Below are 56,037 nucleotides of genomic sequence, written 5' to 3'. Positions count from 1 at the left end.
TTAAAATCGAGACAACCGTGAATTCCATAAATGCGTGGATACAATTTTGGAATAAAATTACCTTACCAAAGCCAAAGTAATTAAAACTTTCGCAAATCAATCATCAACCGAAAATCAATTCTCATATATGCACATAATTAAAATACCATAAACAATCAGGCAATACACCATAAGAAAGAATTGAGTTAATACAGTCTCGATATGCGTGATCACATGAAATAAACTTTGAATTGATATTCAGTATGCGTGAAATTCGTAAATACTGCAGCAGTATGTAAACATACTAAAATATCCAAATAAAATCCATAAAATATAAACCCTAATTTTTATGGATTTACAAAACTAGTAAAAATTAAAACCCTAATTCTCCTTTTCCCAATTCTTAGAGAACATCAATAGAGTGGCTTGTTGGAATAATTGAGTGAACAATTACATAAAGCTCTCTATGATGATTAACCAAGAACAACGAAGAATGAGCATAAACTGTAGAGCGGAAGCGTACCTTGATCCACCTAGAGTTGAACTGAAATTGCTTTGCAGCGACTATAGATCTTCCAAACGACCAGAGACATTCTTTGCAATAGTCTGCCGAGAGAATACAGAGATATCGAATGTTCTTCTGACGTCTGGGGACCATAACCCTAACTTATATTTATACATAATATAAGTCCATTTATTTTCTATTCGATCCCTCGTCAAATAGAAATCCCATATGGTATCTACACTTATTTCCATAACAAATAAATACACTTTTAACCCAAACTTAATCTTTATTGGATCACTTAATTGGACAACTGAAAGATATCAATACATATTAAATTAATCACGTGAAAGCCCAAATTTCTAATATTTAAGTCCAAACTCACTTTTCCATCACTAAATAAGTCAAATGAGATATAAATCATTTATTTTGCGATGCTTGATATTTTAGAAAATAGAATATTACAAGTTAATTAGAGACATTAAAAAAACTAATAATTCTTATGTGGGTAGATGCTCTTGGATGGGGAAAAAAGAAATAGATAAAATAAACGACTCTAGATTCGAATTTATCGTTTCACCTAATTTACATTTGAAGTGGATTTGATTGGTTCCATACATTGTCCACTATATTGGACTTGTTCAAATGGCCCTAAGTACAAGTTGCACTAATCAAATAGTAGCACATGTGATCATCCACTACAAATTCAATAAATATTCTAAGAAAAAGAGATTATTACTCCAACAATTTTAAGTTTCCAAGACAGTTTAACATGAATGATTGGTAAATAGAAAAATCAAGTGGCTAAGTTGAGATATTAGAATTACGTTGCTAACTTTTCTTAAATTGCTAACTTGCTAACTTATCAACGTAATGTATTAAAAATATTAATATGATGATACTGGAATATTAACATAAACTTAAGTTGATATTTTAATACATTATGTTGACATTGATATTTAAATGTTGACACAATTTATTAAAATGTCAACACAAAGATAGGTTAATATGATCGTGTTGACATTTTTAATACACTACGTTGATGACTTAACAAGTTAACAATCTAAAAAAAATTAGCATTTTAACTCACCCATTAGAAGTACTATATACGGATCGGAGTAGTATTTCTATTTAGTGAGAAGGCTTGGATTCAATCTTGTAATAAATTTACATGTAATTATCAAACAAGCATGATTGGAATTGTAAAATGTGAAAAACTTTTACTATAGTATTTATCTAGCTTTTTTCATTTTCTCTATTTTATACTCCTTCCGTCTCTGAAAATTTGTCATATATTTTCATTTTCACATGTCCTACAAAATTTGTCACATTTCACTTTTCACTATTTTTGATGATGGACCCCAAATTCCACTAACTCATTATCGCTCACATTTTATATAAAACTAATACTACTACTAAAAATAAGATTCATATTCCACTAACTTTTTCAACTTACTTTCTATTACATTTCTTAAAACTCGTGTCCGGTTAAAATGTGACAAAATTTAAGGGACGGGTGGGAGTGTTATCTTCAAGGTAGTACAATCAATCAATAATTGCTTCGGGGAAGAATTACTCTGATGCGTTACAAATAAAGTTAATGTGTCACTATAAGAAATAAATTACAAGGTTTAGGTTATATAGATTAATACTTTAAGGTATACTAATATATTTTGGGTTTAGAATAGACATTGACTTTGAGGCACGTTCCAATGCATCGATTCTAATTAAGTTTTGATTGTAATCTATCTATACATATATAAAAGTTGAGTTTTGGGACATTTTGAATAGCTATTTTATGCAAGGGATGTAAATGCAATTGGGAAAATTATTAAATTTAATATTTTCAGTTATAAGTAACTATTTTTGGATTAAATATTTGAGCCCATTAACACGCTTTTAATACATTTAAATGGTGTTGGCCGAGGGAAATAATTTTGGTTGGGCTATAGACTTTATAAAATTTGCCGTTACATAATTTCTAAATTGGCGTTGTAATTAAAAGTTTTTAGTTATTACATTAACTAAGTAACGGAATCAATAAAATCTGTGTCTAATTACATATATAAAAGAGGAATTTGGGGAGAACTAATGCTCATTAAAACTATTTCAATGCATAAAATGAATAGGGTTTTCATCAAAATTAAGAATTGAATCATGTATTTGTGAGTGATGAAAAATCATTAAATTGCATAATTACGATATATAAACCGTTGCTAATAATAGTAGTAAAATTTTGATATCACACAGTAACGCCTATTACTCCACTCTCCTTATAACCTTTGCTATGTGCTATATAAATAAATCTATTTCCACTGTGTCCAATAACCGTATCTTTTCTTTTATTTTCCTTTCAAAAAATACAAAGGCTTTCGTAAAGAAGCTTCTTGCAGTATCGTGGTCGCAGCACGACTCAAAGTGGTCGAAGAGGGGCCTAGCACTAGCAGTTGCTGGTATATGAGTTATCGGAACTTCAATCTTGCAGGGGAAGAAGTGGTTATGTTCTTCCTCCGTCCTCGCAAGACCATGCATGGAGCCAACTAATTCAGCGCTGTAATTACATATATAAAAGAGGAATTTGGGGAGAACTAATGCTCATTAAAACTATTTCAATGCATAAAATGAATAGGGTTTTCATCAAAATTAAGAATTGAATCATGTATTTGTGAGTGATGAAAAATCATTAAATTGCATAATTACGATATATAAACCGTTACTAATAATAGTAGTAAAATTTTGATATCACACAGTAACGCCTATTACTCCACTCTCCTTATAACCTTTGCTATGTGCTATATAAATAAATCTATTTCCACTGTGTCCAATAACCGTATCTTTTCTTTTATTTTCCTTTCAAAAAATACAAAGGCTTTCGTAAAGAAGCTTCTTGCAGTATCGTGGTCGCAGCACGACTCAAAGTGGTCGAAGAGGGGCCTAGCACTAGCAGTTGCTGGTATATGAGTTATCGGAACTTCAATCTTGCAGGGGAAGAAGTGGTTATGTTCTTCCTCCGTCCTCGCAAGACCATGCATGGAGCCAACTAATTCAGCGCTGTAAGAGGATCAAGCATCAGTTGACGGTGACATTCGACATCACTACCCAAGAAGGTGACCTTCTCCGCGGCTACTGTTGACAGTGGCGCCGCTATTAAATCTTTATTTTTTTGATAAATGTTGGATCCAAGTCCCAAATGTTATGTTGATTACATACATAAAGAATGGAAGGGAAATATTGTAAAGAAGAAGAAAAAGAGGCGTGGCGGTTCTAATCCGATTATATGGATTAATTTTGATTTCAATAGAGGAAGTGAAATTGAAATGGAAGATGCTTGTAGAAGAAGCCTCAGGGTGTCCTCCCATTTACATTTAGCAAAGATCTTTTCCTTTTTGTCTTTCCTTTTCTGTTAGAATAACATTGATAGTTAGGGTCAATGTATTCCCAAATACACTAATAATCAGCAACACTTTTCTAGGTAAATTGACTTTTCAAAAATAAATAAAATGAAAATATACAACGAGCATATAAACTCATTATAGTTTTAGTGATGATAGTTTAATCATGAAACCAATTGTATAAATAAGTTATCAAAAACGACTTATGAGCAATTACTCTTTTATTCAATTGGTTATTGTGATGGGTTTTATATCATGTAATTTAATATTGAAACATTATATTTTGGAGTTGTTTCATGTTTATTATGTTTTAATATTAATTAGTTTTACCATAACTAAAACACTCAAACATTAGGGGAAAAAATAGAAAATGCCAATTTTACATTTAATGTTTAATCATGAATTTTAAAATTTTATGCACAATCATAAAATTCTATCAAACGTTGTTATGCATAGATAGATGTAACCGTTATTTACTCATAAATATATAACTTAACTTATGTCGTATAATTAATTGGACCCAATATTAATAACATTTTTGTAGGTTTTGATATTTACAAATTCCGATATTAGGGAAGTTAAAAAGTTTTTATTTTATTCGTATTCTAAATGGGAAAAGTGAAAAGTTTAGGAAGACTTTCGTAATTTTTTTTTACTATAAATACATGACATTTGTTATGTTATAATCCACTCGTTCCTACATTTTTTTAATTACATTCTTCGTTGAAATTTTTGATGAAATTTACTCACTTGGTATTCTTCCCCTTATTCATCTATATTATTATAACATGAAGTCAGTTTTCTATTTTATGATTCCTTTTTGTGGTTTATGTGTTAATAATGTTTGTTTTGTATCCTCAATTCACTTTCAGTTGTTTTGTGATTAGTTGTTTTGTGATTGTGAATTGTTTTTATTTTGGATATTAAACTTTTGCCTTTGTTTTTCTAATTTATCAGATGGTGAAGATGGACTTTAGGTAGGACAATCGGCATTGTCCGTGTGTTTATTGGGAGTTATAGCTTCGGCTACTTCGTTGTTGTGTCGCGGGTCGGAATGGGTTGGTAATAATGAGGATGATGAATATTGAGGATGAAAAAATAAATATTGAGGATGATGAATATCGACTGTAAAGTGATTCTTGGTGCAAATTTATTATTTTATATATTGATTTATTATTATTTTTGTTTATTTATGTTCCTATTATTGCACACAATTACAAATGTTATAGATCTAAAACCTTCAAAATAGAATAAGTGATTAACAAAGTAAAATTGAACTGGGACAGAGGGAGAATTTTATTGATATTTGACTCATTTGTTGGTCATGATGAGTATATTTTAAAGTTAAGGGTTTATGATTTAGGTTTCAAGGTTTGAGTTTTTATTGTATAGGGTCACTATATTGCAATGAAATGAAGCTCGACTAGGAAGTGCCTCACCAGTACAATCTTAAATTATAGCTTTTGATAAACAATACCTTAAATCTCATTAGGAGAAGTGGTAATTATACAATTCTTTACTAATAGATCATAACGTGAAAGGTCAAATAATTTGTAACTCATTTATTATTAATTTAATTTATAACAAATAATTTTAAAATTATTTGCATTCTAAATTTAATAATTTAGTTATTTAATTACACTCTAAAATTAATATTTTAAAATTATTTTAGTCTGTGCATAGCACGGGTGTAATACTAGTTAATTAATAAACTCTAACTAGATATTAGTGGATTCTAATTGCTTGAGAATTAATAAACCCTGATTAGAAATTAGTATTTTTTGTAACTTCTATATGGCTAAATATAACTTTCTATTAGATCCATTTATTCTGGCTCACAATATGAAAGTACTAGAAGACTTCTCATAAATAATGCTAGTAGTAATAATTTCCTAGAAAATGACTCGGCATTATTCTTAACATAGATACTCTATATGAGAGCATCTCTAATGGCGGAGGTTTGGTCGGACATCCGCGACGGGCGACCGGGACGTTCGTCATTGTAACGAAGGCACTCGGATACGGATGTCCCGTATGGACGTTGCATGTCCTCGGACGTCCGGGCGACGGGCGGGCGGACGTCCGCCATTGTGGCATGGGTCGGACTTCCGGGTCGGACGTCCGGTATTTATTGTGATTAAATAATTGTGATTTTTTTAATTGCGGGAAGTCCTAGTGGGAAGGGCGATGGGAAGGGCAGATTGTGCAGGGGAAGTCCTAGTGACGTGGCAGTGAGATGGGAAGTCATAGTGACGTGGCAGGAGGTGTTTTTGAGAAGTTCTAGTGGATGTCCGAGTGAGACATCCGTGCATTGGAGGTGCTCTGAGGCCAAAACACATTAAAAGTAGTCACATCCATGTTTACTTTGGTCTTTAGGAAGAGATTAGCTCATTAGCAAGTTGAAATATCTGAAGCACCATACTAAGGGCTCGTTTGATAAGCTAGTAAAGCCAAGATATAGATATATGTCCATTCATTTCTAAATGTTTGATATCCTATTTACACTATCATGAAGCCCGGGTAATTCACTATGGCCCATCTTGAGCCCGCAGATAATGCCTCAAAAAATGCAGATACGTATCTTACCAATTTGGTGGGATACTATTCCTACTTCAATTCATGGATCCAGATAAAATAAAAAATCTCATTCATAACCTTTTCACACCCTTTAGCCGTCTATCTCCCATTCACAACAATCCTCCATCGTTGACATAGAGAGGCGGATTTACCGTCGTATTCACTGCAATTTGAGGGTGATCTGCCTCTTCTCTATCTAGATTCATTCTCTTTGTAGAATTTCTCCCTCTCTTTTCTTGCTTTTTTTCGACAAGTTGCCAGAACGAAGGTTATCAAACATGTGTTATTAAAATTATATCTTTTCCTAACTTGGCTTTAAATCTAGATCACTAACTAACCTTGGTATATCCCACGTCACTTATCAAACGAGCCCTAATTAGATAATAAAGTACTACAAAATTGTTATATAGTCTATTAGATAGTATAATCTAGGAATCGATAAAAGCTCCTCATGTTTTGGTGATTTTGTTAGTCCAAGGTATTTCTCTTTGTTTCATTTTTAAATGAAAGAAGGTTAAGTCCGAGGTCTTAAGACAACTATATTATACTACTAGCTATATTTTTTAATTTAATGTTTTTGGTAAGTTAAAAACTCTCGTAAACGCAAGTACTAAATACTCCTACAAAAGTATTTTTTGGGAGTATAATATAAAGAGCTAGTAATTGAAAGTAAACTACAAAAATGTGGATTGCCTAATTAAAATATTGCGATTAATGTTGGTGAAAATAATTTTACTTTTTTTTCTTTTTAGTATAGCAAAATAATTTTACTTGTACATGAAAAGGTTGGATTCACTCGCATTCAATTTTATTTGTTTGTTTAATAATACTACTAATAATTTTAAATAAATAAATACTCCAGTAGGTATTGGCGTGGAATGGTGGGGAAATAAGGACATGGGGAATCGAAATCCCAAACACTACCAAGAAAACTCCTACTTTTACTAAAAAAATATTCTCAACTTTGAATTATTGGTGACTTTTTAATGCGAATTTGCAATAGTTTACAAATAATTTTAACTTGTCTCTAGTGTCTATTTTATACAGTATAATCTGTGAGAGAAAAATGGAAAACTCCAAATGAAAGAATCTTAAACCAGGAGTGGAGAAAAAATGGATTTAAAATGACAATAATAAAAATTGGGTTCTGATTCAATTTTCTTTTTCTTGATTTTCGAAATGAAACAGCCCCTTATCTCTACATTTTTTTTAATTGAGTTGAAATGGCCCTTGTGTTTACTGATTCAGTTTCTGAATTTGACCGAATCAAATCAAATCAAATCCACACTCAATGCAGCTGTACTAATTGAACCAGGGTCAAGTTTCAAAGTCTTGTACTGTACATGGTAATAATTGACAATTTTCTTGGTCAAATTATTTCCAATCTTAGGTTGGTTGCCACATCAAAATTGATTTATTATATACTTTAGAAGTTATAACACTAAAACAAAAGGATTAAACCTAAACTAAACGGACTTCACACGCTGAAGACTCCAAGAATTAGACGGATATCATTAAAACCTCAGTGAAAAACCATATGATGAAAAATTGAAAATCTCTATGGAAGTTTCTAAATGATGAAGTGCAACTTAATTACTAAAATGTTTATGCTCTATCCAATAAATCAGAGTTTTAAATCATTATATGATAAATACGAAATCAATATTGATATCTTAAAAAACAAAAAACTGAAAAGGGAAAAAAGTCAAAAACTATACTATAAATGAGTTACAGATTTGTTCTCATCGTACATCTGATCCGACCGCACAAAAATTCACCTCTTTTTAAGTTTTTAGCCACAAAAGTCAACCTCTTTTATTTTTGGTCAACGCTCATTGAACATGTCAAACTTTTTGTTCAAAAAAAGGATAGAAACAAAAGAAACACATAGATCGAAACAGTAATGGCAGGTTTTAGGGCTAATTGCTGGAAGATCAACTCTTAACCACCAACTCTTAACATAATAAAAATTATTCCATATTTTGCCCAAATTGAATCCAACGTGGCATGTTGAAATGCCTAAAACGGTATGATGTGGCATGTCAGAATATTTAACATGATCAAACTACATTGTTGCGTCACATAATAATAAAAAAAATACTATAAATTAAATATAACAAATTCACCTAATTAATCATAAAAGGTACATCGTTTTGATGTGTTGTTAATACTACTAATTTTGTCGTATTATATCCATGTCGTTTAAAATTGTTATTGAAAACACCATAGGGTTAAATTGATTGCACATTAAAAGTTCATTTTTTTTGTTTCATCACATTCAAAATTAATAAATAAATTCTTGAATTGGTTTATAGTTGATGTATTTTTTCAGCTACTAACTTTTAAAAAAAAATAAGTGGTATATAAGGACCACTAAAATCGGATGATGGGTAGTGGAAGTTAAAAAGGTAACTTAATAATGTGGCTTTGATCGATTTTTCCTCCAAATCAGATGATGTTTCTAACACTAAATCATGTTATATGGAGAAGCGTGTAAGCACAAAATAAAATGAACATTGACTTTTGCCCCTAATTTATGGGTGGGTACGATAAATTGAAGAGTGGTGGTTTGACAATGGAACTATTATACAGTTTTAATGCGTGTGAACTCATTTGCATCTACACAAATCAGAATTGACTCTGTCTTTTGCTCTTGTACACACCTAGGATTACTATCCAAATAAGTAAAACTCATAATAGTTATTTTTTTTTCTACTTAAGAGTAAAAATGCATATTATTGAACCCTAAGTATTTTTTGAATTAAATTACTATCCCAAATAAGTAAAAGTAAAAAATGTACTACTAGTAGTATAATATTGAACCTTAACTGTTGTAAAAGTTAAATGGGCCCAATCGAAGGCAGATAAAAACCATTGCCCATCATAAGCCCGGATGTAGCAGGCCACTTGGATCTGGCCCACACGCTTTAACCTTATCTATATTGTAGTATTAGGATTTTGGAGAACAATTTTCACTAATATAAAAATTCAGAAATACCTGTAACTATCAACATGGTAGTCGGTAGAGCCAACATTATTTTTCTTATTGGTTTCTAATGTAAAAAAAGTCTAGCTCCGCCAATGGATGTTATGCTTAATGAAAAAGTACAATATAAATTTATTTTGCATTTGGAATAGACATAAAAATTGAGGCATGTTCCAATGCAACATTTATAATAAAGTTTTGACTATGGTTATTTAGTTAATAAACCCTGACTACAGATTAATAAATTCTAGTAGTTGATTGAGAATTAAATTAACAAAGAAATTAGAGTTTATTAAACATAAATTTTTTTGTACTAATTTGAAATATAGGTGAAACATTTTATATATAGTGTAGTTTTGCTAAATTGCAGAAACATAATTGAAAAGCAAAACTAAAATCAACTTTATTTCAAATCTATTATGAAACATAAAAATTGATGCCATTATTCCCAGATTTATAATTGATACTCCTATAATTTACTAAATTTAGAAATAGTTCAAATTTCAAACAACCAAGAAAATAAACTAAGAGGACATCAATTTAGAAAAACTCTCACCTTTTTCACTCCCTTAGCTATGGAACAAGAGAACATTTCTTTTTTGCGTAAGTTCCATAATGATATTAATTCTTATTTTTGATAAATTATTAAAAATTTGTATTCATTATTTGAAAAACTCATGACCCGTGCATATTGAATATTGGTCTCTAAAATCATGAACTTTGACCAAAATTTGGTATTTCCCACAAACTATAAAATTGGTCTAGAATATTACAAAGTTTGCACTTTGTTTGGTATTTTCCCACGGCATGTCTATATCACCATATTTGACCCACTTACTAGGTTTTTTTTTCTGGAGAGGACATATATCTGGGCATTTGTAATCAGGTAAACCACATGTAACTGCACATCAAGTCGCCAACCACCGCTGCATAATTTGCAGCAAATATAAGGACAACACAATTGAAAAGCAAAACTAAAATCAACTTTATTTCCAAATCTCTCATAAAACATAAAATAGGTAAAATTAACGTTTCCCTATACTATTTATTGTAACAATATTTAAATATTTTATTAATTTAAACTCATTTGAATATTATCTACGTTTGGAATGAAGGTTAAATAACTTTTGAATCAATATTTCTTATTGATTGCTTTTCCCTATTAACAGTCAACATAACATATTCAGAGTTGGTTCAGCTTTTGATAATTAAAGGCCCAACCTATATGGGCTTAAAGTTGGCCCAATATATATTAGCTTGACATGGGTCCAATAGACATACACTTAACACATGCCCAATGGAGACGAAGAATGAATAAGAGAAATAAGGAAACATTATCACTAATATAATTAATTAACTTCGACAAAATTTTGAGTATTTTTTTATAAACTTGAAATCTGATATAAAATTTGGATGTTGGAAATTTTAAAGTACGTTATTGGGCCACATAAAACGTTAGTAAAACACCCAATGTGACATTTTAGAGTAGATCACGCACATAAATCATTTGTTGTGAGCCTTTGACCGATGTGATTTGTGAGATAATTTTGGGCATTTGTCATCAGGTATACTTAAGTCCGCACATGTAACTATACATCTCAAGTCGAAATTGAAGTCGGCAGCCACTGCATAATTAGCAACAAATATAAGGACTATGACAATTGTAACCACGTCTCCCAAGTTTGATGATAACTAACTGTTACTACTACTTTTTCTATGGAAAAAGGGAAATTTTGACGGTAAATTTTATCCATACATTTTGCATCTATATATATACTTTTCATCCACCTCTTTTTTTTTTTTTGTTAACGTAACTAAGACCATCCGCAATGGGCGGACGATGGCACGTCCGATGGCGCGCATCGTCCGCGCCATTCATCGTCCGCCCCCACTATGGGTGTGTGGCATAGGCCGCGGACGATAGTCGCGGCCTATGCTTCGGGCGCGACTTAAACCGCAGACGATGGCCATCGTCCGCGCCATCGTCCGCCTCATTGCGGACGCAGCGGACGATGGTCGCGGACGATGGCCATCGTCCGCCCCATTGTGAAGGCCGCGGACGATGGCACGCGGTTTCATTTTTTTATATAAATCTCGTTTCTCATTCAGCTGTGCATATGAACATATCAACTATCTCTCAACATATTCTCTCTCAACATCCAACGAAAATGAATCCCGGCGAAGACACCAATAGTTCTAGTTCGTCTGATTGAAGAAGTGTGGGCTCGTAACCGCCGTCGCTGAGTTTGCGTTTTTTATTATTTCGCATTGTAATGTATTAATTTTTATTAAATGAATGAAGTTTTTAAAATTCGTATTTTAAATGTATTTTAGTTTTTTTTTAATTCGTATGTATTTTGTAAATATTACAAAATTGATGATGTAGCGCGCCATAGGGCGCACCTTAGGGCGCCCACTGCAGGTGGAGAAGGAGGAGGATAAAAATGCTGACGTGGCGCGCCATAGGGCGCGCCTTAGGGCGCCCCACTGCGGATGGTCTAATTAATATTTAGGGGGAGGGGGTCGTCAAACTTAATGACTGAATTTAAACGAACGTTACAACCTTATTCAAGGTTATGTTTTTTTCTTTTAATACTTTAATGGATTTATATCTAAGAAACCAAACACTTTTATTGATTAGGACTGACAATTTTTAATACGACATTATACATGTCTTGGGTGTTTGATTTGTGTTAGACAATCTTTCAAACATAGTATGTCCTTGTTTGGTTATAAAACTATTTTGTTGAAAAAGATTGCGTGTTGAAAATTTTGCCCCTTAATTCGAAGTATGTCACATAAAATACGTTATTCCAAAGAATAAATCATCAAATGCGTTAATAATTATGTAGCATTAGTGTTAAATATCGGTGGGAGAAATCGTTCCTTTTATTTCAATGAATAATATGATACATAGATTACATATTTATAGGCTAGGTATATTCCTACCTAAGGTAAAAGTTTACAATTAATGGTACTCTATCTTTGGCATGATATACTCCCAAATCAATCACACAATATTCCCTGATTTTGTGCGATCTTCATTCTAACACTCCCTCTCAAGCTAAGTCCCGATGCTTAGCTTGGAAAGTACTTCTTGGAACGACTTTGAGTTCACTGCTTTTGTCAAGATGTCCGCCAGTTGATATTCAGACTTGACATACGACATTTCTACCACCTTTGCCTCGAGGTTATCCTTTATGAAGTGTCGATCCACTTCCACATGTTTTGTTCTATCGTGTTGCACCGGATTTTCAGAAATACTGATAGCTGCCTTGTTATCACAGAACAATCTACATGGAAGGGTCGATCGTAGATCCAATTCGGTCATAAGTCTTCGCAACCATAAAATCTCTGTCAGTCCACTTTTTATCCCTCTGAATTCTGCTTCTGCACTGGAGAGCGCTACTACCTTCTGATTCTTGCTTCTCCATGTCACAAAATTACCTCCTACAAAGGTAAAGTACCCGGCAGTAGCCTTCATGTCATTTGGGTTTCCTGAGCAATCTGCATCAGTAAAGCCATGTATCTCCATGTGTCCATGTTTTTCGAACATGAGTCCATGCTATGTTGTACCCTTCAAATATCGGACGATTCTCAAAACGGCTTCCCAATGCTCCTCTTGAGGTGCATGCATAAACTGACTCACCACTCTAACTGCATATGCAATGTCCAGTTTTGTGTGAGATAAATAGATCAACTTTCCCACTAATCTCTGATACCCTTATCTGCTAGTCTTGCCTTTTCCTTCATCTGTTCCATGATTTTGCACCATCGGAGTGTCTGTCGGTTTGCAATCGAGCATCCCTATCTCTATCAGTAAATCGAGTATATACTTTCTCTGGTTTATGAAGATTTCCCTTTTTGATCATAGTACCTCTATCCCCAAGAAGTACTTAAGAAGGCCTAGGTCTTTCATCTCGAACTCACGAAATACTGGTTTTTTCTTAGTTCGACAATTTCTTCCTCATCATCTCCAGTAATGATCATGACGCCCACATATATAATCAGACACGTAATTTCCCCCCTTTTTTCTTGAGAAACAAAGTATGATTAGAATTACTCTGTTTGTACTCGTACTTCTTCATTACCTCTGTGAATCTCCCAACCATGCTCGTGGGGACTGTTTCAAGCCGTACATTGTCTTCTTGAGTTGGCAGACTTCTCCATCAAGGAACTCCCCCGTGAACCCAGGTGGCGGTTCCATGAATACTGGTTTTGGTAATTCCCTGTGTAGAAATCCATTAGTCACGTCGAACTGGTGATGTGGCCAATCCTTGATAGCAGCAATTGAGAACAGTACTCTCACGGTATTAATCTTAGCAACAGGTGAGAATGTTTCAGCATAATCCACGCCATACGTCTGGGTATACTCTTTCGCCACAATTCGTGCCTTATATCTCTCTATTGTTCCATCTGGTCTTCTTTTTATCGTGAACACCCATCTACACCCGACTGTCTTAACTCCCTCTGGCAACTTGCCTTTAACCCACATGTTGTTTTTCATAAGTGCTCGCATCTCAGTGACCATGGCTTCCCTCCACTTCTTATGCTTCATTGCCTCATCGGCTGATTGTGGGATTTCTTCTTCTTCGTACAATGCAGCCTCAAAAGCTCGCGCCATTTTGGTCAGATTCCCTTGCACAAAGTTTGCCACTCCATAACGGCTTTTCTTTCCTATCTTCTCAGGGGAGTACCGTTTTGGTGGAATTCCCCTTGTACTTCTGGTAGGAAGCACGTATTTCCCGGTATCTCCATCCACGGTGTTATTTTCCTCTTGAGGTTCTGTATCAATTGGGTCAGAGATAACCGAACTTTCAACAGTATTCGGTTCAGGAATTACCTCGGATATCGTCGGAGAAGGATCACTTGGGGGCGGATGAGACGGTTCTTGCCGCGGCCAGACCTGCTCGGCAGCAGTGACTATCACTGGATCTGTTGGATCCTCAATCAAGAAGCTTGGCAATGGCACAACCCAACTTAGATAGTCCTCAGAATTATCTGGACCTCTCTCTCCCTGACTACTAAGGTGGGTGTGGTAGAAAAATTCAGTTTCCAGGAAATTGCAGTTCATAGTGGTGGTGATTTTCGGGTGGAGGGATCAAAGCATCTATAACCCTTCTGGTTTACCTCATACCCCACAAAGACACATTTGGTTGCACAAGGGGACAATTTGGTTTGTTCATGTTTTGGAATATGGGTGTAGACGGTACAACCAAAGACTTTGGGCTGCAGGTTTAGGTGGTCGGGTATTTCGGCTTGTTTGGATAGGACATCAAGGGGGGGGGTTTCATGTTTAGGATTTTGGTTGGGAGGCGGTTAATGAGGTAGATGGATGTAGCAATTGCTTCTGGCCAAAAATATTTGGGGACCTTGATTCGATCATTATAGCTCTAGTCATTTCTAGAATTGTTCGATTTTTCCGTTCAACTACCCCATTCTGTTCAGGAGTATAGGCACAAGAGGTTTGGTGGATTACGCTTTTTTCTTTGCAAAATTGGGTCATAGCACTGTTAACAAATTCCCTCCCATTATCTGACCTAAGGGTTTTGATAGTGGTATGAAATTGTGTTTGGATTCATTTGAAAAAGGATGTAAATCTATCAAACACATCAGATTTATTTTTCAGAAAGTAGATCCATGTCTTTCTAGTGCATTCATCAACAAAAATCACAAAATAACGGAAACCATTCCCACCAACAACGGGTGCAGGACCCCAAACATCATAGTGTACCAATGAAAACATGGATTTCATACGAGTATTTGTAGGTTTAAAGACTGTCTATGGCTCTTGGCCAAAACACAAGTTTCACAAGAAAAATCAGAAGGAATTGAAAGGTTCGGATAAAACAATTTAAAATAACCAGGAAAAGGGTGTCCTAGTCTTCGGTGCCAGAGCCAAGTTTTGTGTTTCGTGGATCTGTAAGCCAGCATTGCACTGCCATGTTGAGCTATCACGTCCACGTAATAGAGCTCTTGCTTCTCAGTGCCACGTCCAAGAGTCCTCCTAGTCTGAATATCCTGTAAAATGCAAAAATCGGGATGCATCAGGAGTGTACAATTTAGCTCCTTAGTCGCGTGACTAATAGACATCAATCTTTGAGACAAAGTAGGGACATATAAACAATTCGTGAGTCGGAGTGTGGGTGAAATTTCAATAGTGTCAGATCCCTCAACAGTAATCAATTCCCCATTTGCAGTTTTAATATACAACTTCGTGACATCATCAAAAGTAATAAAATCATTTCTGTCTGGAGTCATGGTATCGGTTGCCTCACAGTCAAATATCCACCCTCTCGAATATTTATCAGTACTACTATGAACATGAAATGCAGCGGAATTTTCTAGTAGGGGTACAAATTGATTTCTAGTAATATAATTGGGGCAATCTCGAAATTTCTGCACAGTCTGGGGTCAATTTGTAATTTTGAACAGTCAGGAGTCCAAGATTTAATAGCATGAGGTCTCATTTGATATTTACTATTTCCAGGGGTAAAAGGTAAACCTAATTTACAATTAATGGTACTCTACCATTAATGGTACTATATTTTTGAACAGTCAGGGATCCTGGCTGTTTGCTCCCTTTCTTTTCAATCCTTGCGGATTCGAATGGCAGAAGATAGTGGAGGAGTTTGAGGACTGGTCTAAGTGGATGGGCAGCCGTGGTGGAATTGGTGTTCCAGCGACCAAGAGTTGGGAGTCGTGGTGGGATGAAGAAGAGCAAGAGCATCTCCAACACCCGGGTTTTTTCTTTTTTTTTTGTTCTAGAATAGAACTTAGATTCCGTATTTGTACTGAACTTTTTTTTGTTTCTGAATAGAATTTAGATTCCGTGTTTGTACTGAACTTTTTTTGTTTGTTCCGGGTTTGGGAGAGACGCATGACCTCATGCGTCTCCTTTTAATGAAACGCATGACGGAGATGTCTCTTTTATAGAGACGCATGAGGGACATGCGTCGTTAAATTTTTTCTTTATTTTTTTTGAAAGACGCATAAGCGTCATGCGTCACAGGCAAAGACGCATAAGCGTCATGCATCTTTCATTTTTTATTTTTATTTTTATTTTATTTTACTATTAAAAATAAATAAAATAAATAAATAAAAAAGTGAAAGACGCATGACGCTTATGCGTCTTTGCCTGTGACGCATGACGCTTATGCGTCTTTCAAAAAAAATAAAGAAAAAAAAATAAAAATTTAACGACGCATGTCCCTCATGCGTCTTTATAAAAGACGCATCTCCATCATGCGTTTCATTAAAAGGACTCTCCCAAAAGCGGAATAAAAAAAAAGTCCAGTACACTCGAGGAATGCTATCTGTGGTCTAGAAAAAAAAAAGGATAAACCCCGACACAGGAATTTTAGGGCGGTTGATGGAAATCCTCCTTGTATGGAGTTGTGTATCACTTGCACGTGGCCCAACATAACACTAGTATTTTGGGTTTATGCTTTCTCTTGGATCCTAATCGTTGGTGCCATGATAATATTCAAGGTTCTATCAATGGGGAGGCAGAAGCTGAGCGCCAATTTTCAGATGGCTTTCCGGCTACTTAAACTAGCGGTGTTTATCGCGTTGGTAGTGGCACTTATCCTGGCCATAAAGTTCCTCGGGCTAACGGTGGGAGATATATTTGCCAGTTTATTAGCCTTCTTGCCAACTGGATGGGCCCTTCTGCTGGTAATGATATACTTATTATCATCCTAAATTAACCTCTGCTGATATTGTATTTACTGATGGTAATAATTTTTGAACCATGGTTTAGATAGCGCAAGCCAACGGTGAAGAAGCTTAAGTTGTATTCGCTCCCGTCGCCATCTTGGCGTGGTTCCCCTTCGTGATCGAATTCCAAATACGCCTGCTCTTCAACCAGGCCTTCAGCAGAGGTCTCCAGATCCAAATGCTATTATCCAAGTGAGCGGCAGGGGGAGGAACAGCCTTGCATGGAATTCTTTTAGATATACATTCATACTTTTTCTTTCCAATCTCAATAAATACTCATATTTTTTCTTCTTTGTACCCTACCCATTTTGTATTACCGAAATCAGGGAACAAGGGAATAAAAGCCATGGAGGAATCAACTCCACTTTAGTACCTCTCTTTCTCTCTCATCTACATCTATATCAGTAGTATTTATTATCAAAGACACACACACACATATATATACATACATACATACATACATGTAGATGGTGTGCGTGTTCAATCCTAGGACCCCTTTTTCACCATTATTCCTATATATGCACATAAAAGCTTATGGCTCAAATCATCAAACTATATTCCATATCTCAAAAATTAAAGACCTCGAAAATGACTGCATGAAAATACAGGAAAAGCCGGTAATAGGATGCCTGAGAAAATCTAGAAATGAATACAGAAGCCTAAATAAAGAAAGCATTTAATATTCCATCACCACAAAGTGCCAACACATTTTACATTGTAAAAATCCAATATTATTGGACTTCATATCATTGACATATTTCCTACAATCTCAACCTCAAAATAATAGGTGAAATTCGCCCTATATGAGAATTCGGTAGCAGCATCATTTCACCTAGATTCAGCAGCAGCATGGTACAGTTGCTTCTCAACTAGAAATTAACACGAACAAATTTCACTTTGGCCTCCCAAAACTGAGCCATTGCTTGGTCTACAGCTTCAGAGGTAGACCTGGACATCATATCATAACCAGTATCCAAGAATAAGCCCATGGTGGAGGCTTTGAAAAAGTGCATCTCCATTTGCCAATGGAATTCCTCCCCTGGACAGCTTTTGTGAATTTAATGCATCCTTAGAATAACTATTTCAAAAGATGCAGAAAAAATCATCACATATATTCATTGTCATATTCATAGTCTCGCAGCTTCAAAGTTCAAACCCTCTAGTGGAATCAAATGGGCAAGGACTGCTTTCAGGGTGCATGGTGCTTCACGAAGCTCTCCCAGAACAAACTGAACCATTCAAACATGCTTGTATTGGTTGCCATGTTATAACTGCAAAAAAAGGGCAAGTGGCACAAACTGAGTTTTGAAGGTCTGTGCTTGTGCACTGTCTTGAAATGCATTGAGGTTGCTGGTGAAAATAAGTGTGTGAAAAATAATGAAGAGCTGTGGCATTACATGATGGCCAAGAGAGCTGGTCAGCCTGTTGTGGTTAAAGAGTATTCCCATCTTCGTAGGAAGAACTGGCTGGTAAGGCAGGCTCTCAATACGGTGTCAAGTGATGATAAAAAAGAAAACTACTATATCACTTGCAGAGTATCATTGCAAAAGCAGAATCATCATGGAACTGAGCCGACACCGATTTGTATAATCTCAATAAGTTCTCTCTCAATCAATTTATCCGTCGAAGAACACTAAATATATATCTAGAGAGTCACCAGTAATCATTGCAGGAGCATATACCATCATGAAAGTGATGAAACCGCTTTATGTCCCTAACAACAATTTCTCTCTTCACCAACTTAGATGCCAACTTAAGCGCAACATGGCAGTCAGCACATATGCGAAGATTCTTAATGATGCGTATAGGGCTTCCGGGAGGCGTTACAAGAAGAGAAAATGCCAGAGCTATTCTTTCACTGTGCGACCACAACAGACGAGATTTTTCGTCCTCTTCCACATCAAGCAAAATCACGTCGTGATTAGGTGCAAACCCAGCTCTTTTGCTTCTCAAATTGAGCCATTCAAGCATTGCACGAATAAGTTTAATATCTTCATGTGAATTGTCTCCTACAACAAAAGAATGAACCATTCCCTGAATCTCAACCCAACTAAGGCCTGGCTCCTTCTTCACCTTTTTTCTCTTCATCCTTTTCCTAACAATAGCCACATTATCCCATCTTTTTGCACCTGCATATATGTTAGACAAAAGCACATAAGTTGATTCATCTTGGGGTTCCAGCTCAAGCACTTTCTCAGCGGAAAACCTCCCAAACTCAACATTGTTGTGTGCAACGCAAGCCCCAAGCAATGCACGCCATACCATAACACTGGGCTCATGTGGAATCTCTCCTATCATCTTTACTGCCTTATCAATATAACCCAATCTTCCTAGAAGTGATACCATACAAGTATAATGTTCCATGCGTGGTTCAATACCATAATCCTCTTGCATGGAAGTAAAATAAGACTCACCTTGATCCATTGATCCAGTGTTGCTACATGCTGAAAGGACAGCAACAAAGGTCAAAGGATCAGGTGTGATGTTGGCTTTTCGCATAGCCTCAAAGATCTTTAACGCCTCATCACCAAGACCATGCATCGAGTATGCTGAAATGATTGAGTTCCATGAAATGACATCTTGTGTGCGCATAGAGTCAAAAACTGAACGAGCATCCCTAATTCTTCCACACTTTCCATACATATCAATAAGAGCATTACTGACAGTATCATCTCCATCATACATGGTTTTGACCGTCACTGAATGTATCTGAATCCCAACCTCCAAAGCTGCTAAACATGCAGCAGCCCTGAGCAAGCTGGAGTACGTTACCTCAGTTGCTTGGATGTTTTGTTCTAACATATTTAGGTACAATAGAAAGGCTTTCTCTGCATCTCCTAGTTGGACATATCCAACTATCATTGTGTTCCAGGAAACCTCATTTTTATTCGTGGACTTTACAAACAATTCCATAGAAGACCATATGTTTCCACATTTAGCATACACGTCCATGAGGGCATTGAGAGCAAACACATTCAAATCAAGCCCAACCTTGATCATGTGGCAGTGGACTTGACACCCCAGCTCGAGGTCCTCCTTTGTCGCGCAAGCTTGGAGGATGCTAGCCAAAGTGAATTCATTAGGACTTACAAAAGCTTTCCGCATTTGGATAAACATATCCAACGCCTGCTGACAACGATCACTTTGAGAGTACCGAGAAATCATGAAACTCCATGGAACTACATCGTCTTTAGGGATCTCCTCAAATACATGTCTAGCATCTTCAATGTCCCCAGACCTGGTATACAAGTCAAGCAAGGAAACACCGACATAAGAATCCATCTCATAACATGTCTTTATAACGCAGCCATGTATACTCTTCCCCAATTCAGCATTTTCAAGTCCAAGGCACGCCTTAATCACACTTGCAAAAGTATAATTATTTGGCATCAACCCTGCCGACCTCATTTGATTAAAGAGATCCAACGAATCTTCAAAACAATCATTCTCAGCATAACAAGACACCATCCCAGTCCAACACACCATGTCCCTATCGACAATTCCCTTGAACACCTCTTTAGCAAAATTCACAGCCCCAAAAACCGAATAAGCATCAATAAGAGATGTCCCAACAAAGGCATCAGAGCCATAACCAAGCTTATAAATGCAAGCATGAACACACAACGCTAACTCCAACCAATCCATGCTCACAAGCAACTTCAAAATCGTGGTGAAGACAAAAGGGTTAAGTTCATGGCCCTCCTTATGCACCTTAAAGAATAAATCTACAGCTCTATCGTACTCTTTAAATTGAGAATATCCCTGAATCATTGTAACGAAAGAAACAACATTTCTCTCCAGCATTTCGTCGAACACTTTAAGACCATCGGATAAAAGCCCCGTTTTCAAGTAGAGATTCAACAAAATATTGCGAGCATATAGGTCCAAACAGTTACCCCTCTTCAGAACATCACAGTGGATGGTTTTGGCTCTGTTGGGGTCGTTGTTTTTCGTGCAAAGCTGAAGCAATCGGGCATATGCATGGGAATCGAAGTTCGGAATCAGTGCCGCTGGAGCTTTCATGACTGAAGATGAGCGACGATGCTGTAGAAAGCAAGGTATACGGAGCAGCCGATTGTCGCCATTGAATCTCCATTGTTGCGAAAGTCTGTAACAGTAGAATTTGGTCATGCCAAAGTCTGTAGCGATTTTAAATTTTATAAACTGTAGCAAAATTATGAAGGAAGATTTCAAGATTATTTTTTTCGGATATACACAACTTATATTACTACAAATTTTTAGAATTCTAGCTGAATCATAGTATATGCAATCTTTCTATTTTTTGAGCTTTGTTTTGAGTCATAAATTAGATTGTATCAAGTGAAATATTACTACTCAGTATAAGAAAATTTCAAACTCAATAGTTGACGTCCAATGTGTCCATTGGTATAAAACAAAATTCCAAAAATTTTAGATAAAATAACTAAATTGAGAGAGTGAATTAGTATGAATCTATGATCATGGTGAGTTGCAAAGTGCAAAACTCCGAAGTAGCATCGAGTAAACCACATAGAAAACGCCCATCTCTCCAAAATATGAGAATGGAGTTTTGCATCATTCTTTCCCTATTTGAATGACAACAAACAACAAGAAGCCAGCTTCTTTCCACTTTGAATACATCTCCGATCTCGTCAGAAACTTCATTTTTTCTGCAACGAGGAGGAATCTGAGGCCCCTACTGGTGGGTTCGAGTAGCACCCCACACGAGTAACAAAAGGCCAGGGGTGGATGCAATTGCATTTAGTCAAGCATGTATATTCTCGAGGCTATGTCTTGAACCATCCAATCAAACCCTTGGAGCAGCCCTTCCCCGGTAAATGCACTACATCCCACGATTTTCCAGTGCCGGCTTTTATCCATGCCGTCTAGGTTCAGAACCTGAATGAAACGACGGAATCTAAGTTAAATCAGAAACTAGAAAAAAAAACTCGAGAGCCATACATGAAGAAATATAGTCATTTCTAGCAAAACTCAAGACGTTTTATGTCCTCCATCAAGAGAAATAGCAAGAAAACATATCAACAGATGCTCATTATTTTTCAATACGAAAGTACTAAAAGATAGTCGTATGTAAATCCTCGGGCTAATCACCTATTCCTTGAACAAGACTAAAACAATATGCATAGACCATTTAACCGGAAAAGCACTGAACAAAAGATCATCCCTGCAAAATATAATCACATCTGATGTGAATATCTGTGCTGAGGAAAATAAAACACTCCTTAATTTTCCGGTAATTTAAACTTACTGCTTAAGGGAGTAGCAGTGAGAAGAAGAATTCTTCCACAAATATTACTTGGTTGCAAAAGCATCAAATTTGAAATTCAAACAAAAGCAAAATCCTTACTCTAGCTATCTCATCCGATGACAGCGAACCTTGTATATCCTGCTTATTTGCAAATATTAGCAACGACGCTCCTGATAATCGCTGTAGAAATATGATACAGAAATAAACCAAATTAAAAAGTAACCAACCAGGCAAACAACATAATATGGTGCAGAACTTCATTTGCTGAAACAAAATTTAATAACATGAGATCACATAACATGGACCACATATGATGAGTGTGTAAGGTTCATTAAAGTAGTACTCCTAGTAGATATGAACTGTAATGTTACATAGTCATATAGAGATGCCATAGTGCTAGAACAAGTACCTTATTGAACAAACAGCATCCATGAACTTAAGAAGCAACTTATTCCTTATAACACATTCTGGATTCAAGGGGGAAGGTTTGGAACTATAAAATGCAGAAAACTCAATGGGGGAACAAGTTGACAAAGAGATGCAGGAGGAACATGATATTTACAACAGAAATGATTGGCCAAAAAAAAAGAGAATACACACCTCTTCTTTGAGAAGATTATCCAACTCATATTTGCAATCATCCAGCCTCCTCAGATCCGAACTATCCACCACCCAGACCAACCCATCAGTTTGCTCGAAATAGTGTCTCCAATAAGACCTTATGGTTCTCTGCCCTCCCACATCCCATATGTTCAAAGTGTACCTAAGAAGAATATCATATCCATTCTTAATCACATGTATCTTGAAAAAGAACTAGATTATCTCCAAAATATTGTCATACTATATATATGTTGATATAAAGCACAAGAAGAAGATAAAAGCATACTTTTGGTAAGCCATGGTTTTGATGTTGAACCCAAGAGTGGGGCTGATTACACTAGTATCTTCGCCATTAATCTTCATCACTATTGTCGTCTTTCCAGAATTATCAAGACCACTTGAGTAGAAATTAAATGAGTGTTAGAGTTAAAGTGTGTACTTTTTTGACAATGAAAACAGAAAAGTGGAAGGGATAGGGGTTATTACACCATGAGAATGTGCATCTCCTTTTCCGGATTATGCTGAGAAGACCCATTCTTGTTTCCTATCAGAACCTTGAGCTAATGTGAAATTCCTCAACTTCACCTTACCTAGATAAGTTTTTCTACACTTGTCAACCAGATGACTGAGATACAAGACCAAGGAATCAATCACAAGTCAATTATAGAAATGGCTCCATTTCTGGTGAATTCTGGGTGTTCAGGTGCATAGAAATGTAAATGGCGGCGTAACCGCAGCAGTCGGAGAAAAAAAGAAAATAATAAATATATACTACTATATAAAATGATGCTGAACCTGGTTCGAAGCTCGTAGAATAATCAGAGATGCCGGCGGCGATTTCCTATTTAAATGAGTAATCATAGAAACTCGGCCGCGCACATTCAGATCAAACCAAATTCGCGCCGATTTTTCTGTTCTGCTATAATGTTTCAATTTATTAGACCTCCCAGTTTCAAAATTCATTATTTTAATAAATGTATTTACCGACATTGAGACTATCAGTGCAATACCTTAATCCAATTAATTAAAATATTAAATAAAATATAAATGATTATGCAGTGCAATAATTTAATCATATTAAATTGATATTTACTTAAGGAGTGCAATCTTATTTACAAAAATACTTCAATAGGAATAATTTTTAAAATAAAATACTACTCCTTGAAAGTAATAAAACCTCAAATTTAACAAGTGATATCCTTGATTTAATAAAAAAAGGGGTAACAATGTTAAAATATTAAAATAATAAGAATTAATAATATTAAAATATTATTTGTTAACGGATAACACGAACACGACACGAACACGTATTGTTAACGGATAACACGAACACGACACGAACACGACACGAAATTTCGTGTCCTTAACGGGTCGACCCGATAAGGACACGAACCCAATAAGCTCTGACCCAAACCCATTATTTTCGTGCCGGTTCGTGTCGTGTTATCGTGTCGTGTCAAAAATTGCCAGCCCTAGGTAACATAGCGATTCTTATTAACTTTCAATTGCTAGGTCTCATACAAATTACACATTATAAAATCCAAGGTGAGCAAATCCTCAAACAATATTCCATATCTCAAAAATTAAAGACCTAGAAAATGACTGCATGAAAATACAGGGAAAACCAGTAATACTGTAATAGGGTGTCTGATAAAATCTAGAAATGGATACAAGAAGCCTAAATAAAGAAAGCATCTAGTAATATTCCATCACCACAAAGTGCCAACGCATTTTACATAGTAAAAATCTACTTACAATATTATTGGACTTCCACATCTTTCCTATGATATCAACCTCAAAATAATAGGTGAAATCTCCCTACATGAGAACTGGTAGCATCATCATTTCACCTAGATTCAACGGCCATGGTTTCCGAGCCCTTGAGGAACGATCTTCGCCACCATATTTGGAATGCTTTACTGAGGTTAGGGCATTCGTTGCCATGCTTGGAGAAGCAATGGAACCATTCCATAAACAACGAATACTGCTCTTTCAGTGGTAGAGTGAGCAGCGCTTGGCCCATCGCCTCCTCCAATGCCTTCATGTCCAGTCCCTTTTTGCTCCTCTGCAACCAGCCAAAATCAGATAGCATTGGTCTAAACCACGCTTGTAGAAGCCTCAGCCTTGTCTCTGTCGGGCAGTGGAGCCTCCTAGTCCCGATTGCAATGAACAGCACTGCTGAGACACGGCTCAGCTCATACTTGACCATCGGAGATGCATTCTTGTGCAATTTAAGCAGCCCTTCTTGATTTCCCCACAAACGGACAAACTCCTCCGCCAGCTGGTGATCGAGCAGGATATCCACAAGCCAATTTATGTTGTCCACCTGCTTTGAGATGCGCTCTAACAGAGGCTTTTCTTTCTCCTTTTTCGCCAACTTCTGCCCTGCATTGCTATCCGAGGTCTCCTCAAGCAGACTGTTAAGTGATTTCAGACACGACTCACAAACTGCATACATGTCCTCCTTATTAACATCCGGGGAATCCTTTTCATAGACGGAACTTTTGCATAACAGACCTTTAACCAAAGACTTGAGTTCATTCCCAGCAGTGGTGTCTCTGCAGGTGGTAATGGACAAGATAAGCTGCTTGGTCAATGCTGGCTGAGAATCAACGGGATCACTGGGGCTACAGAATCTGTCCCGGATGTCTTTGGTTTTGGGATCGTCTATTTTTAGTCCATTGAATAGTTCCCTCATCTTCTCCTCTTCTTCTTCAGTCCATGGCACCGCCTCCAAGTATTGTAAACACGCAGAGATACACCTGCTAAACTTGATGCCTACTGATGCCTAAGACAATTGATTAGGAGCCTCAGATTTTAGATTTACCAAAAACGACGTTCATACACTCTAAATGAAAAGACCTTTTCTCTTGTTTTCCATTCAGAAATGCAAGAAGGCATCATATTGAAAGGAAGATGCAGTCTACTCGAACAAACTGGCAAGAAAACACGTAAAATACCAAAACTCAAACTATTTCCACCTCAAATGTCATCAATAATCCCATAAATTATTTCAGAAACACAAACAAAACAATGCAAGAGGATTAGTTCATCTAACATTATGGAAAATCAAAACTACAAAGTAGGTTGCAGATGGAAAATCAACCCAAGTTTTTCCATTCGAATTTGAAACTTAAACAGTAATAAATCAGCAGATCCTATTTGTCATTAATACATACTTTTCAAACCCAAACAGTAATCTGAAACTCACATGATGCACAAATCATACACCAAAAAGTCAGAATTGAGTAAGAATTAAACCACATCATCACAAGAAAATACTCATAAAATCAAGAAAAATAAAAGAAGCGCATTTCTATAATTTAAAAAAAATGAATACCTCGAGTATGTCGATAGCTCGAAAAACCCCAATCTTGACGAGCTTCTTCTGAATATCCTCCTCAAACATGAGCTCAATCGTCTCACGAAACACGCTCAGATTCTCGACATCCGGCACCTCAACCCTACACAAACCGCTCACATTCTTGCGATAATCCGCGATCAATTCGGCGAAAACGGCGCTATTCGCCGCCAAAACCTCCGAACTCAGCTCCAGCACCAGCGATCCCCCATTCTTCCCCTTCAGATTCAACCTAGTATCATAAATCCTCAAATTCCCCTCGCTGTCGGCAGGGGGCGGGGGAGGCGGGGGCAACGGCAAAGGCAAAGGCGATTTAGGGATTTGGTGGTTTTTAGGAGTGGTGTGGGAAACAACGGGATGCTCGGAGATGGGAGAGACCCGACCCGGAGAGAGGATCCGACGGGCGAAGGGGGTCTTCTGGGTCTGGGGAGAGTTGGAGAAGGGCAATTGCGTCTTTTTACCGCACGAGGAGGAGAGAGAGCGGGAGCGCGAGAGCCCCGGAGTCTCGGGGCTGAGGGGAGGGGTGGTGAAGGAGCAGCACCAGTAGCGGCGGCGGTGGAGCTGCGGCTCGCGGCGGCGCTCGGATTTGACGTCGTGCATTGCGGCGAGACTGCTTATTTAATAGCCTGGGTCACTGAAATGTGAGGAATTTATTGGAATTTCCGGTAAAAATATCAAGAATGTGAGGATTTCAGAAGGAGAGAGAAGAGGAATACAGTGATTTAGGAACAAAAGACTGTGACGTGAGCTGGAAATAGTATGAGAATCTGTATTTACACTTTTCCTTTTTTTTCTCCTCTTTTTAAAAAGAGAAAAAAAAATTAAAGCAAAATGAGATAAATTAAAATTAAAATTGATGGCATATGATTCATCGACGGGCCGTTGATAGATTGGACAATTTTATGTAGATTTTCTTGTGAAATAATGAATATATTTATTTATTGTATAATCCAAATCAGATCTACCGTTATTGATTTCATTTTCTATATATATTTTTTGTTGAAGCACCCCCACTGAAGAAACAACTTAAAATGGAATCAATCTTTTTCTTTGGGTTGATTGCGCATTTTAATTTATTAATCGTTCGCTTTTGCAGATTTATGGGATCTACAATTAATAAACCTTTCAACTTTCAAGTGTGTCATGGGACTGGATGGGATTAATAAGAATGAGGATTATACTTGTCAAGAATCAGAATAAAATTGTTTTGCACATGGACCTGGTACCATGATAAGTTTCAAATAGAAAGAAGAGATGCAGGAGTGTAAAGGGATAAAAAAAATATCAATAAAAACAAATATTTTATTTAAAACTATTTCATAAACGAGTAACTGAAGTAAATGAATAATAGTGGCATCGTCCCACCGGAAACAAGCTCATCCAATATAGATGGTGTCTCGGCAGCCTGTAACAACAATAGCAAAATACACGGCAAATCACATACTATAAATCAAACAAATTAAAAGGATAAGCACAGACAAAAAAACCGTACTACCAAAATAAGCAATAGAAGTACATGAAATGTTGAGAGCATCAGCAATGGCGGACGTCGGACCGGCGTGCCGGACGTCCGCCATTAGGCGTGCTAGAGGAGGACGCGGACGTCGCTTGTGGACACCGCAGATCCGCAACTTTCCGACGACGTCCGCCATTGCGGTGCCACGAATGTCCCGATTTTTTATTTTATTTTAAAAAAAACTCTATATATACGGCTCATTGCAAACTCTATATATACGGCTCGTTGCAAACTCTAGATTCAAGGCATAACATGTAACTTTGTTTGAATCGTTTTTGGTTTGAGGTGGTTTTTTTTTTGTGAACTATGTATTTTTTAAAAATTTAAATATATATATATGTATGCTTTTTAAAAAAAAATAAAATCGTTGCATTTCCCCGTATTCGTGTCGAAATTTTAATTCCGTAAATTGCATATTTCTGAATTTGTGTGTTTTTATTATTGTGGATGTCTGTCATTGTGCAGTGGGATGTCCTTATGACGTGGCAGTGTAGTGAGAGGTCCTTATGACGTGGCAGGAGGTGTTTTTGGAAAGTCCGTCGGGATGTCCGCCGGGACATCCGCACAACTGTGGATGCTCTGAACAATCACAAAAGCAATAAATAGAAATTCCAAAAAGATAAACAACAACTAAACCATAGCACTCCTCCGCTATACGGAGCAGATCACCTACTCCAAAAATGGTGCACCATTACACTCACAGGAAAATAAAATAATCTTATAAACATGAACAATTTTAATAAGTGATAGTGGGTCTATTTTATTTTGTTACGAGCGTGGAATAGGAATGGTGCTCTTCACTACACTAGTATGTAGTTTTGTGAGCATTTAAATGCGTCACATGTTGCAATCGTCAACAACTATTATACTCCCTCCGTCCCCCAAAATTCATCACCATTTGACCCGGCACGGGTTTTAAGAAATGTAATAGAACATGAGTTGAAAAAGTTAGTGAAACGTGAGTCCTACTTTTATATATTAGTTTTATAATAAAATGTGAGTGCGAATGAGTTAGCAGAATGTATGGTCCACAACTAAAAATGGTAAAAGTGAATTGTGACAAATTTTTAGAGACGCACGAAAATGGAAATAAGTGACAAATTTTCAGGGACGATTGGAGTAAAATTTAAATAAGAGGTGGTTTATCAATTTACCAAAGTGATACCTAAGATCGAGATATCGACATACCGACGGTTTGTAATGAGACTACGAAATTGCTATCGCCTCGCCTTCGCAACTTTCTAAATAGCTACTTGAGTTGATGGTATGTATGCACAAGAACAACAAAGAACACAGGTACTAAAGATAACTGAAGAAGAAATGTCCACATAGGAAAATATACAAAAAATTAACAATGAAATTGCACAAATGATTAGATAAACCAAAAATAGTAGGGAACTAAAAACCGACGAAGGTAAACGCTATTCGTCGGTGAAATTCTCAATGGAGTATAATCTACAAATTAACTTCCAGGGTAGGGAAGTTTTTTTTACATATCTAGTATGTAATCTGCTAATGCATCACACTTAAGTGAGAATGAGATGCATAACCCATTTGAATTAAAAGACACAGCAGAACCCCTCCTGGTGATTTTCTGGCAAACTCTTTCCACTCCTCCCATTTTCTCCTCCATTTTCCGGCAAACATTCGAAGATTTTCATGTATATTTTCTCCTAAATTTGTTATATCTTTGGTAACATGCATCTTATTTTGCTTAAATTTGTTATTTCCCGTCACAATTGGAGCTGGATAGTTGTAGACGTAGCAGTAAGAGCATCTCCAGTGGGCGGATGTCCCACTCGGACATCCACTAGGACATCCCGAAAACACCTCCCTCCACGTCACTAGGACATCCCCTTCACAATCCGCCCTTCCCACTAGGACTTCCCGCAATAAAAAAAATCGCAAATTCAAAAATAAAACAATTTACGTTTACGGAAATAAAATTTCAACACGAATACGAACGGGAAAAATTAACAACTTCATTTAAAAAAGCATACATGATTTGAAAAAAAAATTACATAGTAATAAAACAAAAAAAGTACTAACATCAACGTAACCCTTCCGCGTCCAAACCTCTTCGATTATATCGTTCTGAAGTCGAACATGGGCATCTGAAGTTTAAAAAAAATTTAAAAATCGGACGTCCGACCCACGCCACAATGGCGGGCGTCCGAGGACACCCGACGTCCTCACGGGACGTCCGTATCCGACCTCCCCTGCCATAATGGCGGACGTCCCGGTCGCCCGTCTCGCACGTCCGACCGGACATCCGCTATTGGAGATGCTCTAAGTAATCCTATTAAGAAAAGACGAAATTGATCATAATTGCAACTGTATGACCAATTTGGTGACAGGAGTAGTTAACAATGATAGTTTTCCATTTTGAAAGACTAAAGTAGTAGTAGTAGTAGACGACTAGGTGCCAATAATACTCGTCTGATTAAAAAAAGTAGTTAACCAGTGTGTTTTTTAGAATAGAGGAAAGACTCCACTTAATTGTTTTTCATAGATTAATAAAAAAAATACTAATATAGACCATGTTTGTTTTATTTACAAATAGAAAGGCTTAGTAAGAGTAAAGTAAAACAAGATGTCCGAAAAGAAACTAAAAACTATGCGCTACACTCCAAACAACATAGAGCACATTTTTTGAGTTGAGGGAATAATATATCCTTCCTTCGTCCAAACAAAACAATTTTCCATTGGTGGACAACTGAAATTTTAATGCAAAAGTAGTAAAACATGAAAATAGATAAAGGGAATGAGAAATAAAGACAAAAGTGAATAATAAACTAAAAGTAACTTTTCATTTTAGTAGTATAAGACTTATTTTAGCAAATGTACGAAATAAAAAATACGAACAGGAGTATTATGAACTAGTCGCCACAAAGGATATCACCTAGTAAACTTATCAATGGGAGAAAGAAGCTTTGGTTTCTTTATATGCTTTAGCTTAGTGATAATTGTTATATATATATATATATATATTTCATCCCTAATTGTTATGTGACATAGAAGTCTAGCTTAGTCTCTTGTATATTATATGTGGACTATGTTTAATAATGAGATACACCTACCACTTTTCTCATTACTCAACATAGCCCACATATCTATGGTACTAGAGACTAAGCTAAACTGTTGCATAACCAATGTGGAATGGAATACATATATAGCACACATACCTATATAGCCAAATTACCAGTTTTGGTCTTGTGGGTGAATATGCTAAATTATTATTCAGGTGATAATGATAATAGTAAGTCAGTGACAGGGTATCATTTAAGCAACAAACTATAATAAAATCTTAGGCAAATTCTAGCAGACTTTCCAGAGCACAAAGCTGAAGTTTGCAAAAGAACCAACAGCTGCTAGACCCCCCCATCATAACTGCCAAAGCTTCGTTAGTGCATTCACCAGCTCTGTGAGTCACCTCAGCCTTGATATGTATGGAGGAGCCACCACAAGAACAAAGAGCGAGAATCTTAGCAACTGTAGGTAAGTGAGCTGGAATGCGTTCCATAAATCTTGAATAATGGTATTCTAAATGTAATCCTGGAATAAATATAAGCAAAAACATTAATTTATAATATCAATGGCAACTAACACCATGCACTGCAGAAAGTACCTGCAGCATCCATCAACACAATAGTTGGGAAGGTCATGCAACCTCCCAATACATGCTACATTTACATAGCAAGATCCCAAAATTTTACATAAAACATGTGAAAGAAACTAAATTGTCTTTCCCCCTACTTGTGCCACCTCAGTGGTCCAGAAAAGACACCGGAGTCCTGGTAACACAAGAATGAGTAGCCCATGCCTAGTCATAGGTACAATCCCTGTTCCGCAAGCTTGCAGCATTCCGGAAGGGATTTTGAAAAATTGCATTTATATCTCCCGAAATTGGCAAGTTCAGGCAGTTTGACTTTATATAATTGACTGAAGAATAATAAATGGAATGTGAGTACTCATCCCACAATCGGAGTAATCAACAGTTATCAGCAGATCTACCTCTTTCAGTGTTGGGAGGAGAACAGACCGGATTCCCCAGTTGCCCAAATGAGAAGTCTGAATTATGTGAATCATTAGTTACCTGGTAAAATGGATTGTCCACCTGCAATTACATGTTATGAACACAGCATGTTAGATCGGATAGTCAACAGACTAATGAGAAAAATCATTGTGAGTAATAGATACTTTTGTAATCAAATAATAGTGTTTGAAAATGTCACCCTCACCATCTGAAGCACATCCAAAGAAATATCACCCCCGGATGTATTTGGCAACACAGACAGCTCATTTGCAAATGAAAGATGCTGATCCCCTATGCCGGCAAACCCAGTTATAGAGTTTAATTGATGAATATTCTCATGGCCATAAGATGCAGACCCCAGGCCACTTGATGAGAAATGAGCTCCAGTAACTCCATTTGAGCAATCCAATGGGAGCCGAAGATCATCGAGTTCTATATATGTTGAATTGTCTACGGGAAGCATGTAGAGTGGATAGTCAACATTCTGTGATCCAGAGAAGTCATATCTGCCCTCATTGATCTTTCTCCAACCATCCAAGTCATGAAGATGATTGTATATATCCAAGCCCCCACTACAAGGTAACAATCTGTTGTTTCCATTGCCACTAAGATCATCCTGCTAAGCACAATTCACATTAGCACATACTCAAAGCAGTGCATGCAAATAGTGCACCATGTCTTCTAAAAGGGGAAGATATTCTGTATTGAGGTGGAAGAGAGCTTGCAAGTGGCAATTTACAGAAAACATAGAAAGAGCCGCATGCAATAAGAAAAATATCTATATAGGTCAAAGAGAGAGAACTCCAGAAGGCATCTCCGTTAGAATGTCATAGTAATTTAAGAAACAAAAAGCTCTGGACAAAAACTTAAAACAAATTTAGACGAAAGGTATAACAAAAAGATACTAAATGAATTCAGTGTAACTAAGTCAACTAGTTAATCTACAGGATTCTAGGCATCTCTTGTTTTACCCCAAGGAAAATTGGATCCGTGATGCAAAGGAAAATGCATATCACATAGTTAAACACGGTCCTAGGAGACAAATAAAACAAAATGTAACTGTAGCATAGCAACATGGTGTTATCAGTTAAGGAATGTAGCAAGACACATATACTTTACAAAAGGTTACCTGATTGAATCCATTCCCATCAGGAAGCAGCATGTCTTCATCGACAAAGCAGGCAAGCATACTATCAATCTCATCATTGGTCTCGTCTGCAGCTACAATACTAGTTGGAGCAACCACTGAAGATGATGGACCTTCTTCAAGCATAGGTAGTGGTCCATTTCCAGAGTCAAGCAATCCGCTTCCAAGAGGCAAACTATGCTCTTCATTCTGCATCCATGCAGTTTGTGAAGGAGCTTCAGCTGCCTGGGGTATAGAATGGTTCTCAGCAACATCGTCATCATCATCAGTCCAATCAGCTGGATTGAAAGGGGCACCATACTGTGCGCCATTTTTGGGGCCTGGTCCATTCTTCTCAAAAACTTTACACACAACATAATTATCCTGCTTATGAGAACATCATCAGTTAGACAACTATTGGCCTATGAAAAAACAAAGTAATTGACCCAACACACTTAATGACAGAAGCATAGAAAGTCGATATGCAAAAAACTAAAAGGGAAGCTAAAATCATAACTTTATCCAGACTCCACCAAGTAAATAGCCATTGCCATTCACCAGAATGAGCATAACACTACATGCCAAATACAAATATGCATTTTCAACAACAATAAAAACCAGAATGCATACACCATAAAGGCTTAAGAGTCTACGCACAACAAGAGGAACTCCGCATGTGAATGCGAACAAAAGTACACAGATTAGCTGTTTAAACATATTTGTCCTCCCGAATGCAAACAAAATAGTCAGACAATTGTCTGTAGCATGTTAAAGCTAAGGTTCATGTTAACCTATAGAAAAGTCGTGAAGAGAAAAAATAAAGTGGGTCACATCTACATATTGTTATCCAAAAAGCAAAAACAAATTGGAAATTTGGAATTGCACGATATAAGTGGATACTGGTAGTAAAATTGCCAAGTCGGATGTAATGAGTCATCAATGTTTTGAATGATAGGATGAATTGATAAAAATAATTCAAACTCATCAAATGTTAACTTTGATGTATTGACTAATTTTGAGTTTGTTCGACAATATTAAACTTAAAATACTCAGTCATACGTTTTTATCAAGATATCCCTATGACTTCAAACAGACACCCTGAATGAGAACTTGCCAAAGGAAATGGAAATTCTAGTTCAACATGAAAAAATTTAGGATGAAGAGCTAAATTTGAGAATATCTTGTCAAAAAGGTCAAGGGAGCGCATAAAAAGTGTAAAAAAGAACTAGAAAAAAAATCAGAATGGAAAACCGATGCATCTTCATCATAATTCAGCAGTAATCTAAAAACAAACTTTAATATAGTATATATATACTTTTTCCAAACGAAAATTATTGGTTAAAACTTTGAATATCAGCCAAAAAAGTAAGTACCTGAACTCCAGCTGCAGCCAACTCATTATCAATGAGCTTATACTCGTGCATAACCCAATCCGTTCTTCTTCCATGCGGGGCATGACCCTGGTGAAATATCAAGGTGTTTACAGCTCCAACAATTCTCCCATTGTGAGAAATAGGCCTGCCTTTTCCAGTAGTTTTCCAAAAACCATCTTTAGTTGCACGCTTGACACGTGCCCCACTTGCATACTTCTTCTCTCTTGGACAGAAAAAGAACCACTCTAAATCTTTAGTTTTCAAGCAAGATTTATCTGTGCATCAAGAGAGAACCATATGGGCAACCGGATATAGGGAAGAGTTAAAGAAAATACTAAGCAGATACAAGTTCAAAAAGAGGACGTATTGCATCTGACTGAAACAATGCCTGCCAATGGAAGAATTACAACAATTAGCAATAAAGAGTTGCTCTTGAAACACTAAATGTATGTATGCATTCCAAATCCAAAATGTGACAGTGAGTCATCAGTCAACCAAGCTTTATTCAGATGAAACCAGGCTCCAGAGAAAAAGTGTGAAGCTAGGAATGGAAGGAAACAAATTAAGTAAAAAACTAGGAGGTCCAAGGTTTTAACAACTCACAAGACCCATACTGGCATGCTAACAAAATATTGGATGATGTATTAGCATTATAATACAGTTCACAATACTTCTAAAATGAGAGTGTTAAATTATCAGCTGTGTTAGATAGAGAAGCAAATACTATCTGGCAAAGAACAAGAAACCAAACAGAAAAAAAATACAACAGACCTGGAAGATCCCATGGAGAGTATTTGTAGATGTTGACCTCCGCAATAGGCTCACAGAGAAGCTTCTTACCCAAAATTTTCCTCTTGAGATAGTACAAAACCAACTCAACATCAGTTGGATGGAAACGGAATCCAGGGCCGAGACGCTGACGCATTGTGATAACAGAACACCTAATAATCCAACTACTGAAGTAAACTTTCACCAATTATGTTACTGAAAACCTCTCCCCACCAAGAACAATCTCTCTGCAGTCAACAGTTCTAAAAAATGAAAAAAAAGAACAAAAAAGAACAAAAAAAAGAAAAAAAAATGAAAATGGAAAAATAAATGCCTCTACACACCAATCCCAAACCTCAGTCCTCCAACCTTAAACTACTTAAACCTTGTTTCAAGTCCAATGCCGAAACAACACCGTCGATGAGCACCACAGTCTCCTCCGGTTCATGAAACAGCAAGCACACCACAAAAACCTCTGATGCTTCTTCTTGTTGGAATCAAAAGACATCTGGTGTGCAATACAAGCCCTAACATTTCAACTATATCAGTAGCCTTCGGGCAAATATCAACAAAGCCCAACTCTAAAAAAACCAAAAGAACTGAGATTTAAGAGAATCAAGATAAAATACAATCGGACAAAAAATTCTCTAGGTTCTGACATGAATCTAACGATGGATACCTAAAGCCAATACACAAACCCTAGAATCCAAAACACAATCCATCGAATCAATAGACCAATAAAACACAAGTAGTAAAGAAAAAAAACACACGATTATGGTACGAGAAAACAGAATTAAGGAAAACAATGGCAACACAGACCTCGACGGGAGACGAACCGGTGGAACTGAGGGGGAAAACGGGTGGGTAATACAAAGACTTAAGAGTTAAGGCAAAAGGTAAGAAGTGAAAAAGGAATTGGGGAGGAGTGAGGGTTTATATAGAAGCGAAGTGTAGGGTGACAAGTAGGGATGTCAATCGGGCCAGCCCACCGGGTTTCGGGCCAACCCTATTCGGGTTGCGGGTCAATCGGGTGCGGGCTAATCGGGTTGTTATTTTTTCGGGTTATAAAAGTTCAGCCCTAACCCTAAAAGCTCGGGTTTCGGGCTAGCCCATCGGGTTAATCGGGTTGCTACCGATAAAATTAATATGCGATCAATCCAATAAATAATGGTGAAAATTAGTTATATTTATAAAATGTAAAATATTTAATTATGATAATATTGAGATATATGCGTAAACTCAAATATTTACATGATCAAATACTAATATTTGAGATTTATGCAACATAAAACATAAACATCAAGAAATTTTAAAGCATGTTTAGAAATTTAAATATATTTTTTTAGTGAATTTGAAGTTTCTAATTCATTTATCTATTATTATATTAATAAAAACTTAATATATAATTTATATATTTAATATATAAAATGGAAAGTTATTTTTTCAGTAATCTGTATTATAAAATAATCAATGAAGTGTCGAATTAGAGTCAAACAAATAGAACAATATAAATTTTATCGGGTTTCCGGGCCAGCCCATCGGGTTTTCGGGTCTGGCCCTAACGGGTTGCGGGTTAATCGGGTGCGGGCTAATCGGGCTGTAATTTTATCGGGCTGGAAATTTTCAGCCCTAACCCTATAAATTTGGCGGGCTATTCGGGTCAGCCCACGGGTTGCGGGCTAAATTGACATCCCTAGTGACAAGCGTGAGCTGTCAAGCTTGTAGAGTAAGCTAATTTACTAATATGCACTTCTAATTAAATTAAAAATTAAGAAGAGTAATGTTATGTATTTAGTCCTTCAATATCATGATTCATGAGTCCTATTTAATGTATTTCTTATTAAGTTTCTTAAGTTTACTTCATGTTGATTGTTAGAATGTCTTTAAGATGGAATGCAATAATCTAAATAGTATGTAGAAGTCCTTCGTTAGTGTGTTTCTTATTATAATTATTGTGTTTTCTTCATGTTGATTGTGAAAATATCTATAATATGAAATAAAAAAAAATCGTGAAGACAACTCATTCAATCGAGGAAATTAAATACGATAACATTTCACACATAAAGTTATTGTATTCGGAAAAATGAATTTAATGAAATTTTTCCTTTTTAGGATTCGGAAAAAAAGGCACCATTTGGCGTAAACTTCAAGAATGAACGACAAAAAATATTATTCGTTTTATTTTATATAATCATTCTCATTTGCTAATTTCCACATGCATGTGTGTTATATCAGATATCTTATATGAGTATTATTTGTGAGCATCACCAATATAAATATCTAAATCGTATATGTGAAAGTCCTACGATATCATAACTCCTATTTAGTGCATTTCTTTTATTAGTATTATGTATTCTTTATGTTAATTGTGATAATATCTATAGCATGGAATACGGATTTTATGGGTGAAAACTTTTTTAATCATAAAAATTATGAACGCACATTTGACTTATAAAGTTATTGTATTTGGAAATGTGAATTCACCGAATTTTCCAATTATAAGATTTGAAAAAATACGGTACATTTAGCGTAAACTTCAAGAATGAACGACAAAAAATGATTATTTATTTTGTTTTATATAATAATTCTCATTTGATAATTTTCACTTGCAAATGCACATGTGTTATGTCAAATGTCTTATATGAGTATTATTTGAGAAAATTACTACTATGTCTGTTTCAGCTAAGATGACACTTTTTTTTGCACGTGTATTTTTTGCACGGGTTTGTGTATTCAATCGTGGAAATTAAATACGATAACATTTGACGTATAGTTATTGTATTCGGAAAAATGAATTTAATGAAATTTGCTCTTCATAGGATTTGAAAAAAAGACAACATTTGGTGTAAACTTCAAGAATGAACGACAAAAAATGATTATTCGTTTTGTTTTATATAATCATTCTCATTTGATAATTTCCACGTACATATGTCTTATATCAGATGTATTAAATGAGTATTATATGTGAGCATCACCAATATAAATATCTAAATAGTATATACCAATATAAATATATAAATGGTATATGTGAAAGTCCTACAATATCATAATTCCTATTTAGTGTATTTCTTTTATTAGTATTATGTATTCTTTATGTTAATTATCATAGTATCTATAGCACGGAATACAAATTTTGCTGGTGAAAACTCATTTAAACGTAAAAATTATGAACGCACATTTGACATATAAAGTTATTGTATTTGAAAAATGAATTCACCGAATTTTTCCATCATAGGATTCGGAAAAATCCAGCAGCATTTGGCGTAAACATCAAGAATGAACGACATTAAATGATTATAAATTTTATTTTATATAATAATTCTCATTTGATAACTTCTGCATACATATGTGTTATGTCATACATGCGTATCATTTGTGAACATTACTAATTCGATCCAACTAGTTTGTGAAATCCAATAATATCAGAATTCCTATTTTGTGTATTTCTTATTATATATATTATGTACTATTTTTTATGTTGATAGTGAGAAAGGAAGAGTGTTATATTGCTAACTTAATACTTAATTGCTAACTACAATTAAATAATAGACATTAGATATTCAAATTAAGGGCCTAAATCATCAACCTCGGAATGTCAATACGAATCAAACAAAAACGTCAATAAGGGTATTAAGGTCAATTTACAATAAATTAGTGGCAACTAACTTTTAAAAAATATCCAATAACTTTAAAACGCATATCACTTTCTCGATTTAAATTATTTTTTCGTACAACATATATCAAATTAAAGATAATTTCATAAGGATTCTAACGAGATCTCACTTGCATATGTTCCGATGTCAAAATTTGAAAAAAAAAATCAAAAAATTTCAATTTTTTCGTACAGTAACAAATGTCAACATAGTATATAAAATATGTCAATATAATACATGTAGAATGTCATTTTTAAAGCAATGTGTTGACATTCTCAAATTATTGTATTGATATTTTCAAAACACTATATTGACATTTTCATCCATATTTTTTTTATCCTTTTCGATTTAATTAATATAAACGAAAATTACAGGTGGCAAATTTTAGACCACTAGATTTCTAAAATCCTATGGTCTTAAATTAGTTGTAGTTAGTAACTAGAGAGTGAGTTAACAATGGATCACAAGCCCTTGAGAGAATATCTATAACATGGAATACACATTTTGTGGGTGAAAACTCATTTCACCGTGAAAATAAAAACTCCAACATTTGACGTATAAAGTTATTTCATTTGGAAAAATGAATTTAATGAACTTTGCCCTTCATAGGATTCAGAAAAATACATCATTTGACGTAACTTCAAGAATGAACGACAAAAAATGATTATTCGTTTTGTTGTATACTAATAATTCTCATTTGCTAATTTTCGCATACTTATGTATTATGTCAGATGTCTTATATGAGTATCATATGTAAGCATCACTAATCTTGAAAAATTAAAAATGCTAATAATACAGCAAGACTTCAAGAATGAATAACAAAAATTATTAACTAAAATAATATTTTGTTCTCATTTGATAATTTTCATATATACATGTGGTACATCTAAATATCTTATAAGACCATCGTTTGTAAGTAATGCTATTGTCAAGTCTACAGTTGTATTATTTGATTTTATTTTATACATTTAATTTTATTCTAATACCTTCAAAATTATTATTAACATCAATATTTTATTTTGTTTTATAGTAGTACTCCGTATTTTAAAGTTCACTCATGCGAATATGTAAACCTTAAAAATATTTAGAATGTTAAATTGAGATTGATTTTAAAGTGCAATGACCGCAAACATGAAATCCTTAAGGAATAGTCCGAATGGATACCATAATTAATTTTGTAACGTTATGATCCATTATATATATAGACTTCATTGCCAGATTTACCGAGAAAAAATGGTTATGATAACAAAAGAAGCATGTAACAAGCAAATAAGATAAGCAAGCCCCAGTCTACTCGATGCACATATTCAAACCTAAATACCAGAAGCTGCAAACTACAACGTATAAATGATAAAGCCACCAAAACTCATTGTTGGTTTCAGCAAGAGCACGAACTCGTAAAATATTGAGACGTTCACAGATGGAGCTGCAATACGATAACTAGCACGTTACCTGTACGAGTTTTTGTACCGCTGAGACGTGTAAACAATTGATGTCAATCAAACTTGCATACTTCTATCCAAATGAGAAAATTGCACTATGGGTATGAAACAAATTTGAAATTTATACACAAATACAACACAATGCTACTTGAGCATTTTAACATAAAAGAATCAAGGCCGGAGATGGAAGCTGGCGAGTTGAGGGTGCGAAAGAGAGCAGCTTATGAATGTAAACTGATCAAAGCTTTAACAGTGTGGCAGCAGATATACAGGCAGGCAGACTGAGTTCTTTGCTACAGATCAATTGGTGTAGCAGACACAAAAATCAAAGTAATGTTGTTTTTAATGAGTTACACCCCCACCTCCATTGTCAATCACACTGTACAGTATGCCCCACACAATGTGGGTTAAAACGTCGAACCCCTCCTCGAAAACTCCACCAAGTCAGCTGAATCTCTTTTCTCGAGTTAAGGGAAAATGCCAAAAAAAACGAGTAACTTCTCCTGAATAGCTGTTTGATCAGCTATACACAGACAAAGAACTTCCGACTTGATAGTAACAAACATGCTCACGGACAGAAAACGGCATCCAACTCCCAAGTATCACCGCAATTGATGATATATCATAATTGTTCACTGCCATGAAACCATATATCCTCAAGCACATAAAAATACACTCTTCAACTGAACTGTCAAAACTCATCCATGCTCATAATATCCCATTTAAGACTCTCTGGTAGTAGTCATACTGACGCGTCCGCCATGCATCCAAGCTACTGCTGATCAGCGAAAGGACCAGAGACACACATTGCTGATACAGGAGAACATTGTTTGTGAAGGGATGGACAATAAATAAATAGATTACAACAAAAGTATATTGGAGGGGGGGGGGATCAAACCTCCTCTGTCAAACTAAGATGAAACCGTTTCCTCAAGTTCTGTATTGTCCGGGGACCACCTTTGAAACAAGGGAATTCAGAATCCTACAACACATGGGGAATGGAATCAGATTGGGTGGTCAAAACTATGCTGCCGCTAATAATTTACTCATGACGTAAGGGAAGAGATCCTCATTCCTCAGTTATCTTGTCTTAAGGGCTTAAATAAAGCACTCTCGAAGAAACATGGATTACAAGCAACCAAACGTTATACATATGAGAGATATAGCTTTATATCAATATATCATACAATGTTCAATGCCAGTAGATCGCTACCTTTCTTAATGGCGAAGAGGTCACCATGAAATGAGATGAGCTAATTAATAGCAGAATAAATTACATCACTTATTATTTTCCATGTTTCCCTATCTTTTTAACCTTTTATTAATAACAAAACGCATTGTACTTGTATAATAAAATAAGTGAAGATTTTGCATCCTTAATCTTCTTAACGTTATGTGGACCTACACAATTTCACCATTAATTATTCCTTATTTATAATTAAAAAGGCTATCTTCAAACATTCCCTATGAATCAAAAGTTCAAAGCTTTTCTATAAAATTTGAAGTATTTTCATTTTCATTTTCATTTTTATATTGCTCTACTATAATGCTGAAAGCCATAATCTACCATGAGTGCATCATAGAAATATAAGCATCAGACTTTTTAGTTATGATATGACTCAATGGAGTTTAATGTCACTTCAATTTGTCTCACCTACAATGAAGATAAACTAATGTAAAGATGTTTATTTAACAGGTCTGCATCAACCGGGCAAGATTTCGTAACACATGGATTAAATTTCGTTTTGAGCAGATTATTTATCATAAGACAGACAATTGAGAACACATTTGCTGGATCAGTAGAATCTTCTCCTTCCATCAATACACTATTGACCCATCCAGGTTCGTAGGTTCTTAAAAAGAAATGAGATATTAATTTTGTTTAGGTATCTTAGCAATGCTTTCCACGCACATTTCCAATTAACTTATAGGAGAAGCTACCTCCTTTAACTTTCTGATGATTAACAATCTCACTCTCACCGTCACGAAAAATATGATTACAGACATTATGCAACATTCCTTCACATAAGGTTCTCCTATGAGTTAAAGGAGGATCAAGAAGGCCAGAGACAACTTCCCAAGCAGATTGTAACAGAAGGTTCCAGACAGAGACAACTCTGTAGATCGTAATTACATAACAAATACTGTCACATAAACACACCACATATTGGTCCACTGATCCACCTATATAATAACCCTTTAAGAATGCAACACGGTGAAATGATTACAAATACTCCATCATGAAAAGTTAATTGAGTAAACAAGAATTTAGAAAAAAAATCGGATAATCTCACCTGCAACATCTCGACAAGAAGAATTATGCGCTCCGCATGTTTGCGACACGTTAAAAAACCTTGGATGCATAAAACCTGAAAAATATAGGTTGATAACAAAAGATATAAACACAAGACTGGCCTTGACTTATGCACATTTGATATAGAGGACAAAGTACACCACTTACCTTAAAATAATCGAAGAATTCACTCGGGATTCCCTCAGCATCAGAGTCCATGACCTAGTACAAAGTAACAGCTGTGTTTCATTCATAAAGTTTTTTAGCTTACAGAACCCAAATGACCTAAAAAATGTGCCTAAGTGAACTCATACATAGTTTCATACTCGTCAGGAAAATGCTAGCTTTATAGGCTGCATGAAAGAATATCTTACCTCAAGAAGTTCACGGGTTAGTTTAAATGGTGCACTTTCAAAATTTACACCGCCAGGTGAATTAGAAAGCATGAAACCAAAATCTATGTGTATAATATGGCCTTCTTCATCCAACAACAAGTTTCCATTGTGCCTATCTTTCACCTGGGGAAAAACAAAGAAAACCCTCATTAGATCACTTGTAAACAGAATGGTAAGAACAACAGTAAATTCAGTGTCCATTTCCAGGTGTATATCCTAAGCACGAGAGGAAGCCTAGATTAAAAAAAAAACACAAAATGTGTTTCATTTGCTAATTTCACCGAGGTAAAGAACCTTTAAACAATATATGAATTCGTCAGTAAACTTGATAGATGACATCAATTAAAACTCCTAATGTTCATAACATAAACGGATAAAACCATTAAGCGATATCACAAACATGGGAGGAAGACAGAAAAAAACATGCATTGTGGAGCATGAAACATCTCAATATAATACTCTTGAAGTAGAATAAATAAGTTGTGATATTCTGATATCCAATCATTCACCACTAAATGTGTGAATATTTAAAAGCAGATAGCCAGCTCATATTAAGTGTTGTCTTTTTAGCAGCTGCTAAAGAGAGAAAATGAGGTTTACCTGTAAAAGGTAGCATACAAGAGAGTATCCGGCCATGCTTTCAACAAAGTTCATCTGCAAAGAAGAAAGACAGCTCAGAACTATTGAGTCACACACTAGCTAAAAGAAAATTCATATGGATCCCATAAAAGAAGAATAACAAAATTCATAATTGGTATTGTAATCTCATTTTTCTCCACAAACTGGTTCCATGATAAAAAAAAGGACTAGTAGTAGGCTGTACATGCAGAACCGTATAATTTATTTTTTTCAAATTAGAAGTGCCCAAGGAATCAATTTTTATTCAAATTAGAACTTGGGTCAACTCTTTGGTGTCAAATTGTTCACTCGGGATAGATTTGAAAGGAAAAATCAATTCATTGCATTCATTTTTGCAAATAGTCATTTATTTCATATGAAAACAAGGACTATTAATGCATAAGATAAGTGTGTTTGCCCAATTCTACTAGCAAGGGATGGCAATGTAAGTATTCGGCTAATTTTCATCCACGCTGGCACGGTAGTGAGAGTACAAACAAAGCTCCTAATCTTTTGAAGATCAAGCATGATATCAAATAAAAACGTACTACCTAGTTCCAATAGCACATCACATAAAATTTATAATAAGGAGAATTTCACAATTTTTGGGTTTGGTAACTTAAAGAAAAAATGATATACAGATATTCAAATAATATAGTAACAAATGGTAAAGCAGTTCTACTATTACATAAGTCCTAAACATAATATTAACCAAAGAACACTATCCACAGAGACAGAGTTCAGTAGTGACAATTCAATTTTTCAAAATTAAACAGACCAGAATCAGGGTTACCTGAGAGTGCTTGAAGCTAGGAGAATTTTCTTCATACTTGGCAACAAAGAAGTCGCGCAAACTTGAGATGTTTGGAAACCTACTTTTGATTGAATGAAGTGACGCCTGACAAAAACAAAATAGCAGAAAATAAGTTTCATTCAAGATAAAAGCTATAATTTAAGTATATTTACTAAATTTATGAAGCAGTATAATTACCGTGTCTGGTATGGTTTCAATAAGAGCTGTATAAGAAGAAGTAACTAAAACTTCATAAGGGCGCAACCACAGTGGGAGACCAGCCTCCTGAAATATATCTAGCATTGCAAAGTGATGAAAAACCAATCAATATAGGTTAAAGTAGGAAGAAAGTTGAAGTAAAAATTGGGAAGTGTACATTAAAATCCAGCATCATTATCGCACGACTATGAATTAAATTGGACAGTAACCCAGGGAAGCGTAACTAATATAATGAACTCCATGAAATAATTTGATATTCGAAACTCGGAGGTAGATCAAGTGCCAATATTCCTGATCATCACAGAACTTAACATGATAACTGCCTTTTTGCTCTCAAATGAGAAATATCCACTCATTTTGTAAGCCATCACATGATTCCTATTTATTTTGCTTGTGTGTGGAAACCAAATTAGTGGCCCGGATCAAAAGAAAACTATATATGCAACAGCTAAGTTATTTATATAATTGTTCATGGATGATGTGATTACGAGGCCATTCTTGATCCTCACATTAAGTGCCTAGATAGATAGGGATTATGAGACCCTCAGAAACCCTCTATGATGATTTCTCAAACAGTCTCATGGAAAGTCAAAATCACCACTGGATACACATTTCTAACCAAGCACACATGATACTTAAAGACTAATGACCAAGGAACACCTGAACATAGTAGTACTGAGGCCAGTGAGCAGGCAGAAAATGTAAACCTAAATTTCTCTTGGGAGAGAGTCACTTACCATAAAAGTGAGAAATAAGTTGTACAGCCAGGTGTTCCTGCCTACAGTCATCCCCACTCTTCACAATCACCTAGATAACACAAGAATCAAATAAAAAGCAATTCAAGGGAGAAAAGAAATATGATGGCACAAGTACATTACAATGTACTTCCGGCGGAAGAACATAAGAACACGATTAAGAAGTATGAAACTTATACGTGGCACAGTTCCGGTGGAAGAACATAAGAACACGATTAAGAAGTATGAAACTTATACGTGGCACAGTTCGCTAGAAATAGGGAAGAGAAACATCAATTCATAAAATACGGCAAGAATTGTGAAAAAAATGAAGCAATCATGATTCATAACTTATTTTGTCAACGCATATATGGTGAAAATATTAGTCAAGCAATGGGGTTCCATGCCAATACACCCAGATAGATCAAAGCTATCAAGTAGATATCATATACTCCCTCCGTCCCGCAATAGGAGTCCTATTTGATTATGGCACGGGTTTTAAGAAATGTAAAGAAAAGTGGGTTGAATAAGTTAGTGGAATAGGGGTTCCACTTATATGTATTATTTTTATAATAAAATGTGAGTGGAATAAGTTGGTGGAATGTGGAGCCTACTTACCATTTATGGTAAAAGTGAAATAGGACTCTTATTGTGGGAGGGACCAAAACGGCAAAACATGACTCTTATTGTGGGAGAACTACTTAAAATTAATTATATCCATTGGCTAATTTCTGGTTTTAATTACACACAGAGAAGAAAAAGGGTAGCAAGCATGCAACAGAAGATATAGAACCCATGTAGTACTTTCCAAGACACATAGCATGCATGATATCTGTGTTATTTTCTGAAAGATACTCATCCAACTTTCTTCATGTGAGACAACTCAATTATTAGATTGTTATTTTATGAGTCAACACAGTTAATTTGAGTATCAAGTTATTATCATATCCGAGCTATCCTTTCTGATATATTACAAATGGTTGTCTCATGCGGCTGTGTCATATACAAATACAATAATTTTATATTTAGAAAAGAAGACAATCAAGAATAAGAAAATTATGTCCCTTTGATGTACGTATGGAGCAGCTATGAAATTTTATTGTTCAGAAACAAAGAGTTGATGTAACTTACAGAACGCAAGTCCCACCCAGGTAGTTTACCATACAATGAGGCATTGCATATTCTCTCCCTCTTAACCTCCCAAAGCTCACCAGCTAATGCATCACTGACTTTGGGGTCACCCCCATTAGCAACCTAATAAAATTGGAATATATATAATGACAACCCATGAAAACAAAGACTTACAATGAAATCAGGCATTTAGACTTTTGACAATATATTCACCTTTAATTGTGCATCTGAAGAATCCTGACCAGCCCCTTTCAAAGGAAGCCCTGGAGGTGCTTCTCCTTTCAAAGCAGCAGCCTTTGGGGGGCGTGGAGATTACAACCAATGAATATCAATATCTCATATAGGAAGGTGGCACATAAAGATCTGCCTTAGTAAAAGGATATTCAATGAGAAAATTTACATGGGAAGATTACCTTGACTTCCTCGATAGCCACAGTGCTTGGAACACGGCGGTGATCCTTCCGGCGAGGCAGATCTTGGTCCACTATGTCATCCATGCTAATCCCAGGTTCAGCTGACAAGACAACCCTTACCCATTCTGAATCACAGTCACCCTCAACTTTACTTGCACAGTCAGCCTCTCTGGTCCAGCCAGCATCAGTAGCAGTAGGCTCAGCATGGTCCAGTTGCTTCTCAACTGAGAAATTAACACGAACAAATTTCACTTTGGCCTCCCATAACTGAGCCATTGCTTGGTCTATAGCTTCAGAGGTAGCACTGGACATCCTATCATAACCACTATGGTACATATCCTGCCCTGTCCGCAGAGGATACGCCCATGGTGGTGGCTTTGGCAAAAGTGCATCTCCATTTGCCAATGGAATTCCTCCTCTGGACAGCTTTTGTGAATTTGATCCATCCTTAGAATTACTATTTGAAAAGATGCAGAAAAAATCATTAAAAAAATTCATTTATCATATGAAAGAAGTAACATTATAGGTATCAACCTAGTTTATTCTGGGAACAAAACTCACCTGGGAGCTTCACTCTTCAAAACCTCAACACAGATCAAGTAGGGAGCCTTTTCTCTGGAATTTAGAAGAACAGCTTCATCTTCGGGTATGTGAACCACACGATACATACCCCTTCCTATTGGAAAGCATATTCCTGAGAGATCACCATATAAATTGAGCAGTGAATCAATCTCCCCCAGCGATCTAAAGACGCTAATGAGGATACAGTTATTTGTTTGGTCGATACACAAGTGACAGCATAAAAGAAATGTGCAGACATGCATAACAGACAAAGATAACACTAGATTATATGCAGTCATAAGCCCAACAAATCTTGAAGAAATGTTATTATACAATTATACACTGAACACAAGTAAAAATTCATAATGCATTAGCCCCATAGTTCTTGCATCCTTGAACAAGTAACAAACTCAGCTATTCCTCCAGATTATATCAGTCTCTGCATGCCCAGTCGATTGTATTCCAAAAGCTAGATGCGTTAACTTGCCACCTAGTTCTTTAATCATAAAATTTAGGAATCCACATGCAAGTATTAGCATTCAATGGTCACAAAGTATTCATCTAAATGAAGGAAACTGTTGAGAATCTGGGGACACAATCCGAAAGCAGAGCCCTACTGGGGCGTGCTCTCAGAGATAACCAAAAAGTAATATTCCACATGAAACAGAATAAGCACACGACTTAATAGACTTAGGAAACAAAAGAACAAACAAAAAGTCCAAAGCTAAAAGAAAGTAGTCACTCCCAAGCTTTCAGAACTCAGCAATTCATTAGACTACAACAAGCTGGCGAAATTAATTCCTAATAAAGCCATATAGGTTTCTCGTTGAAGAAATCCAGAGCACCATAGAAGACAAATAGAAAGGCAGAATGCCCAAGTAAAAAGAAGTAAAGCAGATATTCTGAAAATCCAGGTGAATATTTTACCAAAGATAAGATAGGACAGTAAAGAAAGCATATACAATTTCCCTAGCAAAAAATCTACATATTCAAAATAGATATTTTAGTGTAAGGGCAAGCTGATGTATCAAAACATGAACCAATGTTAAATTTCGTTTACCTCCACTGTTTTGTGCATCATCTATATGTGCATTGATTTCTACAAGCGACTGAAAGAATGCAAGAACAAAATGTTCATTAGATGGATGAAATTTGAGCGTTTGGAAGGAAGCAAATAGAAAATTAAGACAACCTCACGAAGAGCAGATTTTCGATCTTCAACAGGAAATATATCAACAAGGCCATAAGATGTATCACATAATGTTTGAACAAAGTCGAGTGATTCATGATACGTCCCTTTTCTAAACAGTGATGCACTGTTTGGCAGAGGAGGTTTGGCATTTGACTTTTCCTTTGGCTGCTTCGGTGAGCCAGGAGAGTTCTGCAAAATGAAATACCATTGCTATGAATTTGCTAAAGATGGCAACCTATATCAAGCATTTCTTAATAAATCATAGGAATGAATCTCTACTAGAAATATATGCAACTCTATTTGTATAGATTAAACAATACCCACAAGAATGATTACAACTACCTCCCTTGTAGGACATAAATGATACATAAAAGATAGTACTCTCAAATATATCCTGATTCCTGAAGAATGATGCACATAGTTATCCGAAAAGGTCAAAATCCATGATCTACCATGGTTTGAAAGTAATCAAAGAAAGCAGTTCTGTTTCTTTAACCATATCAAAATTACCATCATTTTACATAATCTTTCAGTATACCTTATTTTATTTCATCTCTGTTCATGAATAATACTAGAGGGTCTAATCACTCATTAGTCAGCTACATAAACAGACATTTTGACGAAATACATTGAGCTAACGAAGACATGTGACTCAATCAAGAGCAACAGGGAGCTTCATCTAAGATTAGATAAAACATAGAATACTGCATCTTCCCCGAAAACCTGTACACTGAAAATTTACAACTCATTAGCAGATTAATTTAAATTTAGAAAGTTAAACCAAGTCATATTACTGCCAGTTGCGGTAGACAGCTATTGATCAATAATATGTTTTCTTCCAGGGTAGAGAATTATCTGGTTCTCATTCCTAAGGAAAAATTTATAATTCAACAATTTAGACTATGATAACATTGATAAGCATATAATATAGGGAGCCCTAACTTAACCAAAAACCATGGTCAAAGGTAAAATGTTGAATCTCACTTATATGTTATTTCCCCACTTTCATCTGGAACCGATCTGGGATTCATATCAATCCATCCCCCATTCGAACCGGATGTCCACTCCATGAACAGCACAAGGGTGGCAAACCCAAATACAAGGCCCATCATCCATTTGCTGCCCCTTGGGCTCACATCTTCGATGGCGCCCTTTCATAATTACACCTAGAGATACAACTATTCCAAAATATATAGATTTCCAAGCTCGAATTAGGAAATACTACTTTACTGCACCAAATTACACCTGACACTAATATTAACACTCAGCGAAACAACTATTTCAAAATATAGATGTCCAAGCTAGAATCAGGAACTACTTCACTGCACCAATTACTTTGAAGATGACATCCTAACACAGAGTATCAATAGTAAAAAATTTCATGTTTTGGAATTGTTTCAGGTTCTTATTTAAATATGGGGAACAACTGACCACTTTGTTCTTTCTGGAGCCATAGAGTTCAGAATCCTCAACAGAACGGTCACGATCCTTGAACAACTTCCGAAAAAAGCTCTCTGTTCCAGGACTGCTTTCATGCGCATTACTGTTATGGCCGTTGGTATTCGCCTTTGAAGCTTTGGAGTCTTCTGGATGAATACGAAACGACCTACGGAACAATGCAAACTCTGACTGCTCCTCATCTTCACCATTTGCATGTCCCTTCCTGTCTTCATCATTCCACTCCGAATCTTTCTTGTCTTCATTTTTTTCTTTAAATAGTTTCTTGAAAAATCCTTCTTTATCAGGATCATCACAGGACTTTGATGCTCTTTCCAAATCATCAAATTTAACACTACCGTCCTTCCTGTCCTCAAATTTGTCCTTAAACAGCTTTTTGAAAAATCCTTCTCTTTCATCATCTTCTGGAGCTCTGGATAAACTTTTTTCCTCTGCATCACTTTTACCTTCGCGAAACAACCGTTTAAAAAATCCATCAGAACTAGTACTAACTTCCTCCTCATCCTTACCACTCAAAATCCTGCGAAAGAAACCATCTTTCTCCGACTCATCATCATCCTTATCAACTGACTGCTTCACATCTTCATCTCGACTACTACTCAATAACCTCTTGAAAAAACCAGCCTCTTTGTCATGCTCCTCCTCATCTTTACTTCTATCCGCCGACTTCTTCATCTCCTCATCCCGGCCATCCTTTAACAATCTCTTGAAAAACCCACCTTCCTTCTCAGGTTCTTTCTCATTCTCCTTAGCCAATGATTTTCTTGCATCCTCATCCCGACTATCCCTCAACAACCTCTTGAAAAACCCACCTTCCTTCTCGGTCTCCTCAACAAACTCTTTGTTCTTATCCCCTGACCTTCTCACGTCCTCATCCCGACTATCCCTTAACAACTTTTTAAAGAATCCACCATCCTTGTCAGGCTCCTCATCTTCCTTCTCAGCCGACTTCCTAAACAATAAAGCATCACGAACCTTGGCCCCTGGGATGAACTTCTTAAAAATCTTATTACTCTCATCTGGCGATCCTAATACCTTACCACCATCATCCTGAGATATCCCTGATGAGGGTGAAAATGACAAAGACCGTGATGGTTGTGTACTGCTCGGAGGCGGCGAAGATGTAAATGACAGCAACTTCTGTTTAGAAGACAACAACCTATTCAGCACCTGATTCTTACCAATAGGACTACTGCTACTACTATTGATATTACTAGAAGATGACATAAAACCACTACTCCACGATGTCTGAGGTTTAATCAAAGGAGGCCATTCACCCATCAAAGTAGCTGCAAACTGGCACTTCTCCTGAATCCTACTAATCCCCTCGTTATCATCGACATCTTCCAACTCCGCCATCAAAAACCATTGTACTTTAAGCGCAATTTTGAGGGATCTCGAGCATATATCGATCACAAACTTATCGAGTGAAGGGCTAGGTTTGTGAATTAACATATAGCAAATTTGAAACAAGTAGCTCTCGATGCCGGAGAGAGGAAGAGTGTACATCCGGTTGCACAAGTAATCTCGCACACCAGGATGATCGTGTTTGTAGAGGTAGCTGACCGCGATCCATTCGCAGAAAAAGGACGAATCGAAGAACCTAATCAGCCACCCGCTCTCACCGATGCTCTCACTGGTTGGAATCGTCCGCGTCACCTCGCGAGGTGACTCGGCCCACTCGCCGAAGGCACGCGTCAATCCCAGTAGCCTCGCCATCGTCAAATTCTTCTGCTCATCCTAGAAATGGGCATCAATCAATCTCAATCCAAAACCCCTAATTTTGAGAATTTGAAGTGATATACCCTCAGGCACAGAATAGAAGATGATGTACACAAAGGGAATTTGGAAATTGGGGTTTCTACCGGCGCCGTGAAATTGGCCGGCACCAGCGGTATAATGGGGAAATGGTGGTGGTGCTAACGTGCGCGGAGGGGGGAATTCCTTTTAAATTGATTTTTTCTTTTTCAAGTTTCGAGTTGGGTGAGTGACGGCGATGGCTATTTCTCTTTGTTGGAGTCGAAATTTAATTTAATTTTTTTTAATAAAAAATATCCATATCGATTTCAATTTTTAAATACTCCAATTTATGGGGAGTCGAAAATTAAGTATTTTAAATTAAATATATATGTCGACTGAACATTCTAAAATTTATGTGAGACACGTACAGGAAAATTTGGAATGGATCACCTTTAACATTAACATTTTCTAGCATATTTTTTGGACACGTAGAGCATCCGCATCGCGCCTCGATGCGGGCTCGATCTCGTATCGGAGAGATGAGACCGCATCGAGACAGCGATGCAGGAGCGTCGTCTCGTCCCGTTGCGTCCCACGTCTCTCCGCGAAGATGTGGCTGGCGAGCTCCCGTTCATCCGTGACGTCCTCTTGCAGGCCCGCGAGTGAGCGTCGTTTATATCCGTTGAAATTTTTTTAAAATTCCGAAAAAATAAAAAAAAACCCAAAAAATACTAGCCGTTTTTTTCAAATTTTGAATTTTTTTTTTTCTCTTTTTTAATTCCCCCAATCACTTCTATAAATATCAAATCGTTCCCACAAATTATCCACCATAAAAAAAACTCTACATTCTCACTCAAACACTCTACATTCTTCATCTCAACACATTATTCTTCTCCCAAGTTTAATCTCACTCAAACACTCTAAATTGTAATATTAGGATTTCAATTATATATTTTTTGTATTTTCGGATGTTGTAATTTTCATGGTTTTTAATGATTTTATGAATTATTAGTATTAATTTAATATCTCAATGAAATATTAATTGAATTTATTGGAAATAAAAATAAAAAATGAAATTGAATGAATAGTTAAGGATGAGATGGTTAAGAGATGGCGAGTTGTAGATATTGTCTCTTAATTAAGAGATGAGGTGAAAAGTGCAGTGGGACCCATGAATAGTGAATGGATGAGACGGTTAAGAAACGGTATTGAGACAGAGATGCGGATGGCCTAACTTTCGCGTCTTCTGTCAATTTGAATATTGAAATCAATATTACAATTTTCTCCCTTGTGAAAGAAGTAGTGTAAAATTACCCTCAAATCAACTTGTCATCTTGAATTCAGGATCCTATATTTGGACACGAAACATATACAGACATAGAGTACTACTACTACACTAGTAATATTTATACAACTAATAAAGTAATAAACCATGATCAGCTGCTTTTGCTTGTTTGGATAGTTTTAAGATTATCAAAGCCGTACATGCATGCATATACATACGTTGTGAGTTTCATATCTCCCTCATGTGCTTGGCTATCTCATTCACCTTCTCTTGCAAATCAGTGACAACCACAGAGATCCTCTTGGTCTCGCACAGATGAAGAGCCGCCACGTCGATCTGAAAGAAGTTGAGTAGTGATGTCTCCAATTTGGTGAGCTTGTTGGAGTAGTAAAGCCTCATGAAGAAGTTCCACTTGCTGACCTTGGAGCACCTCCGAACCAGCAGCTCGGCCTTCATTAGTCTGACCGTGAAAGCTTCCGTTTCGCAGGGAGGCCGGTCCAAGATGGCGTTCAGGCTCTCTATATCATCGATGGAGGGCTTGATCGCACAAAGTGTTGACTTCACACCATCTAATTGGGAGATGAAGCCGGCCACTTTTTTACTTGAATCAGCAACTGATGTTAGGAGCAGATCAAAAGCAGCTCCAAGAGCAGCCCCTTGCACCTCCATTCACTACGCTGTTTTTGTCAGATTAAGTAGCTAATTGTAGCTAGCTATTTCCCACTTATGCATGTATGTCTATGTGTCCATGTATATATATACACACGCACGCACACCTATCTACTTGACACCAACTTTAAAGGTGTATAAAGTTGTTTTTGTCATTTATTCAATGTGCTCTAAAAATTACTGTATACAAATTTAGTTGCCCGAATAATTCAAACCATAGGAACAACATTTATCTATCTACCAATCATATACACCCACCATAAAATTTTACAACTCATGACGTTCTCATGATACAAAGTACTTACTATATATTTATAGGAGATCGTGATAAAAAAAAATAACTAAAATATAGTAGTAATACGAGACCAAATCTCAATCATTAGATCAAAAATGAAATAATAAGATTAAAACACATATGTCATTTTTAAATATCAATTAAGTCATTACAAGATCGTTTGAGTTCATATGAACTCGTATGAACTGAAATGATCAAAAAACGACCTTTCATATTTAGTTACTCCATGCATTAAGATTTGGTTATTTTTTTAATACTATCACAGTATATATAGTTACTCCCTTATTATAATTAGGTTCAGAGAAGACTGTCCCTCTTTTCTTTCTGAGATGTTTCCTAGGCCTGTGCAGCCGAGTGCAATACTTTGGTAAAAGTAGAAAAACTAGAGAAAGTGAAGGAGAAGAACAGGAATACTTAGGTAAGAAATGTCATTGTTTTATTGAAAGTAAATGCAGTTGAATACCAATAGTATAGCCCGTGAAGTACACGCGGGCACCGTACTCAGCTTATGGCTCATGTTTACTATTTCAATTTAAGTCATCTATATTGTTTAGTACATCTGGCGTTCGGTTGCCATGACTAATATCATGAGACTATTCATCTATGATTAAGTTGTGAGATTATTTTAGCTGGAGGGAGAGACTATGACTAATTATCATTAGACTATCCATCTAGGATTAAGTTGTAGGGTTCAATCTTATGAACCAAACATGATACATATTTAATCATGAGATTTAATCTTGGCAACCGAACACCCCAAATATTGATACATGACAATATTAATGAGTTAGAGAGTAAGATTTATAGTACAAGAAGGGGGTGTTCGGTTGGCAGGATTAAATCTCATGATTAAATATGTATCATGTTTGGTTCATAAGATTGAACCCTTCAACTTAATCCTAGATGGATAGTCTCATGATAATTAGTCATAGCCTCCCCCTCCAACTAAAATAATCCCACAACTAAATCCTAGATGAATGATTTCATGATATTAGTCATGGCAACCGAACGCCACCGAAGTATTCTAGTCCTATCTTTATATTCTAACAATGTTAAATTCCACGGAGTGCACGCGTGTATCATTTATCTCTGTAGATAATTTAAAATGCCTTTATATTATGTACTATTATTAGCAATATATGTAAAAAAATACCAGTGAGTGTTATATATTGTCGTTTGCTACCTAAGTCATCCACATTGAGTAAAAAAGTAATTACTCCATATTCCATTGAATGATTTTTCCGCTGACCCACCCAAACCCGTGTTGAATTCATTAAGAAGGAATGGAATTGACTACAGATGAATTGCCATTCTTCTTCCTCTTTTAATTTTTAATTGTTGTTGATTGCATGTGACCTACTTTAAACGTCAACCATTGTGACACAAATAATGGATTTGGGCTACTTACCTAGCTGGAAGTTACCATAATCGAAGAAAATATTACTAATATATCTATTAATTTAACTTTTGATGTGGCTATGGTGCGCACTTCCACTAAAAGCCAAAAAACATGGCCTCGCTCCTAATTTATGCAAATCAACTGAGAGCAAATAAACATTAAAATAAAGTCAATAGAGTCACTGATAATCTGGTCAAGTTATGTCTCCAAATTATGTAATGCTTGCATCAAATTAAATGACACCGTTTTGATGCTCAGGAGGAAGTGAAAAATTAATAATCCATGTATAATCCACTTAGCATCCAACTGAACAATACAGAAGGAACGTACTTCCAAGAGTAGTAATTTAGTTTTATTACGATTATTAGTATTTTATAATATGCGATTTAAGAAATTAATGAACAAAGTTGCGAGTAGCATTTTTAAGAGCCTCATAATAGTACCCGCTGCCATGGCACCGTAAATCTCAAACCCTCTCCTCTCCAACAAATCCAACGCCGAGCTCCCGTGGAGCTTGACGTAAGGTGCCACAGTGGTGACGGTGATGAGGCTGTGGTTCTTGAG

The 56,037-nt window shown here is 36.1% G+C and overlaps 5 protein-coding genes and 1 long non-coding RNA gene across 13 annotated transcripts; 1 reads left to right on the top strand and 5 right to left on the bottom strand.

The window, feature by feature from the left end:
• Positions 1-16,874: 16,874 nt before the first annotated feature.
• Positions 16,875-17,527, top strand: LOC121768236. Its single transcript, XR_006043320.1, has 2 exons — positions 16,875-17,113; positions 17,199-17,527. It is a non-coding gene; the product is annotated as an uncharacterized LOC121768236 (long non-coding RNA).
• Positions 17,528-17,819: 292 nt separating this feature from the next.
• Positions 17,820-21,389, bottom strand: LOC121768267 (putative pentatricopeptide repeat-containing protein At5g13230, mitochondrial). Its single transcript, XM_042164703.1, has 2 exons — positions 18,553-21,389; positions 17,820-18,426 (listed from the first exon to the last, which is right to left on the bottom strand). Exon 1 carries the CDS (start codon positions 21,284-21,286, stop codon positions 18,809-18,811), a length of 2,478 nt encoding a protein of 825 aa, XP_042020637.1. The 5' UTR covers positions 21,287-21,389; the 3' UTR covers positions 17,820-18,426; positions 18,553-18,808.
• Positions 21,390-21,656: 267 nt separating this feature from the next.
• On the bottom strand, positions 21,657-23,915 carry LOC121767653 (ADP-ribosylation factor-like protein 2). 2 transcript variants are annotated; one of them, XM_042163982.1, is made up of 6 exons: positions 23,799-23,915; positions 23,492-23,628; positions 23,290-23,400; positions 23,004-23,166; positions 22,503-22,583; positions 21,657-22,033 (listed from the first exon to the last, which is right to left on the bottom strand). In XM_042163982.1, exons 2-6 carry the CDS (start codon positions 23,536-23,538, stop codon positions 21,896-21,898), a joined length of 540 nt encoding a protein of 179 aa, XP_042019916.1. In that variant the 5' UTR covers positions 23,539-23,628; positions 23,799-23,915; the 3' UTR covers positions 21,657-21,895. The 2 variants fall into 2 exon arrangements, with proteins under 2 accessions (XP_042019916.1, XP_042019914.1); XM_042163980.1 differs by having other exon boundaries at positions 23,492-23,593; positions 23,799-23,909.
• Positions 23,916-24,616: 701 nt separating this feature from the next.
• Positions 24,617-27,107, bottom strand: LOC121766335 (BTB/POZ domain-containing protein At2g13690-like). The gene is made up of 2 exons (XM_042162601.1): positions 26,344-27,107; positions 24,617-25,791 (listed from the first exon to the last, which is right to left on the bottom strand). Exons 1-2 carry the CDS (start codon positions 26,962-26,964, stop codon positions 24,850-24,852), a joined length of 1,563 nt encoding a protein of 520 aa, XP_042018535.1. The 5' UTR covers positions 26,965-27,107; the 3' UTR covers positions 24,617-24,849.
• Positions 27,108-31,096: 3,989 nt separating this feature from the next.
• LOC121768658 (NAC domain-containing protein 82-like) lies at positions 31,097-36,079 on the bottom strand. Of its 7 annotated transcripts, XR_006043397.1 has the most exons (9): positions 36,003-36,079; positions 35,528-35,710; positions 35,187-35,431; positions 34,416-34,690; positions 33,046-33,426; positions 32,122-32,532; positions 31,895-31,997; positions 31,509-31,822; positions 31,295-31,435 (listed from the first exon to the last, which is right to left on the bottom strand). XR_006043397.1 is itself a non-coding variant. In XM_042165186.1 (8 exons), the coding sequence occupies exons 3-8, from the start codon at positions 35,338-35,340 to the stop codon at positions 31,188-31,190; spliced, it is 1,572 nt and encodes a 523-aa protein (XP_042021120.1). In that variant the 5' UTR covers positions 35,341-35,431; positions 35,528-35,710; positions 36,003-36,079; the 3' UTR covers positions 31,097-31,187. The 7 variants fall into 7 exon arrangements, 6 of the variants coding, with proteins under 6 accessions (XP_042021120.1, XP_042021122.1, XP_042021123.1 ...); XM_042165186.1 differs by lacking the exon at positions 31,509-31,822 and having other exon boundaries at positions 31,097-31,435; XM_042165188.1 differs by lacking the exon at positions 31,509-31,822 and having other exon boundaries at positions 31,097-31,435; positions 35,553-35,710.
• Positions 36,080-40,325: 4,246 nt separating this feature from the next.
• LOC121767816 (phosphatidylinositol 4-kinase beta 1-like) lies at positions 40,326-52,063 on the bottom strand. Its single transcript, XM_042164145.1, has 16 exons — positions 50,059-52,063; positions 48,628-48,816; positions 48,496-48,544; positions 47,436-47,568; positions 46,875-47,331; positions 46,675-46,755; positions 46,462-46,584; positions 45,334-45,403; positions 44,576-44,673; positions 44,378-44,482; positions 43,567-43,620; positions 42,946-43,089; positions 42,740-42,793; positions 42,573-42,647; positions 41,177-41,260; positions 40,326-41,088 (listed from the first exon to the last, which is right to left on the bottom strand). The coding sequence occupies exons 1-16, from the start codon at positions 51,802-51,804 to the stop codon at positions 40,987-40,989; spliced, it is 3,564 nt and encodes a 1,187-aa protein (XP_042020079.1). The 5' UTR covers positions 51,805-52,063; the 3' UTR covers positions 40,326-40,986.
• Between the last annotated feature and the right edge of the window lie 3,974 nt (positions 52,064-56,037).

This window comes from Salvia splendens, chromosome 15 (assembly GCF_004379255.2).
Source record: "Salvia splendens isolate huo1 chromosome 15, SspV2, whole genome shotgun sequence".
Taxonomy (NCBI): Eukaryota; Viridiplantae; Streptophyta; class Magnoliopsida; order Lamiales; family Lamiaceae; genus Salvia; species Salvia splendens.
This window is presented reverse-complemented; position numbering and strand designations above follow the sequence as displayed.

Excerpts from the sequence above, each read along its gene's own strand:
- LOC121768267 (XM_042164703.1), bottom strand. The coding sequence starts at position 21,286 with ATGACCAAATTCTACTGTTACAGACTTTCGCAACAATGGAGATTCAAT.
- LOC121767653 (XM_042163982.1), bottom strand. The coding sequence starts at position 23,538 with ATGGGTCTTCTCAGCATAATCCGGAAAAGGAGATGCACATTCTCATG. Across the intron at positions 22,584-23,003 it reads ATAATCTTCTCAAAGAAGAG|CGATTATCAGGAGCGTCGTT; the intron begins GTGTGTATTCTC and ends ATATTTCTACAG. Across the intron at positions 22,034-22,502 it reads CATCGGATGAGATAGCTAGA|GTTCTGAACCTAGACGGCAT; the intron begins GTAAGGATTTTG and ends CGTTTCATTCAG.
- LOC121766335 (XM_042162601.1), bottom strand. The coding sequence starts at position 26,964 with ATGCACGACGTCAAATCCGAGCGCCGCCGCGAGCCGCAGCTCCACCGC. Across the intron at positions 25,792-26,343 it reads GAGCTATCGACATACTCGAG|GCATCAGTAGGCATCAAGTT; the intron begins GTATTCATTTTT and ends CAATTGTCTTAG.
- LOC121768658 (XM_042165187.1), bottom strand. The coding sequence starts at position 35,340 with ATGCGTCAGCGTCTCGGCCCTGGATTCCGTTTCCATCCAACTGATGTT. Across the intron at positions 33,427-34,415 it reads TGGCTGCAGCTGGAGTTCAG|GATAATTATGTTGTGTGTAA; the intron begins GTACTTACTTTT and ends TCTCATAAGCAG. Across the intron at positions 31,436-31,894 it reads TCCTCCCAACACTGAAAGAG|GATTACATTTAGAATACCAT; the intron begins GTAGATCTGCTG and ends TATTTATTCCAG.
- LOC121767816 (XM_042164145.1), bottom strand. The coding sequence starts at position 51,804 with ATGGCGAGGCTACTGGGATTGACGCGTGCCTTCGGCGAGTGGGCCGAG. Across the intron at positions 44,483-44,575 it reads TTGAAACCATACCAGACACG|GCGTCACTTCATTCAATCAA; the intron begins GTAATTATACTG and ends TGTTTTTGTCAG. Across the intron at positions 43,621-44,377 it reads CTAGCTTCAAGCACTCTCAG|ATGAACTTTGTTGAAAGCAT; the intron begins GTAACCCTGATT and ends TCTTCTTTGCAG.